This window comes from Bufo bufo, chromosome 8 (genome assembly GCF_905171765.1).
Source record: "Bufo bufo chromosome 8, aBufBuf1.1, whole genome shotgun sequence".
NCBI classification, from domain to species: domain Eukaryota; kingdom Metazoa; phylum Chordata; class Amphibia; order Anura; family Bufonidae; genus Bufo; species Bufo bufo.
In genome coordinates, this window is record NC_053396.1 from 11213888 (window position 1) to 11285486 (window position 71599).

At 45.5% G+C, this 71599-nt stretch overlaps 2 protein-coding genes across 2 annotated transcripts; one reads left to right on the forward strand and one right to left on the reverse strand.

Moving 5' to 3' along the window:
• Window positions 1-2782: 2782 nt before the first annotated feature.
• On the reverse strand, window positions 2783-14407 carry CXXC1 (CXXC finger protein 1). The gene is made up of 14 exons (XM_040405773.1): window positions 14376-14407; window positions 11631-11740; window positions 10335-10435; window positions 9944-10077; window positions 8829-8984; window positions 8150-8299; window positions 7968-8075; window positions 7693-7877; window positions 6582-6789; window positions 6380-6490; window positions 6247-6296; window positions 5326-5422; window positions 5089-5241; window positions 2783-3389 (listed from the first exon to the last, which is right to left on the reverse strand). Exons 1-14 carry the CDS (start codon window positions 14376-14378, stop codon window positions 3243-3245), a joined length of 1713 nt encoding a protein of 570 aa, XP_040261707.1. The 5' UTR covers window positions 14379-14407; the 3' UTR covers window positions 2783-3242.
• Window positions 14408-64537: 50130 nt separating this feature from the next.
• Window positions 64538-70998, forward strand: LOC121009240. Its single transcript, XM_040442226.1, has 3 exons — window positions 64538-64709; window positions 67316-67917; window positions 68685-70998. The coding sequence occupies exons 1-3, from the start codon at window positions 64539-64541 to the stop codon at window positions 68977-68979; spliced, it is 1068 nt and encodes a 355-aa protein (XP_040298160.1). The 5' UTR covers window position 64538; the 3' UTR covers window positions 68980-70998.
• The last annotated feature ends 601 nt before the right edge of the window (window positions 70999-71599 follow it).

Sequence of the window (71599 nt, forward strand, 5' to 3'; positions counted from 1 at the left end):
CGCTAAGACTCTTGCGCAGATTTTTGTGGATAATATTGTTAAATTGCACGGTATTCCTTCGGATATTGTCTCTGATAGGGGCACGCAGTTTGTCTCCAGGTTTTGGAGGGCGTTCTGCTCTCGACTTGGCATTCAACTTTCTTTCTCGTCGGCTTTTCATCCACAGTCGAATGGTCAGACGGAGTGTACCAATCAAAACCTGGAGACCTACTTGAGGTGCTTTGTGGCTGAGAATCAGGAGGACTGGTCCTCATTCTTGCCCTTAGCAGAATTTGCATTGAATAACCGTAGGCAGGAGTCCACGGGTAAGTTGCCATTTTTTGGCGCATACGGTTTCCATCCTCAGTTTGGTACCTTTTCTGGGTCTGGTTCCTCCGGGATGCCAGAGGAGGAGAGATTCTCTTCTGCCTTATCCTCTATCTGGCGGGGGATTCAAGGGAATTTGGAGAGGATGGGTGAGAGGTATAAACGAATGGCTGACAGGAGACGTGTGACTGGTCCGGACCTGTGTGTGGGTGATTTGGTGTGGTTGTCCACTAGGAATATCAAGTTGAGAATGCCATCTTGGAAACTGGGTCCAAGATTTGTTGGTCCATATAAGATTTCTGCTGTGATCAATCCTGTGGCATTTCGACTTGATCTGCCGCAGACTTGGAGGATCCACGATGTCTTCCACAAGTGTTTACTAAAAAAAATATGTTAAACCGGTTGTACCATCGCCATTGCCTCCTCCTCCTGTTCTGGTCGAGGGAAACTTGGAGTTCGAGATCTCCAGGATTCTCGACTCGAGAGTTCTGCAGGGTTCCCTCCAGTACCTGGTTCACTGGAGGGGATACGGTCCTGAGGAGAGGATGTGGGTTCCGGCGTCAGATGTCAACGCCAGCCGTCTGGTGAGGGCCTTTCATAGGTCCCATCCGGATAAGGTTGCTCCAGGGTGTCCGGAGGTCACCCGTAGAAGGGGGGGTACTGTCATGCCCCACTCTGACGATGTGCAGAGGTCGGCCAGGATTGCTGCACGAGTCTAGTATTTGTTTTGATGCTGTGCTGGATCCGCCTCGCATCAGGTGCACTGGGTGGAGTCATTAGTTTAAATGGTCTCCAGCTAAAGTGCTCTGAGCGGATTATACTGTTCATTATTGTCTGGAGGGAAGGTTGGCTGTTTGTTCCTGCTTTCAGCAGATAAGTGTCTTTTCTTGTTTGGTTGTTTATGTCATCTTACCCATCCAGGTTCTGTGCGAGCAGGCTGCTCCTTTCTCCCCACTTCACCATCTCAGGGAGTTCAGGGTTCTGTTAGTTTAGGCTGGTGGACACAGCAAATCTACCATCAAGGTTTGTCTGTGGGCTGAGCATTGCAGGGAAAGAGGTCAGGGATAAATTAGGAGGTGACCCTTCCCCTGTCTCTCGTCCAGAGCCTGGTTGGTGTGTTATCTGTTTAACTGTGCACGTCCGCCGTGACATATAAATCCTTAGCAACTAATTCCTTTATCTTAGTAAAAGGTAGAAAATAAAAGCCATGATCTGGTTATTACTGACAGTATTATTTTTTTTTTATACGTGAACAGGTATTTCATGTTCTTTTTCCTACAGTTTTTAGACACTATACACATTTTATTGACCAAACAATATGGTAAGTTACTGTCCACTGTACGGGCCGTGTTCCACTTCACATTTCCTCCTAGCACCTTTGATCTTCACCCACCACTCACTATAGTACCTGGTAGCTCCCATGATGGCATGCATTTAATTTAAGGGGGAATGCCACCTGAATTAATGTGGGTTGGGGGGCTTTTCAAGAATCAATGCTTTGCAGGTATCAAGTTGGGTCATGCTTAGTACAATAGGGCTGGAGGGGTTAAAAAAAATTAATAATAATATAATTCACCTTAATCCACTTGATCACGCAGCCCGGCTTCTCTTCTGTCTTCTTTGAGGAATAGGACCTTTGATGACGTCACTGCGCTCAGCACATGGTCCATCATATGATCCTTTACCATGGTGATGGATCATGAGACTGACCATGTGATGAGCGCAGTGACATCATCAAAGGTCCTTTTCCTGTGCACAGCAAAGAAGTAGACAGAAGAGATGCCGGCTGCGCGATCAAGTGGATTAAGGAGAGTTATATTATTGTTATTATTTTATTTATTTTTAACCCCTCCAGCCCTATTGTACTATGCATTCTGTATTAAGAATGCTATTATTTTCCCTTATAGCCATGTTAGAAGGGAAAATAATAATAATCGGGTCCCCATCCCGATCGTCTCCTAGCAACCGTGCGTGAAAATCGCACCGCATCCGCACTTGTTTGCAGATGCTTGCGATTTTCACACAGCCCCATTCACTTCTATGGGGCCTGCGTTGCGTGAAAAACGCAGAATATAGAACATGCTGCGATTTTCACGCAACGCACAAGTGATGCGTGAAAATCACCGCTCGTGTGCACAGCCCCATAGAAATGAATGGGTCCGGATTCATCGCGGGTGCAATGCGTTCACGTCACGCATTGGACCCGCACGGAATACTTGCTCGTGTGAAGGAGGCCTAATACAGGATGTAACTCAGGATCAGTACAGGATAAGTAATGTATGTACACAGTGACTGCACCAGCAGAATAGTGAGTGCAGCTCTGGAGTATAATACAGGATGTAACTCAGGATCAGTACAGGATAAGTAATGTATGTACACAGTGACTACACCAGCAGAATAGTGAATGCAGCTCTGGAGTATAATACAGGATGTAACTCAGGATCAGTACTGGATATGTAATGTATGTACACAGTGACTGCTCCAGCAGAATAGTGAGTGCAGCTCTGGAGTATAATACAGGATGTAACTCCGGATCAGTACAAGAGAAGAAGAGCAATTCTTTATGTAGATTATATATCTATATATTTAGTTAATGGAGTTGTCATATATCTTTTTCAGAAAGTACTACCCACACTTCCTTACCGCTGGCCATACAAATTAGATAAAACTGCTGCGATCTCACTGACCGCTATGTTAATATGGCCAGCCAAAGTCTTTTCTACAGATGTCACTCGCGAGACATCACCCTCTGCAGCCCCCACCTTAAGGCTTGAGTCTGTACAATGTGAGAGTAAAACACCTGGGATAACATACGAGACGTCAGTGAAACGCCTTTACAGGTTCTTTAAAACGTGGGATTCACACAATCTATATAAAAACTTGAAGAAACACTGGTTTAATAAAAATAAAATAAAAAAAAAAGCCCCCTCCCCCGATTAGCGTTCTGTGTGTGTCCTCAGGTCCGTGGTGACGGGGTCGTGCTGGATGGTTTGGTGTAACATGAGAGCCAGCAGGCCGGCGCGATTAGTCATCGCCATGCGGACATTTCGTTCTTGCTCAAAGAGTTCATCCAGTTTGTACCACTGCAAAGACAGAAAAGGAGAAAGATCTGAGTGAACGACGGGGGGACGCAGCAGAAGCCACCGGACACGGGTGACCTTGGCTCATCAGCGGATATCCTCGTATAAAAACCATAAGGTTCTGTGAGCTTAAACCACAACGGGGGTCCCAATGTGCGGTAAAGTATGTGAACCCTGTAAAATGTAGACTCACAGGGGAGTAGTCACCTAAAGGATGTCCATACCCTTTTTAAAAAATGGAGTTATTAAATGACATGTATCTGTATAGCGCCACCTGCTGTTCGTTCTATTGCTTATTTCTTGTCCACCTCAGTGAGGTGGTCACACACACGCTCAGTTTAAATCTATACTGAGCTATTGAAAAATCTGTACAGCGCCACCTGCTGTTTGTTCTCATTCTTATTTCTTGTCCACTTCAGTCAGGTGGTCGCACGTGCTCAGTTGAAACCTTCAACTGCCACTATTAGAAGCTGTGACCGTAACAGGGAAAGACTTTCGGTGGAAAGGACACGTCCCCCTGAGCTACCAGCCTCAAATAAATATAGCAGAGCAAATGGGAGGGGAATCTCTGGATCCATGTGAGGTGCAGGGCTGGTTCTAATTCAGTCATACTTTCAATTATCTATATGATGTCATTTAATAAAATATATGTTATGATAATACATGTGTGTCCTTGGTCTTTTGGTAATACTGGTTCTAACTTTGTTAGAAAGAGACTGTCGTGTCCTATATGATGCCCGATCGTCTCTTTTACATCAGTCACGGCATAATCCCTTTAAAGGGGTTCTACACCTTTTTATTACGGATGATCTATTCTCCGTATGATCTATCCCTCCCTCCCCCCTCCCATCAGTAATAAAAAGGTACAGAACCTCTTTTACCAACTAGTCTTTCCCCTACCTCCCAGCACTCATTGAGCCTCCCCTCCCCCTTCAGTTGTCACCAAGGTTTGGTGTGCCCCATTGGCATATAGGGGAGGCACTTCGTTATGGTCACTAACAGCCACTACCTGAACTGAATGTATATCCTCCATTATGCAGAAAGTAATTTGAGCGATCACTTTTCTGAATAACTGACAGGATTGCTAACCGTCCACACGTGGGAGCCGTGGGCTGCTCATATCTATGCACTAGGAGCCAGTGTCCTGTCCTGTGTCCAGCACTGGCTTCCATGCGGGACGCTCTGCATGGATATGAGCAGACTGAGAGGCAATCAGCTATACGATCTATTCCAAAAAATGACTGCTGTACACGCTCCTGCACTATAACCCTTTCTCCATAGAAATGGAAGTACTCGTTAACTACCCCGACAAGAAAGTGGTCAAATCGCTGGCAGCTCTTGATACGTCAAGTGTTGGATTCTGTCCCGTTATCAGATAAGTCATAGGCATATAATAATACGTACAACCGTTAGGGCTCATTCAGACGGCCGTATGCGGATCCGTTTTTTTGCGGACAGTTCAGCATGTCCGCAAAAAAACTGATTGCATTCCGTTTTTTTGCTGATCCATAGACTTCAATAGGGCCATGTCCTGATTTTCACAGACAAGTATAGGACAGGTTTCATTTTTTTGCTGAGCCGTGCAATGGAAGAAAAGGGCCCCATAGAAGTGAATGGGACAGCATCTAATCCGCAAAAAAACGGATCCGCATTTTTGCGGACAGGAAAATGAAAAAAAATTATCTGTGTAATAAGGGCGTACCACACGAACTCGCTCCAAATCAACCTCGGCGCGGCGGAGTTTCTCCCAACAGTAATGGCGGTTACACTTCCTCTTTGGGACCCTGCAGAATTCGCCAGTCAACTCGAAGACGTCCTTCACCATGGGGCACCCGCACACCTCATCTGCTGGGACCTGAGTCACGAGACACAGAAGTGGATGTCTACAGCGAGGGCTTAACAATCAGCAGGCAAGAGCACGAGGTCAGTGCAAGTTTACCTTGGGGTCTCGGGAATGCTCCGGACACAGCACTTGGAGACGTTTGCAGTAGGTTTTGCTATGCGGGTTGTACACGTCACAGAAGAGACGGGTCGCCCTGGAAGGAAAATGATTCCATGAGAAGAAGGAGGAGGATTGTCTATGACTTCCCTGTCAGCAGGTCTGTGCTGTTTTACAGTTAGCTTCTCTGCATGCGGAATACAGGCTGCCCTGACTGTACTGTACTCCTTGGAGACCCCCCCCCCCCCCCCCCCCCCCGAAATGAACCGAGCGGAAGGTCAAGCATGCAAACTGTCCCTCTGTTTATCTCTATGGGAGTTCCAGAAAACCTGATCCCTTTCCCTAGAACTCCTGTAGAGACGAAAGGAGCGGCAGTGAACATGCTTGACCTGCAACTCCATTCATTTCGGGGGGCTCCGAGGGATACCCAATCCTGTGATCAATGCGGGGGCGGGGGGGGGGGTCGCAACAGCCCCTACCCAAATACCTCAGCTGCTGAAGAACTTCGTTTTGAAGGGGAAAGAGGAGCTTTCTGTCCACCATTAATTGTTGTGAAAGCCACAGCACATAAATGGTCTGCAGCAGTTGTATTTTTAAGTTCTGGAGCAGCTGAGGCACTGTACTGTGTAGTGGACACTGCTGCTGAAGAACCTCTTTTTTGAAAGAGAAGGAGGGCTGCATGTCCATCAGTGCTAGAAACGAGAAGGAACTTCCTACAAAAGCCATAAAGTGTTAATTTGGGTCTATGTATCGCTGCTCATATCTGTAAAATCCCATAGACATGCATTATAAATAGATAGTAGGATTTGGCTGAAAAATGAAGCGACGGGTTAGGTAGAATACGACGACATATTACATTACAATGGCAGGATAGTGACATGTCGAGAGGGCAGCCGAGCTGGACAATAACATACAACTTACCCTTCAATTCTTGTGGGGTACATGGATCCAAATGAGGTCTGACTTTCATACTACAAGCAAAAAGGAATATAAAATGTCACAAAAACCATAAAAAGAATCAGGCTGTTGTGCTGGACTATCTCTTCCCGCTAACCTTGGCGTAACAGCGCTCCATGTGCCGTAAAGCAACTTTAGGGTTGATCGGATGGCCACAAGACACGCAGAAGATCTGGAGGTCAGTGTCATCGCTGTCCCCATCGTTGGTCTGTTGAAAGAAAAACCCCCACCTGTGAGCAGATATGGAAGCCATAGAAATCCTTCCGCTCCCCCGGGCTCTAACCCTCCTCCGCTCGCACCTCTTCATCCTCGCGGATCTGCTGTTGCTTGGCTTTGGTGATCAAGCCTTCCAGCTCGTGGAAGCGCCGCTCCATCTCTTGGAGTTTGGTGCGTGCCTGCTGCTGCTCCCGCCGGATGCGTTCCAGCAACTTCTTGCCTTGCTCCTCAGCGACACAAGGACTCTGCTGCCACTGCTGGATCCGCTGAGGGAGGATCTCATAGATGCGACTGAGGGGGCAGAGAGAAAGAAAGGAAATGATCACCGCAGAGCATCAACTTAGGACAAAGCTCGACAGGTGTCTTAAAGGGGTATTCCTACCTCATAAAGCTAGCTCATGCCATTATTTTATGATCAGTGGGGGGGTCCGACCTTTGGGACGTGTACCGATCCTGAGAATGGAGGGGCTGAAGCCAAGTCAGTGCCTTCACTGCAGAGCGGTGATAAAGTCACATGCTGTTCAGGGAGCTGCAGCCCAACTCAATTTAAAGGGGTTGTGTCATCTCAATCATTGGTGGCATATATCTAGAATAAGCCCCCAATGTCTGATAGGTGCAGGTCCCACCTATCTCTATAATGGAGCCCACAAAGTGAAGGAGAGCGAACCGTGCATACGAGACCGTCCTCCATTCAATTCTAAGGGAATGCCATAAATAGCCAAGTGCTGGCTCAACTACTTATGGCAGTTTCATAAAAGTGAATGGAATGATGGCTGTGCTAGCGCAGTGCGCTTCCCATTCGTTTCCATGGCACTTACGGAAAAAAGCCAAGCGCGCCGCTTCGGCAGTCACGATAGAAACTATATGAGGGCAGCTGCCCAGTCACTGTCCACTCGCCTTCACTTTGTGGACTCCGTTCTAGAGATAGGTGCAGGTCCAGAGGTGGGACCCGCACCTAATATTATTATTTAAGCGCCATTCATTCCATAGCGCTGTACATATGAACATCTGAAATTGGTGGCATTTCCTAGCAAATGTGAAATGGCTGCAGCCCTGAATCAGGGCAGGGACCCCTTCATCCTCAGGACTGGTAAGGGTCCCAGAAGCCAGACTCCCACTGATGGCGATTCGCTGCCACTTTAAGAGATGGGAGTACCCATGCATTGGTGTAATAGCTTGAGATGCTGCACTCACTTGGCTGCCAGTTTCATGCCACAGTCCTCGGAGCAGTACTTGGAGCCCGCCCTGGCTGGCTGCACACAGCTGGGCCCCAAGCACTGGCGCAGGGAGGAGTAGTCTCGGTTTTCTATGCGTTCAGAGTGCTTGGCCTTGTCCTTGTGCCTCTGCTTTTGCTTGTGTCTCTTGTATTTGTCATCTTTCTGAAGAGCAAACAGGACAATTCAAAACGGAGGATGGAGGCTGGCTGTGCGGCGCCATACAAAGCAGAAAGGCTCTTTGTAGCCCGTTACCTTCTTTTCAGACTTCTTCTCGCGCCTCTTGACGTGCTTGACCTTGACGGCTCTCTTTCTCAGAACAGAGTCCAGAAATGGCGCGTCGTCCGTATCGCTGAGCCAAGGCTACAAGAGAAGGACGGTTAGGACAGCGCCACACTGACAACAGCCTCCGTCAACTCATAATGAAGCCCACTTACCAGGTTCTGATCATCGAAGGCTCCTCCGGCACACAGCTCCTGATACAGATCTGGATCCAGAGGAAGCTCATCGTCAGACATCGAGTCGGCCAGGCTGGGCGGTTCTGGCGTGTACACGGAGTACTCGTCGTCCTTCACCCGCAGCATTTTCTGTACCAATGGATTATCAGATTTTCTGTTTTATTCGACGGTCAAGTAAATAAAAGTCACTTGAGAATTTTAAGGTGTAAAGCCCCAAAACAGGAAATTACTAAGAAATTTGCTTATTTCTTTTCACCAGTATTTCGCCGGCTGTTAAGATGGAGAATCGATTAGTCAGGTTTAAGATTCGATCTTGGTCACTTTAAAGGGGGAAGTCCGAGCATAACAACTTGTCTATCCAGTATCTGATTGGTGGGAGTCCGACCATTAGGACCTCCACAGAACGTGAGAACGGGGGCGTCTGGAGCTCTAGTCACGGATGCTCGCAGCCACTCCACTTGATGAGACTGCCAGAGATATCCGAGCGCTGTATTAGCATATCCTCCGGAGATTTATGATGTGATAACACCCCTTTATTGATTAGGACAGCCCTAATTAAATGTGGAATCCCCCTTTAACTGTAGCGCCATCAGAAATTGGGAAATACATGCTATGACGAGAATATTCCAGTAATAACGATAATAAAGCTTTTTCTTACCCTTGCCCTGACTTGACACTGCCGGAGGCGGCATTTTTGGCGAATCTTGTTGGGGCCTCCAAACTTCTTCATGTCTCTGCAGAAGTCGCACTGCCCGCAGTCCTCGGTGCGGCTGCAGGACTCGCACTCCCCACACATGCGGGCCGATCGCTTAACCTGCAGTTGGGAGAAGACACAAATGGAACACAGTCCTCCGGCTTCTTACACCACAAAAAGAATCCGTATCTTAGTCTACATCTCAGATTTAAGCTAGCCATACACCTTAGGCCTCATATGCACACGACCGTTGTTTGGGTCCAAATCTGAGCCACATTTTTTTTTGCAGCTCGGATGCGGACCCATTCACTTTAATGGGGCTGCAAAAGATGCGCACGGCGGCCGTTTTCCGCAAATTGCATGGCGCGGACGTGTGCATGAGGCCTTAGATAGCTGTCAACCAAAAGCTTCTTAGGTGGGCAGCTATTCCTTCTGACTCCACATATTGAGCGTGACCGAGCATGCATGTGTTCTCAATGGAGGGAGGGGGAATAAGTAGCTGCCAGACACCTCTACTGATGGGTTAACAAAAGGATCAGGCATGTTGAAATCCAACAATCCGATCCTTCTTTCGCAAAAGACACTCAGCGAGTCCAGTCCTTGTAGCTTATTCCTGAAGGGTGCACGGAAAACAAGTTGGAGGACCCTTGGATAAGGAAAGGTTAAAGATATCCAGTACGCCAAGCGGTGGTGTAAAAACGTCAATTCTTTTATTCCAAGACATCACGAAAGCTATGTTGTCCATGTTGACTTTACACCACTGATTGGAGTGCTGGATATCTTTAAAGGGGTTGGCCCATATCTAGGATATACGCCCTGTTCTAGAGAGAGATGTGGGTCCCAGACGTGGTACTCGCACCATCGGACACTGGTGGTATATCTTAGCAATATGCCACCAAAGTGCAAGTTGAGCCAACCCCTTTAACAATTCCAATCCTTCTTCCCCCAGTCGCGGGCAAGTCAGAATACCGCATCCATGTTGGATAATCGGCAGGTTCAGAAGAATGTGTGGGGGCACCTTTAAAAGCCAGGTAGACCCCAGGCCCATACTAGGTACTGTGTGGCAGCGTGCACATTACCTTGCCTCCACTGCCGGTGCTGTTCCTCCTCCTGTCGTTCCTCTGTTGCTCCTCATTCTCCTCTCTATCAGTGTCTCTTTCCCGGTCCCTGGATTTCTTGTGTCGATATTTGATCTCCAGATGAGGATATTTTGCTTAACAGTAAAAAATAAAGTGAACCTTGAGCCCTCCAATCGTCTAAACTGAATTGCGACACCCCCCCCGGTACTGATTCTAGGTGTGTCCCAGGATGCATGTAGACGTTCCCATTTCATAAAAGGTAGACATTGAAGAGACAGGAGTTGGATTATGGATCGGAGACATAATTAGACGAGAAGACTACGCATGTAACCAAAGTCAAGTGCCCGTAACCCCCAAAGTGACTGAAGATGGTTTTCCGAGTGCTGCTCACCTCGACACTGCATGCAGTACCACTCCCGAATAGCCTTCGCCATTTTCTCAGTAATATTGATGCAGTGTCCGTGGAACCATTCATTGCAGTGATCGCATCCTCTGAACATACAAAAAAGAAAACCGCGGGGGTCACAAGGACACGTCTGTGTACATCAGGCTTTAAGGGGTCTTCCAGGAGCACAATATTGATGGCCTCCTCAGGATAGGTCATCAATATTAAATCAGTGGCGATCAGCTGTTTGAGAGCTCCAGCGAACGCTTCAGCCTCATCCTAGACCAGCGACGTCACGTTCATCGGTCACGTGGCCAGGTCTGCAATACCAAGCACAGCCACTATACAATGAACGGCGCTGTGCTTGATAAGCTGCGAGGAGGCCGCAACACTGACCTCCACAAACAGGTGATCAACACACGGAGTGCTGTCCGCATCTTTTGCGGCCCCATTTAAAGGAAATGGGTCCGCATCCGAGCCGCCAAAACGGCGGCTCGGATGCGGACTCAAACAACGGTCGTGTGCATGAGGTCTTATACAGATAAAGGATAGGCCATCAAAATTCTACTCCCAGAACACCCCTTTAAAGAGTCAAAAAGTATTCACTTAAAGGCTATGTACTGTACACCTTTGGGGGCATTTTTTTTTATTCTTGTATTGTACTCATTTTCAGATAAAAAAATTTTTTTTCAAGTGTTCTTTATTAAAAAATGTTGAGCCCTTTTCTCTGTACAGCCTTGAGATTCTCTAGTAGCCTGCTGTCTGTTCCGTCAAGCAGCTCGGCTCCTTATCTCTGACATTATAAACACTCATTATAACGCAGTCCTCATCTTACTGATAAGAATGCGGCGTAAATAGGTGTTTATGATCTTTTAGTAATTTAGAGATAAAAATCGCAGAAAGTGAGAAAAACAGTTAACTCTGTGACAGAACGGCTCAATATTTTTAATAAAGGCCGATTGAAAAATATATTTTTTTGTCCAAAATTTGTAAAATGCATCCATAAAAAAAAAAATTGGCCCTGAAGGTGTACATGGCCATTTCAAGATTTTCCATTAATTCACTTTTACCACACATTATCAAGAAAAGCCATAAAAAAGTGATCATCAGGGGTCTGACAACTGGGTCCCCACTGATCTCGAATCGAAGGGGGTCAAGGACTCCCTCATCAGTGAGAGCTGATGTTTAATCCCCACTGAAATGAATGAGGTTATGGGAATTATCGCGGCCCATCGTTCTTGGGATCAGTCGGGGTGCGATCGTTAAAATCAAACCCCCTCCACTAAATCACGCCTTACTTACATCATGAAGCAGTTGATGTCCGGCTTCCGGCAGATGCAGTACACAGGGGCGTTCTCTCCATTCTCCGTCTCGCCCAGTCCAGCCATGTCAGGGTCTGAATATTCACTTTCCTGTGGAGCGATATGCATTTGGTCAGGTTCAGCTTCTGATTATGGTGGCAACAGCAGGGGGCGCCATCTTAAGTGCAGGCCACTGCTACGCTGTAGATATACAGGGCAATGCAGGTCACAGAGATGGCATCGGGCTGGCTTTACACTGGTGGTTACTGCTACAATCGCACCTGAAAACCCGAAATAATAACTGCAATGTCTGGACTCGATCATAAGATCCGTTATATACAGTCATACGATGGCGCAACAATTTTTCAGTACGGGGTAAATGATGAATGGAAACACTGATGATTATCTGGATCTGTCTGGATTCAGGGAAGATGGACAATGGGACCTATCGGAGGCCATACACATAAGATAGCTTTTGGCTGTTCACTCCCAACCCCCCGACTCGGCCGAGTATGCATGTCTTCTCAGTAGGAAGCAGGCGGAGAGACATCTCGGACAGCTGCGTATCCACCAAAGAACAAAAGGACTGAGCTGCTGGAATCAGAAGTCATGGGGCCCTGTGCTTGGTTAACAGACCACTGCAGCCACTCACTGCCCTGCAACCAAGAACGGCCTGGCAGGAACCCCATGGGAACGGAGGGAGTTTGGATCCTTAATATTTTCTAATGATCCCAGACAACACCGTTAAAGGGGTTGTCCCACGAAAAATATTCTACAGTTTTCAAACCAGCTCCTGGATTTGAACACTTTTGCAATTGCATGTCATTAAACATTTAGCGTGGCCGCCGCGTTATTCTATAAAATGGATCTGTAGAGCGCCACCTGCTGTTTTTTTTTTCTTATTATTTCTTTGTCCTGCTCAATGAGAAGGCCGCACATGCTCAGTTTCATCCTTCAACTGCCTTCTGAGCTGTGATAGGGAGAGCTGAGACACGCCTCCTGAGCTGTGATAGGGAGAGCTGAGACACGCCTCCTGAGCTGTGATAGGGAGAGCTGAGACACGCCTCCTGAGCTGTGATAGGGAGAGCTGAGACACGCCTCCTGAGCTGTGATAGGGAGAGCTGAGACACGCCTTCCTGAGCTGTGATAGGGAGAGCTGAGACACGCCTTCCTGAGCTGTGATAGGGAGAGCTGAGACACGCCTTCCTGAGCTGTGATAGGGAGAGCTGAGACACGCCTCCTGAGCTGTGATAGGGAGAGCTGAGACACGCCTCCTGAGCTGTGATAGGGAGAGCTGAGACACGCCTCCTGAGCTGTGATAGGGAGAGCTGAGACACGCCTCCTGAGCTGTGATAGGAAGAGCTGAGACACGCCCCCTGAGCTGTGATAGGGAGAACTGAGACACGCCCCCTGAGCTGCAGCAGAAAGGACACGCCCCCTGAGCTGCAGCAGAAAGGACACGCCTCATGAGTTGTCAGCTTGATATAAATCTAGCAGAGCAATGAATGGTGAGATCTCTGGTCCATGTCAGGTACAGGGCTGGTTCTAGCTTGGTTATAAAGAGGTTGTCAGGTACTTTATGATGTCTGATTTTCATTTTTTACATTAGTCATGAGATATCCCTTTAAGTGGGTTTTCTGGGTATTTATTATTGAATACCTACCATCAGGACAGGTCACCAATATTTACATGGGTGGAGGTCCTACTCTGGATAGGCCATCAGTATCTGATCGGTGCGGTCTGACACCCGGAACCCCCGCCGAGCAGCTATTTGAGAAAGCGCCAGAACTCTCGAAGCTTTGCCTATTGCCTTGTGACGTCACGTTTATCGGTCACACGTCCTAGGGGCAGTTCAGCCCCACTCAAGTGAATGGGGCTGAGCTGCAATACCAAGTACAACCACTGTACGGCGCTGGTGCCATCTCAAACAGCTGATCGGCGGGGGTGCCGGGCATAGGACCCCTCCACCAATCAGATACCGATGACCTATCCAGAGGACAGGTCATCAGTATAAAAAAAATCCTAGAAAACTCTTTTAAAGGAGGCACCGGTGTTCTGTGGCCTCCTCGAAGCTTACCAAGCATAGCGCCGCCCATTGGATAGTGGCCGTTCTTGGTGTTGCAGCTCAGCTCCATTCACTTGAACAGCACTGAGCTGCACCTAGGCCATGTGACTGATGTAAGGTGACATCACTGACCCAGAAAGAGGCTGCGGGGGGCCCAAAGTCTATTCTCACCAATCTGATATGGATTGCCTTCAATAAAAAAAAAAACACTCAGTAAAAACACGACTCAGGATTTTGCAGGGCAATGGGCACATTTTCCCTGCACAAACACAGACACTAGGTTGTAATGATCTGTGCTCCTGTCTCATAAGGAACCCTGCCACCTGTGTGACCATCACATGACCAGGACTGGCTATAAACAAGGGTTACGATTCACTGACAGCAAGCAGATGTTTTGTAAATCGAGACATCTGTATTAGAATACACTGGAAGGACAATGTGACTGAAAACATAAGGGAAGACCCCGTCATTACAGAAAGTGGTGGGGGACTCCTAGATACACAACAGTCTGGAGCTCAGGTGACTGGAGCCATGTTCACACACAAAGAGAAGAAGCGACGCAATAACGGCGGCTGCCAGTCACTGACACACACAGGGGGCGCCATGGCCGCCGTGCACCGAGGAGCTATCTAATAATGTGCGGGGGCTCATTCACACACTCGGATATCGATGTTTTCTTACCATGGCCGTTGCTTCCGGTCTTCTGTCTCCGCGACAACCAGCGAGACTTCCGGTTCCGGGTCATAGCCGATGACGTCACGAGCGGTCTACTGTATATATACCATGTGGAGGAGGAATCTCGGCGCAGAATGTTGTGCTTTTCGGCCATGAACTGTGTGTTGTTAAAACTGGTGGAACTACAACTCCCAGCAGGTCCATGCTGGGATTATGGGCTGTTGTTTTACAATGTAATTGTCCTTATAGAACCCCCTCCCCTCCCCCCACGGATATTAAATCATGTTGCTACGGCTACAAGCCACATGGAGGGGCGATAACGAATAAGGCCTCGTTCAGACCGCTTTCACGTGTGTGCATTTTAAGGACCGTGTTCTGGACAAACCACAGGTGTAATGACCAGAACGTATAGTGCCACATTAAACCTGAGGTCGTAACGTGGACACTAAAATACGTTTACGTTATGGCTGTCTGAAGTAGCCCTGGGTTTATACACCGCTAGTGCTACATGTGACTAAAACTCAGCCCACCCGTGGCGGGTAATGACCGTAAGATTTTCCACGCTAATACCTCAGTTTTACCCATTAATATGCGTCATTTGGCCGCCATGGCAGTCACGTGCCAGCGATAGCATGGAAACCCGGACTAATACAGAGAGTCTAGAACTATTAGAACAGAAACACCCGGAGACGACATGCTACACAGTCTACCATTCATCTACATGGCCGGCATGTAATTCCGCACGTTGCCAGAAGTGGTCGCTGCAGGACCCGTACTAACAGTGGAAGAGACAGTACCAGTGTACCCGTATTATTAGTACTAGTGTACCCGTACTAACAGTGTCAGTGTCCTTATTAATAGTGGGAAATACAAATGTGATAGCACTCTGCATCCAGCATTCTGCCCTGCCTCCATGCTGGATGAGACATTGGTGCACACTAGTGTTAGGGACCACTCAATAGAGGCGACCTTGACGTGGTGAGTGGCTTATTACGCTTTGGCCAAAATGTACACCAATGCCTCATCCAGCAAGGAGGCAGGGCAGAATGCTGGATGTAGAGTGCTATCACATTTGTATTTTCCGTTTGTATATGTATTTCGCCATAGTGATGTGCACCTACATACAGGTTGTGCTGACTCAATCCCCCACATTTTACCTTATTAATAGTACCAGTGTACCCGTACTAACAGTGGCAGAGTCCTTATTAATAGTACCAGTGTGCCCGTACTAACAGTGGCAGAGTCCTTATTAATAGTAGCAGTGTACCCGTACTAACAGTGGGAGAGACAGTACCAGTGTACCCGTACTAACAGTGGCAGAGTCCTTATTAATAGTACCAGTGTGCCCGTACTAACAGTGGCAGAGTCCTTATTAATAGTACCAGTGTACCCGTACTAACAGTGGCAGAGTCCTTATTAATAGTACCAGTGTGCCCGTACTAACAGTGGCAGAGTCCTTATTAATAGTAGCAGTGTACCCGTACTAACAGTGGGAGAGACAGTACCAGTGTACCCGTACTAACAGTGGCAGAGTCCTTATTAATAGTACCAGTGTGCCCGTACTAACAGTGGCAGAGTCCTTATTAATAGTACCAGTGTACCCGTACTAACAGTGGCAGAGTCCTTATTAATAGTACCAGTGTACCCGTACTAACAGTGGCAGAGTCCTTATTAATAGTACCAGTGTACCCGTACTAACAGTGGCAGAGTCCTTATTAATAGTACCAGTGTGCCCGTACTAACAGTGGCAGAGTCCTTATTAATAGTACCAGTGTACCCGTACTAACAGTGGCAGAGTCCTTATTAATAGTACCAGTGTGCCCGTACTAACAGTGGCAGAGTCCTTATTAATAGTACCAGTGTGCCCGTACTAACAGTGGCAGAGTCCTTATTAATAGTACCAGTGTGCCCGTACTAAGACCCCCAGACGAAGGTACGCCGAAACGCGCGTTGGGGTTGGCGCCATCCTGGAGGAGACTTTGCACGGGTAAATGTCCCTTTTCTCATCATGTATGATTTCCTATATGCATGACCATGTTTTGTGTACATTCTTCTATGACAGGGACTCCGTTCCATGTATGTCTCCTCCAGTGATGTTGCTTTTATCTCCTGCACTGATTCTTTTAATCATGTATGTTGTATAATGTGATTTTGTAATAAAGGACATAATTAGTACCAGCGGTCTGGCATTTTCTATGTAGGTTGTCTATTTATATTTATGCCATAGGCTAGGTTAGCACTTTAATGTGTATTCAATTGATGGTTGCGGTATCTATTTTGGTAGTGTCCTTATTAATAGTAGCAGTGTACCCGTACTAACAGTGGGAGAGACAGTACCAGTGTACCCGTACTAACAGTGGGAGAGACAGTACCAGTGTACCCGTACTAACAGTGGCAGAGTCATTATTAATAGTACCAGTGTGCCCGTACTAACAGTGGGAGAGTCCTTATTAACAGTACCAGTGTACCCGTACTAACAGTGGCAGAGTCCTTATTAATAGTACCAGTGTACCCGTACTAACAGTGGCAGTGTCCTTATTATTAGTACCAGTGTGCCCGTACTAACAGTGGCAGTGTCCTTATTAATAGTACCAGTGTACCCGTACTAACAGTGGCAGAGTCATTATTAATAGTACCAGTGTGCCCGTACTAACAGTGGCAGTGTCCTTATTAATAGTACCAGTGTGCCCGTACTAACAGTGGCAGTGTCCTTATTAATAGTACCAGTGTACCCGTACTAACAGTGGCAGAGTCCTTATTAATAGTACCAGTGTACCCGTACTAACAGTGGCAGAGTCCTTATTAATAGTACCAGTGTACCCGTACTAACAGTGGCAGAGTCCTTATTAATAGTACCAGTGTACCCGTACTAACAGTGGCAGAGTCCTTATTAATAGTACCAGTGTGCCCGTACTAACAGTGGCAGAGTCCTTATTAATAGTACCAGTGTGCCCGTACTAACAGTGGCAGAGTCCTTATTAATAGTACCAGTGTGCCCGTACTAACAGTGGCAGTGTCCTTATTAATAGTACCAGTGTACCCGTACTAACAGTGGCAGAGTCATTATTAATAGTACCAGTGTGCCCGTACTAACAGTGGCAGTGTCCTTATTAATAGTACCAGTGTACCCGTACTAACAGTGGCAGAGTCATTATTAATAGTACCAGTGTGCCCGTACTAACAGTGGCAGTGTCCTTATTAATAGTACCAGTGTGCCCGTACTAACAGTGGCAGTGTCCTTATTAATAGTACCAGTGTGCCCGTACTAACAGTGGCAGTGTCCTTATTAATAGTACCAGTTTACCCGTACTAACAGTGGCAGAGTCCTTATTAATAGTACCAGTGTGCCCGTACTAACAGTGGCAGAGTCCTTATTAATAGTACCAGTGTACCCGTACTAACAGTGGCAGAGTCATTATTAATAGTACCAGTGTACCCGTACTAACAGTAGCAGAGTGTCCTTATTAATAGTACCAGTGTACCCGTACTAACAGTGGCAGTGTCCTTATTAATAGTACCAGTGTGCCCGTACTAACAGTGGCAGAGTGTCCTTATTAATAGTACCAGTGTGCCCGTACTAACAGTGGCAGTGTCCTTATTATTAGTACCAGTGTGCCCGTACTAACAGTGGCAGAGTGTCCTTATTAATAGTACCAGTGTGCCCGTACTAACAGTGGCAGAGTCATTATTAATAGTACCAGTGTGCCCGTACTAACAGTGGCAGAGTGTCCTTATTAATAGTACCAGTGTGCCCGTACTAACAGTGGCAGAGTCCTTATTAATAGTACCAGTGTGCCCGTACTAACAGTGGCAGAGTGTCCTTATTAATAGTACCAGTGTGCCCCTACTAACAGTGGCAGAGTGTCCTTATTAATAGTACCAGTGTGCCCGTACTAACAGTGGCAGAGTCCTTATTAATAGTACCAGTGTGCCCGTACTAACAGTGGCAGAGTGTCCTTATTAATAGTACCAGTGTACCCGTACTAACAGTGGCAGAGTGTCCTTATTATTAGTACCAGTGTGCCCGTACTAACAGCGGCAGAGTCCTTATTAATAGTACCAGTGTGCCCGTACTAACAGTGGCAGAGTCCTTATTAATAGTACCAGTGTACCTGTACTAACAGTGGGAGAGTCCTTATTAATAGTACCAGTGTACCCGTACTAACAGTGGCAGAGTCCTTATTAATAGTACCAGTGTACCCGTACTAACAGTGGCAGAGTCATTATTAATAGTACCAGTGTACCCGTACTAACAGTGGCAGTGTCCTTATTATTAGTACCAGTGTACCCGTACTAACAGTGGCAGAGTCATTATTATTAGTACCAGTGTACCCGTACTAACAGTGGCAGTGTCCTTATTATTAGTACCAGTGTACCCGTACTAACAGTGGCAGTGTCCTTATTAATAGTACCAGTGTGCCCCTACTAACAGTGGCAGAGTCCTTATTAATAGTACCAGTGTACCCGTACTAACAGTGGCAGAGTGTCCTTATTAATAGTACCAGTGTGCCCGCACTAACAGTGGCAGAGTCCTTATTAATAGTACCAGTGTGCCCGTACTAACAGTGGCAGAGTGTCCTTATTAATAGTACCAGTGTGCCCGTATTTACAATGAGGGTTTGAGTCCCTGACCCCTTCGTCTGTATATCATTCTGTGTACTCTATGGGGACATAACTGGGAAATGCCACCAGAGTACACGGATCAGAACATCTGGCCATGCCGCAGAACAGAAGTACTTCTGGTGAGCGTCCCGTCTCCGGAGCTTTCTGTGTGAACTTAGCGATAAGATGGTTCGATGCACTCTCCGCGTCCCGTTGTACTACGTCTTACATAATTCTGGTTCATATTCCTCTCGGGATCAGCCATAAACAGTGATTGATGGCACGGCCTGAATAATTCATCCGCCTATAACACTGCAGGCACTTAACGGTGGATTTACTCCATTCACTTTCATCCACAGCTGTAATCAATAAGTAGTTTTTGGTGCAGCCCATCCAGGCCTCCATACATTCCTGGAGAGTGTCCTACTATTATCCCATCAGGGCAGGGGCCACAACAGGGTCTCTGGGGCATGTACAGAACAATTCTCAGGTTAGGATGAGACCCACTGAAAACAACCAAAAATGGTCCATTACTGAAGTACCCATAGAATTTGCACAAGCATTAGGGTCTTCTCCATTGGGGCCACTAAGCTTTATATGTTACTAGCAGAAGGATCCGGCTTCGCACGGGAATATTTCATCTATTTCATTTAATGTTTCTGTGTGTCGTTAAAAGATATTGACAGTTTTCCCCATAACAGTGACCTCTACAGTACCCCCCCTTAACAGTGAACTCCACAGCCTTCACCCCTTAACACCGCCCCCCCCCCCCCCACAGTGCCCCGCCACTTTAAAATGGGACCTCCACAGCAGCCCATCCCCTTAACTTTGACCTTCATAGCAGCCCGCCCCTTTAACAGTAAGTTTCACAGCACCCTACTCCCTTGACAGTGACCTCCTCAGGGGCCCGCCCCCTTAATGGTGACCTCCACAGTACCCCTCTGCTTTAACAGTGACCTCCACAGCAGTTGCCCCTTTAATAGTGGCCCCTGCCCCCTTAACAGTAACATCCACAGTGTTCGCCTCTTTAACAGTGACCTCCAGAGTGCCCTACCCTTTTAACAGTGATCTCCACAGCGCCCGCCCCTTTAAAATTGACCTCGAAAGTGCCCACCCCTTTAACAGTGACCTTAACAGTGCCGGCCCCTTTACCAGTGATCTCCACAGTGCTGGCCCCTTTAACAGTGACCTCCACAGTGCCCACCCATTTAACAGTGACCTCCACAGTCACTTTTAAAGGGGCGGGCGCTGTGGAGATCACTGTTAAAAGGGTAGGGCACTCTGGAGGTCACTGTTAAAGAGGCGGGCACTATCGAGGTCACTGTTAAAGAGGCGGGCACTGTGGATGTTACTGTTAAAGGGGTAAGGCACTCTGGAGGTCACAGTCTCTTTTCATTTGGACCTTTGCACCTACTCATGGCCAAACTTAGTACTGGAGGCAATGTTCTGGCACAGACCCTTCCTCTTGCTTATGTCCATAGGCCCAATGAGACCGGCACTCCGGCAGTCTAATATTTTTGGAAGGCTATCCAAAAATGTTAACAAGTCTCATACCTTTTCCATCATTCTGTCTATTGCAGATCTTAGGAGGAGGTTGAGGGATATGTAGAGGACATATATGGGGTTGCTGGAGCTCTTTAAGGAGATGTAGATGGCTCCGTCTGCCAGCTGTGGATACCCCATGCATTGTAGATGTCTGTGCTGGTGCACGCCATGCATGTACCTTCCAGTGTCAGTGTAGATGGTGGGACCTTATAGGGTTCAAACAACCCAAAGTAAAGGGTCATGTACATGAGAGCCAACCCCGGGGTAACCTGAAGCTCCAGGTCCTGAAGGAAATTCAATAGCAGGGTCAACAATTACCATGTGCGATACTGACACTGGCCTTTGGGCCCCTTCCACCCCGTCCATCAGACTCATGCCACCTAAAGGGGTTACTGCCATGTTGTGTGCCCCTGAAAAGGTAGGTAAAATAGTTTTCAGATGTCAATGTTTTAAGAATTTCTCTAAGTTTTTGACATTTTCTCTGTTGCATAAGAGACCTATATTCTGGCAGAGGTAATATCGGCCCAGCACGTTTGACTCCTAGGGCGCAGGATTGTTGGATTTTTTCCTGCACCCGATGCGGAGCGCTTCCTGTTGTGTTGTGTGATGTTTTCTTTTCCATCCTCACTATCCCTCTCATCTCTCTTCATCTCTCCCTCCTCCCTCTGCTCAGGATACGGTGACGCCAGCAAAAAAAAGCTTTTTAACACCATCCACAGTTTAATGATGGGAGAGAATAAGCAAGGGTGTGAATACTAACACACTCAGTGCGGACCGATGAGGTAATGAGACTGGATCCATCCTCATCACCGCCACAGCCTACAGAGGTAAGTACACTAACTGCCCCGCTACACTGAGACAACCGACTAGTGTGACATGATGAATGAGGGGACAGCCATGTGTGCAGTGACCGAAGAGGACAGACAGTGCCTGTAGCGACTGGAGAGGACAGACAGTGTGTGTAGTGGTAGTGACCGGAGAGGACCGACAATGTGTGTAGTGACCGGAGAGGACAGACCGTGTGTGTAGTGACCGGAGAGGACGGACCGTGTGTGTAGTGACCGGAGGGGACGGACCGTGTGTGTAGTGACCGGAGGGGACGGGCCGGGTGTGTAGTGACCGGAGAGGACGGGCCGTGTGTGTAGTGTCCGGAGAGGACAGACAGTGCCTGTAGCGACTGGAGAGGACAGACAGTGCCTGTAGCGACTGGAGAGGACAGACAGTGCCTGTAGCGACTGGAGAGGACAGACAGTGTGTGTAGTGGTAGTGACCGGAGAGGACCGACAATGTGTGTAGTGACCGGAGAGGACAGACCGTGTGTGTAGTGACCGGAGAGGACGGACCGTGTGTGTAGTGACCGGAGGGGACGGGCCGGGTGTGTAGTGACCGGAGAGGACGGGCCGTGTGTGTAGTGGTAGTAACCGGAGAGGACCGACAATGTGTGTAGTGACCGGAGAGGACAGACCGTGTGTGTAGTGACCGGAGAGGACGGACCGTGTGTGTAGTGACCGGAGGGGACGGACCGTGTGTGTAGTGACCGGAGGGGACGGGCCGGGTGTGTAGTGACCGGAGAGGACGGGCCGTGTGTGTAGTGTCCGGAGAGGACAGACAGTGCCTTTAGCGACTGGAGAGGACAGACAGTGCCTGTAGCGACTGGAGAGGACAGACAGTGCCTGTAGCGACTGGAGAGGACAGACAGTGTGTGTAGTGACCGGAGAGGACCGACAATGTGTGTAGTGACTGGAGAGGACGGGCCGTGTGTGTAGTGACTGGAGAGGACGGGCCGTGTGTGTAGTGACCGGAGAGGACGGGCCATGTGTGTAGTGACCGGAGAGGACGGGCCGTGTGTGTAGTGACAGGAGAGGACGGACCGTGCGTAGTGACCGGAGAGGACGGGCCGTGTGTAGTGACCGGAGAGGACGGGCCGTGTGTGTAGTGACCGGAGGGGACGGGCCTGTCACGGATGGTGTACAGGAAACAAGACAATACCATATAAACAAAGTCTCTCTGGATCCACAACTAAGGAACAAAGGGAGACCCCTGCAATAGACCTGCCGCTCTCCCTCACTGCTCAGCCTATGCGAACACCCCAAAGGGTTCGGCTATCTATTACCTGAAGACCCTACAATAGTGAGGGGACATGACCACCGGCTCCCTACACTGACACGGAGGGAGTCAGGGTCACCTGGATCCAGAAAAGACAAAATCATAAATACATAAACAGCACTTATCTTGCAGACGACTGACGACTGGGAACTGGGAACAGCATGCGCGCACACACACTCAGGAAGTTGTATCAGCCGCACACTACTGCATTATGGGGAGGAACTTAAAGGGTAGCAATCAGTCCAACTGCATGACAGCTGAGATAGACTAACGAGATGAGAAACTAAACCAAAACAAAGAAATTCAAGGAGGAGGATCTGAGAATCTCCTGTGAGCGCTTCTCAGCTGTCTGGCTGTGACAGGGCCGTGTGTGTAGTGACCGGAGAGGACGGGCCGTGTGTGTAGTGACTGGAGAGGACAGTGTGTGTAGTGACCAGAGAGGAGGGGCCGTGTGTGTAGTGGTCGGAGAGGATGGGCCGTGTGTGTAGTGACCGGAGGGGACGGGCCGTGTGTGTAGTGACCGGAGAGGACGGGCCGTGTGTGTATTGACCGGAGAGGATGGGCCGTCTGTGTAGTGACTGGAGAGGACCGACAGTGTGTGTAGTGACTGGAGGGGACGGGCCGTGTGTGTAGTGACCGGAGAGGACGGGCCATGTGTGTAGTGACTGGAGAGGACAGTGTGTGTAGTGACCGGAGAGGACAGACAGTGTGTGTAGTGACTGGAGAGGACGGGCCGTGTGTGTAGTGACCGGAGAGGACAGACAGTGTGTATAGTGACCGGAGAGGACAGACAGTGTGTGTAGTGACCGGAGAGGACGGGGCGTGTGTGTAGTGACCGGAGAGGACCGACAATGTGTGTAGTGACCGGAGGGGACGGGCCGTGTGTGTAGTGACCGGAGAGGACGGGCCTTGTGTGTAGTGACCGGAGAGGACGGGCCGTGTGTGTAGTGACCGGAGAGGACGGGCCGTGTGTGTAGTGACCGGAGAGGACGGGCCGTGTGTGTAGTGACCGGAGAGGAGGGGCCGTGTGTGTAGTGACCGGAGAGGACGGGGCGTGTGTGTAGTGACCGGAGAGGACGGGCCGTGTGTGTATTGACCGGAGAGGACGGGCCGTGTGTGTAGTGACTGGAGAGGACCGACAGTGTGTGTAGTGACTGGAGAGGACGGGCCATGTGTGTAGTGACCGGAGAGGACGGGCCATGTGTGTAGTGACTGGAGAGGACAGTGTGTGTAGTGACCGGAGAGGACAGACAGTGTGTGTAGTGACTGGAGAGGACGGGCCGTGTGTGTAGTGACCGGAGAGGACAGACAGTGTGTGTAGTGACCGGAGAGGACAGACAGTGTGTGTAGTGACCGGAGAGGACCGACAATGTGTGTAGTGACCGGAGGGGACGGGCCGTGTGTGTAGTGACCGGAGAGGACGGGCCGTGTGTGTAGTGACCGGAGAGGACGGGCTGTGTGTGTAGTGACCGGAGAGGACAGTGTGTGTAGTGACCGGAGAGGACGGGCCGCGTGTGTAGTGACCGGAGGGGACGGGCCGGGTGTGTAGTGACCGGAGAGGACGGGCCGGGTGTGTAGTGACCGGAGAGGACGGGCCGTGTGTGTAGTGTCCGGAGAGGACAGACAGTGCCTGTAGCGACTGGAGAGGACAGACAGTGCGTGTAGTGACCGGAAAGGACGGGGCGTGTGTGTAGTGACCGGAGAGGACCGACAATGTGTGTAGTGACCGGAGGGGACAGACAGTGCCTGTAGCGACTGGAGAGGACAGACAGTGCCTGTAGCGACTGGAGAGGACAGACAGTGCTTGTAGTGATCGGAGAGGACAGACAGTGCCTGTAGCGACTGGAGAGGACAGACAGTGTGTGTAGTGACCGGAGAGGACGGACCGTGTGTGTAGTGACCGGAGGGGACGGGCCGTGTGCATAGTGACATGAAAGAGTGACGCCTGTAAGGAGCCACAATGGGGTCATGTCGCCCCCAGGAAGAAAAGGTAGTATTAGGGAGACTGAGATATTTAGGTTGGGATAATTGTCCTTTTGTACAAAATGCAGATGGCCACATGGCTGATGGAACCAGGTAGTCTAGCGGGGGAAATAAGAGAATAGAGGTAGTTCTTTGGAGGTAAGATAGGTGGAAAAGTAATTGGAGATGATGGGTGATGATGGGTGGAGTAGTGTTGGGGAGATTTAGGACAAGGCAGATGAGGGGTAGCAGACTAATTTTGCTTCCTCATTGCAGGTTAAAGTTTTTTTGTGATGTTCTATGTTGTAAGGTGAGAGGGGGGGGATTTATCATAGACCAGCGTTTTATGTCGGTCTCTGATAAACCTAAGTTATGATGAGCCGCACGCCTCGACTTTGCGGCAGGTCCTCAGTTTCTGATGGATTCAGCCAGCCACCAAGGTTGGCCAGGGACGACCAGCAGTTGCTTGGGGCTCCTGGTCAGTGGGAAGGCAAAGGGTGTGCCCCAACCCATTACATAATGTGCCGCAATTAGTCGGGGTCACCCAGCTACGTTGTATAATGTCATTTGGTGAGAGAGGGGGGTTAACATGCATTCCTTATTTTCTTACCCCTCAGGTACCACAAGATGAGTGAGTGCACATCCAGCAGCGCCGACGCTTTAGTGAGAACATCAGAGCGTCTTCCTGCTGCAAAGAAATCAGTAAAAATCAATTTTGGGGAAATCACTGTTGACCACGGTACTGTACTAGGTGTTCGACGGTCTGAGATCAACCTCTGAGTACCTTTTTTGTGCAAGTTTTTGACTTTAGATTTGAAGCTCTTGGTAATACAACAACCGATCAGCTTTCGGGAGTGATTACGGCAGCTAGTCATTACCTGCCGCTGTATCACACCTCCATCTGCTGTCTTTTCTAGGGGACGTCCAGGCAGTAACGCAGCCTCCTCACCAGCAGGTTCTTAGAAGCTCAGACGTCACTGGTAAGAAGCAGAAATCCTCCCGGAGGAGCAGCCAGAGGAGCAGCCTGCAGGGACCCATGCTGACCGCCAGTCACATAGAGGAGGCTGCAGGGGATGGTGAGTGTTGTGATCCGCTGAGGAGGCGGATAAAGATAAAAAAATAACAGATGTAGTAAAATTCTCATTTGAGTGTTACCACACGGCGCAGTGGTTTCACGTTTTTTGTTACTGCATTTGAGTCCCGCGCAGCCGATAGGGGCGCAGCAGGCTCTTATTAAACTAATGTATGGCTAATGGCTGCGCGGTATTGAAAGTACAGCACGGCCATTAGAGGGGTTGTCAGCTTTTTATTATTGATGACCTAGCGGTGAGCAGGTGTAAATACAATATGGCGTCCCCATTCACTTGTACGGGATCCGTCTGTTCAAGTGAATACTACAGAGCCGTCCCTTAGAAGTGAATGGGGACGCCATATTGTAATTACACCGTGCGAGCCCTGCCTTCTATTCAAACAGCTGATTGGCGAAGGGTGCCGGGGGAGTCGGACCCCCGCCGATCTGATATTGATGACCTATACTGAGGATAGTTCATCAATAGTAAAAAGCGGACAACCCCTTTAACAGTACAGACCGACTGTACAGACGGTGCAGTCTTCACTGATTTATTTAGAGCCCGCTGCGGCCCTATCGGCCCGGCAGTGCTGGAAGGCAGCAAGGTGTCACTACGCTTTCTTCACCTGAGGAAAAGATTCAGGTCACTGCTCTAACCCTATATCTAAATACCCTGGCCAAAGCAGAGTAGATTGTTGGCGCCCCCTACTGGATAAAGAGCACAGCCCCTGGGGTACTTTCACAGGTGCAACTCATGTAACGCCGCATTCCATTATGGGTCACCTAAAATACAGTTTTGCACCCAAATTCTTGCTGGTACCCCCAATGCACCTCTCAGTGCCCCTCCTTTACCCCAGTTGTACCCACCACTAATAATAGCCCCTTTTGTGTCCTTACAAAGTGCTAGTTCCCGTCTTTGTGCCTACACACAGCAAAATGTTCCTCTTTGTGCCACCTTTTTGCCGCACAGTACAGTAATGGACTCTATTCTTTCTCCACACTGCAGTGATACCTACCTTAGTCCCCCATTATAAATAAGCCCCCTTTCTGCCTACACAAGGTAATAAAGCCTCCCAAAAATAACAATCCCCCTTTGCTCCCCCCAAAATAATAATACCCTCTACGTGCCTCACATTTTACACCCCCCCCCCTTCCTTGTGTCCTCCATTTGTGCCTATAAAACCCAATACCCAAATTAACCCTTTCCTAGTCAAGCGGAGCGGCTCGTCTCCTGAGCAGTGAGCTCGCTGTGGGAGGACATCAGAGTACGTGGCCCAGGCGTCTCGTAGGCCACAAGCCCATAGCTCCCTGTGGCCTACAAGTATTTGACTATATCCGCGTCTTAGGGCAAGGATACAGCTGAATGGAGCCGAACACTACGGCTGTGTGTCCTCATCACAGCCGCCCTTCCTCTTCCTCCATGTCCATTCCCTATTTGTCAGGAGAGATTTTTCATAAGCAGATGCTGCGGCGGTGTCAGGATCATCAGAAATGTCTGGAGCAAAAAATACATTAATTGGATCTTGTTGAATGTCAGCGACAATTTATAAGTCCTCCGCGAGCTTCAGCGGAGCGGGGACGGTCCATTATCAGATCTGACAGCTGCCCCGGCCAAAGTAAATGCCCCCAACCCAAATCGCTACCTGCATAAACAGTGTCAGCCTGAGACTGCTCCCCTAAACAGTGCAGACTGCCCCCATACACTAGACTAGAGAATACTCTGTACTCGTCAGACTGCTCCCATACACTGGAGAGTGTTCTTCAATAATAGAGAGTGCTCAGTGACACTAGAGATTGCTGCCATACTCTAGTCTAGAGAATGCTTCCATACAGTAGAGAATACTCTGTACACTTCAGAGTGCTCCCATATGCTAGAGAGTGCTCCCATACAGTAGAAAGGGCTCCCATACACTAGAGAGTGTTCCCTAATAATAAAGAGTGTTCAGTGGCACTAGAGAGTGCTGCCGTAGTCTACAGTGCTCACACGTACTAGAGAGTGCCCCCCATACAGTAGAGTACCCCCCATACAGTAGAGTGCCCCCCATACATTAGAGTGCTCCCATACAGTAGAAAGTGCCCCCTTATGCTAGAGCAGGGATCAGCAACCTTCAGCGCTCCAGCTGCTGTGAAACTACAACTCCCAGCATGCCAACATTCTCAGCTGTTCTCTCAACTCCCATAAAAGTGAATATACCATTCTGGGAGTTGTAGCTTCAGAACATCTGGAGTGCCGGAGGGTGCTGGCCTCTGCGCTACAGAATACTCTGTACACGTCAGAGTGTTCCCTAATACTAAAGAATGCTCAGTGACACTAGAGAGTGTTCTCTAATACTAAAGAGTGCTCAGTGACCCTAGAGAGTGTTCCCTAATACTAAAGAGTGCTCAGTGACCCTAGAGAGTGTTCCCTAATACTAAAGAGTGCTCAGTGACCCTAGAGAGTGTTCCCTAATACTAAAGAATGCTCAGTGACACTAGAGAGTGTTCCCTAATACTAAAGAATGCTCAGTGACACTAGAGAGTGTTCTCTAATACTAAAGAGTGCTCAGTGACCCTAGAGAGTGTTCCCTAATACTAAAGAGTGCTCAGTGACCCTAGAGAGTGTTCCCTAATACTAAAGAGTGCTCAGTGACCCTAGAGAGTGTTCCCTAATACTAAAGAATGCTCAGTGACACTAGAGAGTGTTCTCTAATACTAAAGAGTGCTCAGTGACACTATAGAGTGTTCTCTAATACTAAAGAGTGCTCAGTGACACTAGAGAGTGTTCACTAATACTAAAGAGTGCTCAGTGACACTAGAGAGTGTTCCCTAATACTAAAGAGTGCTCAGTGACCCTAGAGAGTGTCCTCTAATACTAAAGAGTGCTCAGTGACACTATAGAGTGTCCTCTAATACTAAAGAGTGCTAAGTGACCCTAGAGAGTGTTCACTAATACTAAAGAGTGCTCAGTGACCATAGAGAGTGTTCCCTAATACTAAAGAGTGCTCAGTGACACTAGAGAGTGTTCCCTAATACTAAAGAGTGCTCAGTGACCATAGAGAGTGTTCCCTAATACTAAAGAGTGCTCAGTGACACTAGAGAGTGTTCCCTAATACTAAAGAGTGCTCAGTGACACTAGAGAGTGTTCCCTAATACTAAAGAGTGCTCAGTGACACTAGAGAGTGTTCTCTAATACTAAAGAGTGTGCAGTGACCCTAGAGAGTGTTCCCTAATACTAAAGAGTGTGCAGTGACCCTAGAGAGTGTTCCCTAATACTAAAGAGTGCGCAGTGACACTATAGAGTGTTCCCTAATACTAAAGAGTGTGCAGTGACCCTAGAGAGTGTTCCCTAATACTAAAGAGTGGTCAGTGACACTAGAGAGTGTTCCCTAATACTAAAGAGTGCTTAGTGACACTGTAGAGTGTTCCCTAATACTAAAGAGTACTCAGTGACACTAGAGAGTGTTCCCTAATACTAAAGAGTGCTCAGTGACACTATAGAGTGTTCCCTAATACTAAAGAGTGCTCAGTGACACTAGAGAGTGTTCCCTAATACTAAAGAGTGCGCAGTGACACTATAGGGTGTCCTCTAATACTAAAGAGTGCTCAGTGACACTATAGAGTGTTCTCTAATACTAAAGAGTGCTCAGTGACACTAGAGAGTGTTCCCTAATACTAAAGAATGCGCAGTGACACTATAGAGTGTTCCTTAATACTAAAGAGTGCTCAGTGACACTAGAGAGTGTTCCCTAATACTAAAGAGTGCGCAGTGACACTAGAGAGTGTTCCCTAATACTAAAGAGTGCTCAGTGACACTATAGAGTGTTCTCTAATACTAAAGAATGCTCAGTGACACTAGAGAGTGTTCTCTAATACTAAAGAGTGCTCAGTGACCCTAGAGAGTGTTCCCTAATACTAAAGAGTGCTCAGTGACCCTAGAGAGTGTTCCCTAATACTAAAGAATGCTCAGTGACACTAGAGAGTGTTCTCTAATACTAAAGAGTGCTCAGTGACACTATAGAGTGTTCTCTAATACTAAAGAGTGCTCAGTGACACTAGAGAGTGTCCTCTAATACTAAAGAGTGCTAAGTGACCCTAGAGAGTGTTCACTAATACTAAAGAGTGCTCAGTGACCATAGAGAGTGTTCCCTAATACTAAAGAGTGCTCAGTGACACTAGAGAGTGTTCCCTAATACTAAAGAGTGCTCAGTGACCCTAGAGAGTGTTCCCTAATACTAAAGAGTGGACAGTGACCCTAGAGAGTGTTCTCTAATACTAAAGAGTGCTCAGTGACCCTAGAGAGTGTTCTCTAATACTAAAGAGTGCTCAGTGACACTATAGAGTGTTCTCTAATACTAAAGAGTACTCAGTGACACTAGAGAGTGTTCCCTAATACTAAAAAGTGCTCAGTGACACTATAGAGTGTTCCCTAATACTAAAGAGTGCTCTGTGACCCTAGAGAGTGTTCCCTAATACTAAAGAGTGCTCAGTGACACTAAAGAGTGTCCTCTAATACTAAAGAGTGCTCAGTGACCATAGAGAGTGTTCCCTAATACTAAAGAGTGCTCAGTGACCCTAGAGAGTGTTCTCTAATACTAAAGAGTGCTCAGTGACACTGTAGAGTGTTCCCTAATACTAAAGAGTACTCAGTGACCCTAGAGAGCGTTCCCTAATACTAAAGAGTGCTCAGTGACACTAGAGAGTGTTCCCTAATACTAAAAAGTGCTTAGTGACACTATAGAGTGTTCTCTAATACTAAAGAGTGCTCAGTGTCACTAGAGAGTGTTCTCTAATACTAAAGAGTGCGCAGTGACACTAGAGAGTGTTCCCTAATACTAAAGAGTGCTCAGTGACCCTAGAGAGTGTTCTCTAATACTAAAGAGTGCTCAGTGACACTATAGAGTGTTCCCTAATACTAAAGAGTGCTCAGTGACACTAGAGAGTGTTCCCTAATACTAAAGAGTGCTCAGTGACACTGTAGAGTGTTCCCTAATACTAAAGAGTACTCAGTGACACTAGAGAGTGTTCTCTAATACTAAAGAGTGCTCAGTGACACTAGAGAGTGTTCCCTAATACTAAAGAGTGCTCAGTGACACTATAGAGTGTTCCCTAATACTAAAGAGTGCTCAGTGACACTAGAGAGTGTTCCCTAATACTAAAGAGTGCGCAGTGACACTATAGGGTGTCCTCTAATACTAAAGAGTGCTCAGTGACCATAGAGAATGTTCCCTAATACTAAAGAGTGCTCAGTGACACTTTAGAGTGTTCTCTAATACTAAAGAGTACTCAGTGACACTAGAGAGTGTTCCCTAATACTAAAGAGTGCGCAGTGACCCTAGAGAGTGTTCCCTAATACTAAAGAGTGGACAGTGACCCTAGAGAGTGTTCTCTAATACTAAAGAGTACTCAGTGACACTATAGAGTGTTCTCTAATACTAAAGAGTACTCAGTGACACTATAGAGTGTTCTCTAATACTAAAGAGTGGACAGTGACACTAGAGAGTGTTCCCTAATACTAAAGAGTGCGCAGTGACACTAGAGAGTGTTCCCTAATACTAAAGAGTGCGCAGTGACCCTAGAGAGTGTTCTCTAATACTAAAGAGTGCTCAGTGACACTAAAGAGTCTTCCCTAATACTAAAGAGTGCTCAGTGACCCTAGAGAGTGTTCTCTAATACTAAAGAGTGCTCAGTGACCCTAGAGAGTGTTCTCTAATACTAAAGAATGCTCAGTGACCCTAGAGAGTGTTCCCTAATACTAAAGAGTGCTCAGTGACACTAGAGAGTGTTCCCTAATACTAAAAAGTGCTTAGTGACACTATAGAGTGTTCTCTAATACTAAAGAGTGCTTAGTGACACTATAGAGTGTTCCCTAATACTAAAGAGTGCTCAGTGACACTAGAGAGTGTTCCCTAATACTAAAGAGTGCTCAGTGACACTGTAGAGTGTTCCCTAATACTAAAGAGTACTCAGTGACACTAGAGAGTGTTCTCTAATACTAAAGAGTGCTCAGTGACACTAGAGAGTGTTCTCTAATACTAAAGAGTGGTCAGTGACACTATAGACTGTTCCCCAATACTAAAGAGTGCTCAGTGACACTAGAGAGTGTTCCCTAATACTAAAAAGTGCTCAGTGACACTAAAGAGTGTCCTCTAATACTAAAGAGTGCTCAGTGACCATAGAGAGTGTTCCCTAATACTAAAGAGTGCTCAGTGAACCTAGAGAGTGTTCTCTAATACTAAAGAGTGCTCAGTGACACTGTAGAGTGTTCCCTAATACTAAAGAGTACTCAGTGACCCTAGAGAGCGTTCCCTAATACTAAAGAGTGCTCAGTGACACTAGAGAGTGTTCCCTAATACTAAAAAGTGCTTTGTGACACTATAGAGTGTTCTCTAATACTAAAGAGTGCTCAGTGACACTAGAGAGTGTTCCCTAATACTAAAGAGTGCGCAGTGACACTAGAGAGTGTTCCCTAATACTAAAGAGTGCTCAGTGACCCTAGAGAGTGTTCTCTAATACTAAAGAGTGCTCAGTGACACTATAGAGTGTTCCCTAATACTAAAGAGAGCTCAGTGACACTAGAGAGTGTTCCCTAATACTAAATAGTGCTCAGTGACACTGTAGAGTGTTCCCTAATACTAAAGAGTGCGCAGTGACCCTAGAGAGTGTTCCCTAATACTAAAGAGTGCTCAGTGACACTAAAGAGTGTCCTCTAATACTAAAGAGTGCTCAGTGACCATAGAGAGTGTTCCCTAATACTAAAGAGTGCTCAGTGAACCTAGAGAGTGTTTTCTAATATTAAAGAGTGCTAAGTGACACTGTAGAGTGTTCCCTAATACTAAAGAGTACTCAGTGACCCTAGAGAGCGTTCCCTAATACTAAAGAGTGCTCAGTGACACTAGAGAGTGTTCCCTAATACTAAAAAGTGCTTAGTGACACTATAGAGTGTTCTCTAATACTAAAGAGTGCTCAGTGACACTAGAGAGTGTTCTCTAATACTAAAGAGTGCGCAGTGACCATAGAGAGTGTTCCCTAATACTAAAGAGTGCTCAGTGACCCTAGAGAGTGTTCTCTAATACTAAAGAGTGCTCAGTGACACTATAGAGTGTTCCCTAATACTAAAGAGAGCTCAGTGACACTAGAGAGTGTTCCCTAATACAAAATAGTGCTCAGTGACACTGTTGAGTGTTCCCTAATACTAAAGAGTACTCAGTGACACTAGAGAGTGTTCTCTAATACTAAAGAGTGCTCAGTGACACTAGAGAGTGTTCCCTAATACTAAAGAGTGCTCAGTGACACTATAGAGTGTTCCCTAATACTAAAGAGTGCTCAGTGACACTAGAGAGTGTTCCCTAATACTAAAGAGTGCGCAGTGACACTATAGGGTGTCCTCTAATACTAAAGAGTGCTCATTGACCATAGAGAGTGTTCCCTAACACTAAAGAGTGCTCAGTGACACTTTAGAGTGTTCTCTAATACTAAAGAGTACTCATTGACCATAGAGAGTGTTCCCTAACACTAAAGAGTGCTCAGTGACACTAGAGAGTGTTCCCTAATACTAAAGAGTGCGCAGTGACACTAGAGAGTGTTCCCTAATACTAAAGAGTGCTCAGTGACCCTAGAGAGTGTTCTCTAATACTAAAGAGTGCTCAGTGACACTATAGAGTGTTCCCTAATACTAAAGAGAGCTCAGTGACACTAGAGAGTGTTCCCTAATACTAAATAGTGCTCAGTGACACTGTAGAGTGTTCCCTAATACTAAAGAGTGCGCAGTGACCCTAGAGAGTGTTCCCTAATACTAAAGAGTGCTCAGTGACACTAAAGAGTGTCCTCTAATACTAAAGAGTGCTCAGTGACCATAGAGAGTGTTCCCTAATACTAAAGAGTGCTCAGTGAACCTAGAGAGTGTTTTCTAATACTAAAGAGTGCTCAGTGACACTGTAGAGTGTTCCCTAATACTAAAGAGTACTCAGTGACCCTAGAGAGCGTTCCCTAATACTAAAGAGTGCTCAGTGACACTAGAGAGTGTTCCCTAATACTAAAGAGTGCTCAGTGACCCTAGAGAGCGTTCCCTAATACTAAAGAGAGCTCAGTGACACTAGAGAGTGTTCCCTAATACTAAAAAGTGCTTAGTGACACTATAGAGTGTTCTCTAATACTAAAGAGTGCTCAGTGACACTAGAGAGTGTTCTCTAATACTAAAGAGTGCGCAGTGACCATAGAGAGTGTTCCCTAATACTAAAGAGTGCTCAGTGACCCTAGAGAGTGTTCTCTAATACTAAAGAGTGCTCAGTGACACTATAGAGTGTTCCCTAATACTAAAGAGAGCTCAGTGACACTAGAGAGTGTTCCCTAATACTAAATAGTGCTCAGTGACACTGTTGAGTGTTCCCTAATACTAAAGAGTACTCAGTGACACTAGAGAGTGTTCTCTAATACTAAAGAGTGCTCAGTGACACTAGAGAGTGTTCCCTAATACTAAAGAGTGCTCAGTGACACTATAGAGTGTTCCCTAATACTAAAGAGTGCTCAGTGACACTAGAGAGTGTTCCCTAATACTAAAGAGTGCGCAGTGACACTATAGGGTGTCCTCTAATACTAAAGAGTGCTCATTGACCATAGAGAGTGTTCCCTAACACTAAAGAGTGCGCAGTGACACTAGAGAGTGTTCCCTAATACTAAAGAGTGGGCAGTGACCCTAGAGAGTGTTCCCTAATACTAAAGAGTGGACAGTGACCCTAGAGAGTGTTCTCTAATACTAAAGAGTACTCAGTGACACTATAGAGTGTTCTCTAATACTAAAGAGTACTCAGTGACACTAGAGAGTGTTCTCTAATACTAAAGAGTGGACAGTGACACTAGAGAGTGTTCCTTAATACTAAAGAGTGGTCAGTGACCCTAGAGAGTGTTCCCTAATACTAAAGAGTGCTCAGGGACCCTAGAGAGTGTTATCTAATACTAAAGAGTGCTCAGTGACACTAAAGAGTGTTCTCTAATACTAAAGAGTGCGCAGTGACACTAGAGAGTGTTCCCTAATACTAAAGAGTGCTCAGTGACCCTAGAGAGTGTTCCCTAATACTAAAGAGTGGACAGTGACCCTAGAGAGTGTTCTCTAATACTAAAGAGTGCTCAGTGACCCTAGAGAGTGTTCTCTAATACTAAAGAGTGCTTAGTGACACTATAGAGGGTTCTCTAATACTAAAGAGTACTCAGTGACACTAGAGAGTGTTCCCTAATACTAAAAAGTGCTCAGTGACACTAAAGAGTGTCCTCTAATACTAAAGAGTGCTCAGTGACCATAGAGAGTGTTCCCTAATACTAAAGAGTGCTCAGTGAACCTAGAGAGTGTTCTCTAATACTAAAGAGTGCTCAGTGACACTGTAGAGTGTTCCCTAATACTAAAGAGTACTCAGTGACCCTAGAGAGCGTTCCCTAATACTAAAGAGTGCTCAGTGACACTAGAGAGTGTTCCCTAATACTAAAAAGTGCTTTGTGACACTATAGAGTGTTCTCTAATACTAAAGAGTGCTCAGTGACACTAGAGAGTGTTCCCTAATACTAAAGAGTGCGCAGTGACACTAGAGAGTGTTCCCTAATACTAAAGAGTGCTCAGTGACCCTAGAGAGTGTTCTCTAATACTAAAGAGTGCTCAGTGACACTATAGAGTGTTCCCTAATACTAAAGAGAGCTCAGTGACACTAGAGAGTGTTCCCTAATACTAAATAGTGCTCAGTGACACTGTAGAGTGTTCCCTAATACTAAAGAGTGCGCAGTGACCCTAGAGAGTGTTCCCTAATACTAAAGAGTGCTCAGTGACACTAAAGAGTGTCCTCTAATACTAAAGAGTGCTCAGTGACCATAGAGAGTGTTCCCTAATACTAAAGAGTGCTCAGTGAACCTAGAGAGTGTTTTCTAATATTAAAGAGTGCTAAGTGACACTGTAGAGTGTTCCCTAATACTAAAGAGTACTCAGTGACCCTAGAGAGCGTTCCCTAATACTAAAGAGTGCTCAGTGACACTAGAGAGTGTTCCCTAATACTAAAAAGTGCTTAGTGACACTATAGAGTGTTCTCTAATACTAAAGAGTGCTCAGTGACACTAGAGAGTGTTCTCTAATACTAAAGAGTGCGCAGTGACCATAGAGAGTGTTCCCTAATACTAAAGAGTGCTCAGTGACCCTAGAGAGTGTTCTCTAATACTAAAGAGTGCTCAGTGACACTATAGAGTGTTCCCTAATACTAAAGAGAGCTCAGTGACACTAGAGAGTGTTCCCTAATACTAAATAGTGCTCAGTGACACTGTTGAGTGTTCCCTAATACTAAAGAGTACTCAGTGACACTAGAGAGTGTTCTCTAATACTAAAGAGTGCTCAGTGACACTAGAGAGTGTTCCCTAATACTAAAGAGTGCTCAGTGACACTATAGAGTGTTCCCTAATACTAAAGAGTGCTCAGTGACACTAGAGAGTGTTCCCTAATACTAAAGAGTGCGCAGTGACACTATAGGGTGTCCTCTAATACTAAAGAGTGCTCATTGACCATAGAGAGTGTTCCCTAACACTAAAGAGTGCTCAGTGACACTTTAGAGTGTTCTCTAATACTAAAGAGTACTCATTGACCATAGAGAGTGTTCCCTAACACTAAAGAGTGCTCAGTGACACTAGAGAGTGTTCCCTAATACTAAAGAGTGCGCAGTGACACTAGAGAGTGTTCCCTAATACTAAAGAGTGCTCAGTGACCCTATAGAGTGTTCTCTAATACTAAAGAGTGCTCAGTGACACTATAGAGTGTTCCCTAATACTAAAGAGAGCTCAGTGACACTAGAGAGTGTTCCCTAATACTAAATAGTGCTCAGTGACACTGTAGAGTGTTCCCTAATACTAAAGAGTGCGCAGTGACCCTAGAGAGTGTTCCCTAATACTAAAGAGTGCTCAGTGACACTAAAGAGTGTCCTCTAATACTAAAGAGTGCTCAGTGACCATAGAGAGTGTTCCCTAATACTAAAGAGTGCTCAGTGAACCTAGAGAGTGTTTTCTAATACTAAAGAGTGCTCAGTGACACTGTAGAGTGTTCCCTAATACTAAAGAGTACTCAGTGACCCTAGAGAGCGTTCCCTAATACTAAAGAGTGCTCAGTGACACTAGAGAGTGTTCCCTAATACTAAAGAGTACTCAGTGACCCTAGAGAGCGTTCCCTAATACTAAAGAGAGCTCAGTGACACTAGAGAGTGTTCCCTAATACTAAAAAGTGCTTAGTGACACTATAGAGTGTTCTCTAATACTAAAGAGTGCTCAGTGACACTAGAGAGTGTTCTCTAATACTAAAGAGTGCGCAGTGACCATAGAGAGTGTTCCCTAATACTAAAGAGTGCTCAGTGACCCTAGAGAGTGTTCTCTAATACTAAAGAGTGCTCAGTGACACTATAGAGTGTTCCCTAATACTAAAGAGAGCTCAGTGACACTAGAGAGTGTTCCCTAATACTAAATAGTGCTCAGTGACACTGTTGAGTGTTCCCTAATACTAAAGAGTACTCAGTGACACTAGAGAGTGTTCTCTAATACTAAAGAGTGCTCAGTGACACTAGAGAGTGTTCCCTAATACTAAAGAGTGCTCAGTGACACTATAGAGTGTTCCCTAATACTAAAGAGTGCTCAGTGACACTAGAGAGTGTTCCCTAATACTAAAGAGTGCGCAGTGACACTATAGGGTGTCCTCTAATACTAAAGAGTGCTCATTGACCATAGAGAGTGTTCCCTAACACTAAAGAGTGCGCAGTGACACTAGAGAGTGTTCCCTAATACTAAAGAGTGGGCAGTGACCCTAGAGAGTGTTCCCTAATACTAAAGAGTGGACAGTGACCCTAGAGAGTGTTCTCTAATACTAAAGAGTACTCAGTGACACTATAGAGTGTTCTCTAATACTAAAGAGTACTCAGTGACACTAGAGAGTGTTCTCTAATACTAAAGAGTGGACAGTGACACTAGAGAGTGTTCCCTAATACTAAAGAGTGCTCAGTGACACTAGAGAGTGTTCCCTAATACTAAAGAGAGTGCAGTGACACTAGAGAGTGTTCCTTAATACTAAAGAGTGCTCAGTGACCCTAGAGAGTGTTCCCTAATACTAAAGAGTGCTCAGTGACCCTAGAGAGTGTTCTCTAATACTAAAGAGTGCTCAGTGACACTAAAGAGTGTTCTCTAATACTAAAGAGTGCGCAGTGACACTAGAGAGTGTTCCCTAATACTAAAGAGTGCTCAGTGACCCTAGAGAGTGTTCCCTAATACTAAAGAGTGGACAGTGACCCTAGAGAGTGTTCTCTAATACTAAAGAGTGCTCAGTGACCCTAGAGAGTGTTCTCTAATACTAAAGAGTGCTTAGTTACACTATAGAGGGTTCTCTAATACTAAAGAGTACTCAGTGACACTAGAGAGTGTTCCCTAATACTAAAAAGTGCTCAGTGACACTATAGAGTGTTCCCTAATACTAAAGAGTGCTCTGTGACCCTAGAGAGTGTTCCCTAATACTAAAGAGTGCTCAGTGACACTAAAGAGTGTCCTCTAATACTAAAGAGTGCTCAGTGACCATAGAGAGTGTTCCCTAATACTTAAGAGTGCTCAGTGAACCTAGAGAGTGTTCTCTAATACTAAAGAGTGCTCAGTGACACTGTAGAGTGTTCCCTAATACTAAAGAGTACTCAGTGACCCTAGAGAGCGTTCCCTAATACTAAAGAGTGCTCAGTGACACTAGAGAGTGTTCCCTAATACTAAAAAGTGCTTAGTGACACTATAGAGTGTTCTCTAATACTAAAGAGTGCTCAGTGACACTAGAGAGTGTTCTCTAATACTAAAGAGTGCGCAGTGACACTAGAGAGTGTTCCCTAATACTAAAGAGTGCTCAGTGACCCTAGAGAGTGTTCCCTAATACTAAAGAGTGCTCAGTGACACTATAGAGTGTTCCCTAATACTAAAGAGAGCTCAGTGACACTAGAGAGTGTTCCCTAATACTAAATAGTGCTCAGTGACACTGTTGAGTGTTCCCTAATACTAAAGAGTACTCAGTGACACTAGAGAGTGTTCTCTAATACTAAAGAGTGCTCAGTGACACTAGAGAGTGTTCCCTAATACTAAAGAGTGCTCAGTGACACTATAGAGTGTTCCCTAATACTAAAGAGTGCTCAGTGACACTAGAGAGTGTTCCCTAATACTAAAGAGTGCGCAGTGACACTATAGGATGTCCTCTAATACTAAAGAGTGCTCAGTGACCATAGAGAGTGTTCCCTAACACTAAAGAGTGCTCAGTGACACTTTAGAGTGTTCTCTAATACTAAAGAGTACTCAGTGACACTAGAGAGTGTTCCCTAATACTAAAGAGTGCGCTGTGACCCTAGAGAGTGTTCCCTAATACTAAAGAGTGGACAGTGACCCTAGAGAGTGTTCTCTAATACTAAAGAGTACTCAGTGACACTATAGAGTGTTCTCTAATACTAAAGAGTACTCAGTGACACTAGAGAGTGTTCTCTAATACTAAAGAGTGGACAGTGACACTAGAGAGTGTTCCCTAATACTAAAGAGTGCTCAGTGAACTAGAGAGTGTTCCCTAATACTAAAGAGTGCGCAGTGACACTAGAGAGTGTTCCTTAATACTAAAGAGTGCTCAGTGACCCTAGAGAGTGTTCCCTAATACTAAAGAGTGCTCAGTGACCCTAGAGAGTGTTCTCTAATACTAAAGAGTGCTCATTGACACTAAAGAGTGTTCTCTAATACTAAAGAGTGCGCAGTGACACTAGAGAGTGTTCCCTAATACTAAAGAGTGCTCAGTGACCCTAGAGAGTGTTCCCTAATACTAAAGAGTGGACAGTGAACCTAGAGAGTGTTCTCTAATACTAAAGAGTGCTCAGTGACCCTAGAGAGTGTTCTCTAATACTAAAGAGTGCTTAGTGACACTATAGAGGGTTCTCTAATACTAAAGAGTACTCAGTGACACTAGAGAGTGTTCCCTAATACTAAAAAGTGCTCAGTGACACTATAGAGTGTTCCCTAATACTAAAGAGTGCTCTGTGACCCTAGAGAGTGTTCCCTAATACTAAGTGCTCAGTGACACTATAGAGTGTTCCCTAATACTAAAGAGTGCTCTGTGACCCTAGAGAGTGTTCCCTAATACTAAAGAGTGCTCAGTGACACTAAAGAGTGTCCTCTAATACTAAAGAGTGCTCAGTGACCATAGAGAGTGTTCCCTAATACTAAAGAGTGCTCAGTGAACCTAGAGAGTGTTCTCTAATACTAAAGAGTGCTCAGTGACACTGTAGAGTGTTCCCTAATACTAAAGAGTACTCAGTGACCCTAGAGAGCGTTCCCTAATACTAAAGAGTACTCAGTGACACTAGAGAGTGTTCTCTAATACTAAAGAGTGGACAGTGACACTAGAGAGTGTTCCCTAATACTAAAGAGTGCTCAGTGAACTAGAGAGTGTTCCCTAATACTAAAGAGTGCGCAGTGACACTAGAGAGTGTTCCTTAATACTAAAGAGTGCTCAGTGACCCTAGAGAGTGTTCCCTAATACTAAAGAGTGCTCAGTGACCCTAGAGAGTGTTCTCTAATACTAAAGAGTGCTCAGTGACACTAAAGAGTGTTCTCTAATACTAAAGAGTGTGCAGTGACCCTAGAGAGTGTTCCCTAATACTAAAGAGTGCTCAGTGACCCTAGAGAGTGTTCCCTAATACTAAAGAGTGCTCAGTGACCATAGAGAGTGTTTCCTAATACTAAAGAGTGCTCAGTGACCATAGAGAGTGTTCCCTAATACTAAAGAATACTCAGTGACCCTAGAGAGTGTTCCCTAATACTAAAGAGTGCTCAGTGACACTAGAGAGTGTTCCCTAATACTAAAAAGTGCTTAGTGACACTATAGAGTGTTCTCTAATACTAAAGAGTGCTCAGTGACACTAGAGAGTGTTCCCTAATACTAAAGAGTGCTCAGTGACACTAGAGAGTGTTCCCTAATACTAAAGAGTGCGCAGTGACACTATAGGGTGTCCTCTAATACTAAAGAGTGCTCAGTGACCATTGAGAGTGTTCCCTAATACTAAAGAGTGCTCAGTGACACTATAGAGTGTTCTCTAATACTAAAGAGTACTCAGTGACACTAGAGAGTGTTCCCTAATACTAAAGAGTGCGCAGTGACCCTAGAGAGTGTTCCCTAATACTAAAGAGTGGACAGTGACCCTAGAGAGTGTTCTCTAATACTAATGAGTGCTCAGTGACCCTAGAGAGTGTTCCCTAATACTAAAGAGTGCTCAGTGACCCTAGAGAGTGTTCTCTAATACTAAAGAGTGCTCAGTGACACTGTAGAGTGTTCCCTAATACTAAAGAGTACTCAGTGACCCTAGAGAGTGTTCCCTAATACTAAAGAGTGCTCAGTGACACTAGAGAGTGTTCCCTAATACTAAAAAGTGCTTAGTGACACTATAGAGTGTTCTCTAATACTAAAGAGTGCTCAGTGACACTAGAGAGTGTTCCCTAATACTAAAAAGTGCTTAGTGACACTATAGAGTGTTCTCTAATACTAAAGAGTGCTCAGTGACACTAGTGAGTGTTCTCTAATACTAAAGAGTGCTCAGTGACACTAGAGAGTGTTCTCTAATACTAAAGAGTGCTCAGTGACACTATAGAGTGTTCTCTAATACTAAAGAGTGCTCAGTGACACTAGAGATTGTTCTCTAATACTAAAGAGTGCTCAGTGACCCTAGAGAGTGTTCCCTAATACTAAAGAGTGCTCAGTGACACTAGAGAGTGTTCTCTAATACTAAAGAGTGCGCAGTGACCATAGAGAGTGTTCCCTAATACTAAAGAGTGCTCAGTGACCCTAGAGAGTGTTCTCTAATACTAAAGAGTGCTCAGTGACACTATAGAGTGTTCCCTAATACTAAAGAGAGCTCAGTGACACTAGAGAGTGTTCCCTAATACTAAATAGTGCTCAGTGACACTGTTGAGTGTTCCCTAATACTAAAGAGTACTCAGTGACACTAGAGAGTGTTCTCTAATACTAAAGAGTGCTCAGTGACACTAGAGAGTGTTCCCTAATACTAAAGAGTGCTCAGTGACACTATAGAGTGTTCCCTAATACTAAAGAGTGCTCAGTGACACTAGAGAGTGTTCCCTAATACTAAAGAGTGCGCAGTGACACTATAGGGTGTCCTCTAATACTAAAGAGTGCTCATTGACCATAGAGAGTGTTCCCTAACACTAAAGAGTGCGCAGTGACACTAGAGAGTGTTCCCTAATACTAAAGAGTGGGCAGTGACCCTAGAGAGTGTTCCCTAATACTAAAGAGAGTGCAGTGACACTAGAGAGTGTTCCTTAATACTAAAGAGTGCTCAGTGACCCTAGAGAGTGTTTCCTAATACTAAAGAGTGCTCAGTGACCCTAGAGAGTGTTCTCTAATACTAAAGAGTGCTCAGTGACACTAAAGAGTGTTCTCTAATACTAAAGAGTGCGCAGTGACACTAGAGAGTGTTCCCTAATACTAAAGAGTGCTCAGTGACCCTAGAGAGTGTTCCCTAATACTAAAGAGTGGACAGTGACCCTAGAGAGTGTTCTCTAATACTAAAGAGTGCTCAGTGACCCTAGAGAGTGTTCTCTAATACTAAAGAGTGCTTAGTTACACTATAGAGGGTTCTCTAATACTAAAGAGTACTCAGTGACACTAGAGAGTGTTCCCTAATACTAAAAAGTGCTCAGTGACACTATAGAGTGTTCCCTAATACTAAAGAGTGCTCTGTGACCCTAGAGAGTGTTCCCTAATACTAAAGAGTGCTCAGTGACACTAAAGAGTGTCCTCTAATACTAAAGAGTGCTCAGTGACCATAGAGAGTGTTCCCTAATACTTAAGAGTGCTCAGTGAACCTAGAGAGTGTTCTCTAATACTAAAGAGTGCTCAGTGACACTGTAGAGTGTTCCCTAATACTAAAGAGTACTCAGTGACCCTAGAGAGCGTTCCCTAATACTAAAGAGTGCTCAGTGACACTAGAGAGTGTTCCCTAATACTAAAAAGTGCTTAGTGACACTATAGAGTGTTCTCTAATACTAAAGAGTGCTCAGTGACACTAGAGAGTGTTCTCTAATACTAAAGAGTGCGCAGTGACACTAGAGAGTGTTCCCTAATACTAAAGAGTGCTCAGTGACCCTAGAGAGTGTTCTCTAATACTAAAGAGTGCTCAGTGACACTATAGAGTGTTCCCTAATACTAAAGAGAGCTCAGTGACACTAGAGAGTGTTCCCTAATACTAAATAGTGCTCAGTGACACTGTTGAGTGTTCCCTAATACTAAAGAGTACTCAGTGACACTAGAGAGTGTTCTCTAATACTAAAGAGTGCTCAGTGACACTAGAGAGTGTTCCCTAATACTAAAGAGTGCTCAGTGACACTATAGAGTGTTCCCTAATACTAAAGAGTGCTCAGTGACACTAGAGAGTGTTCCCTAATACTAAAGAGTGCGCAGTGACACTATAGGATGTCCTCTAATACTAAAGAGTGCTCAGTGACCATAGAGAGTGTTCCCTAACACTAAAGAGTGCTCAGTGACACTTTAGAGTGTTCTCTAATACTAAAGAGTACTCAGTGACACTAGAGAGTGTTCCCTAATACTAAAGAGTGCGCTGTGACCCTAGAGAGTGTTCCCTAATACTAAAGAGTGGACAGTGACCCTAGAGAGTGTTCTCTAATACTAAAGAGTACTCAGTGACACTATAGAGTGTTCTCTAATACTAAAGAGTACTCAGTGACACTAGAGAGTGTTCTCTAATACTAAAGAGTGGACAGTGACACTAGAGAGTGTTCCCTAATACTAAAGAGTGCTCAGTGAACTAGAGAGTGTTCCCTAATACTAAAGAGTGCGCAGTGACACTAGAGAGTGTTCCTTAATACTAAAGAGTGCTCAGTGACCCTAGAGAGTGTTCCCTAATACTAAAGAGTGCTCAGTGACCCTAGAGAGTGTTCTCTAATACTAAAGAGTGCTCATTGACACTAAAGAGTGTTCTCTAATACTAAAGAGTGCGCAGTGACACTAGAGAGTGTTCCCTAATACTAAAAAGTGCTCAGTGACCCTAGAGAGTGTTCCCTAATACTAAAGAGTGGACAGTGAACCTAGAGAGTGTTCTCTAATACTAAAGAGTGCTCAGTGACCCTAGAGAGTGTTCTCTAATACTAAAGAGTGCTTAGTGACACTATAGAGGGTTCTCTAATACTAAAGAGTACTCAGTGACACTAGAGAGTGTTCCCTAATACTAAAAAGTGCTCAGTGACACTATAGAGTGTTCCCTAATACTAAAGAGTGCTCTGTGACCCTAGAGAGTGTTCCCTAATACTAAGTGCTCAGTGACACTATAGAGTGTTCCCTAATACTAAAGAGTGCTCTGTGACCCTAGAGAGTGTTCCCTAATACTAAAGAGTGCTCAGTGACACTAAAGAGTGTCCTCTAATACTAAAGAGTGCTCAGTGACCATAGAGAGTGTTCCCTAATACTAAAGAGTGCTCAGTGAACCTAGAGAGTGTTCTCTAATACTAAAGAGTGCTCAGTGACACTGTAGAGTGTTCCCTAATACTAAAGAGTACTCAGTGACCCTAGAGAGCGTTCCCTAATACTAAAGAGTACTCAGTGACACTAGAGAGTGTTCTCTAATACTAAAGAGTGGACAGTGACACTAGAGAGTGTTCCCTAATACTAAAGAGTGCTCAGTGAACTAGAGAGTGTTCCCTAATACTAAAGAGTGCGCAGTGACACTAGAGAGTGTTCCTTAATACTAAAGAGTGCTCAGTGACCCTAGAGAGTGTTCCCTAATACTAAAGAGTGCTCAGTGACCCTAGAGAGTGTTCTCTAATACTAAAGAGTGCTCAGTGACACTAAAGAGTGTTCTCTAATACTAAAGAGTGTGCAGTGACCCTAGAGAGTGTTCCCTAATACTAAAGAGTGCTCAGTGACCCTAGAGAGTGTTCCCTAATACTAAAGAGTGCTCAGTGACCATAGAGAGTGTTTCCTAATACTAAAGAGTGCTCAGTGACCATAGAGAGTGTTCCCTAATACTAAAGAATACTCAGTGACCCTAGAGAGTGTTCCCTAATACTAAAGAGTGCTCAGTGACACTAGAGAGTGTTCCCTAATACTAAAAAGTGCTTAGTGACACTATAGAGTGTTCTCTAATACTAAAGAGTGCTCAGTGACACTAGAGAGTGTTCCCTAATACTAAAGAGTGCTCAGTGACACTATAGAGTGTTCCCTAATACTAAAGAGTGCTCAGTGACACTAGAGAGTGTTCCCTAATACTAAAGAGTGCGCAGTGACACTATAGGGTGTCCTCTAATACTAAAGAGTGCTCAGTGACCATTGAGAGTGTTCCCTAATACTAAAGAGTGCTCAGTGACACTATAGAGTGTTCTCTAATACTAAAGAGTACTCAGTGACACTAGAGAGTGTTCCCTAATACTAAAGAGTGCGCAGTGACCCTAGAGAGTGTTCCCTAATACTAAAGAGTGGACAGTGACCCTAGAGAGTGTTCTCTAATACTAATGAGTGCTCAGTGACCCTATAGAGTGTTCCCTAATACTAAAGAGTGCTCAGTGACCCTAGAGAGTGTTCTCTAATACTAAAGAGTGCTCAGTGACACTGTAGAGTGTTCCCTAATACTAAAGAGTACTCAGTGACCCTAGAGAGTGTTCCCTAATACTAAAGAGTGCTCAGTGACACTAGAGAGTGTTCCCTAATACTAAAAAGTGCTTAGTGACACTATAGAGTGTTCTCTAATACTAAAGAGTGCTCAGTGACACTAGAGAGTGTTCCCTAATACTAAAAAGTGCTTAGTGACACTATAGAGTGTTCTCTAATACTAAAGAGTGCTCAGTGACACTAGTGAGTGTTCTCTAATACTAAAGAGTGCTCAGTGACACTAGAGAGTGTTCTCTAATACTAAAGAGTGCTCAGTGACACTATAGAGTGTTCTCTAATACTAAAGAGTGCTCAGTGACACTAGAGATTGTTCTCTAATACTAAAGAGTGCTCAGTGACCCTAGAGAGTGTTCCCTAATACTAAAGAGTGCTCAGTGACACTAGAGAGTGTTCTCTAATACTAAAGAGTGCGCAGTGACCATAGAGAGTGTTCCCTAATACTAAAGAGTGCTCAGTGACCCTAGAGAGTGTTCTCTAATACTAAAGAGTGCTCAGTGACACTATAGAGTGTTCCCTAATACTAAAGAGAGCTCAGTGACACTAGAGAGTGTTCCCTAATACTAAATAGTGCTCAGTGACACTGTTGAGTGTTCCCTAATACTAAAGAGTACTCAGTGACACTAGAGAGTGTTCTCTAATACTAAAGAGTGCTCAGTGACACTAGAGAGTGTTCCCTAATACTAAAGAGTGCTCAGTGACACTATAGAGTGTTCCCTAATACTAAAGAGTGCTCAGTGACACTAGAGAGTGTTCCCTAATACTAAAGAGTGCGCAGTGACACTATAGGGTGTCCTCTAATACTAAAGAGTGCTCATTGACCATAGAGAGTGTTCCCTAACACTAAAGAGTGCTCAGTGACACTTTAGAGTGTTCTCTAATACTAAAGAGTACTCAGTGACACTAGAGAGTGTTCCCTAATACTAAAGAGTGGGCAGTGACCCTAGAGAGTGTTCCCTAATACTAAAGAGTGGACAGTGACCCTAGAGAGTGTTCTCTAATACTAAAGAGTACTCAGTGACACTATAGAGTGTTCTCTAATACTAAAGAGTACTCAGTGACACTAGAGAGTGTTCTCTAATACTAAAGAGTGGACAGTGACACTAGAGAGTGTCCCCTAATACTAAAGAGTGCTCAGTGACACTAGAGAGTGTTCCCTAATACTAAAGAGTGTGCAGTGACACTAGAGAGTGTTCCTTAATACTAAAGAGTGCTCAGTGACCCTAGAGAGTGTTCCCTAATACTAAAGAGTGCTCAGTGACCCTAGAGAGTGTTCTCTAATACTAAAGAGTGCTCAGTGACACTAAAGAGTGTTCTCTAATACTAAAGAGTGCGCAGTGACACTAGAGAGTGTTCCCTAATACTAAAGAGTGCTCAGTGACCCTAGAGAGTGTTCCCTAATACTAAAGAGTGGACAGTGACCCTAGAGAGTGTTCTCTAATACTAAAGAGTGCTCAGTGACCCTAGAGAGTGTTCTCTAATACTAAAGAGTGCTTAGTTACACTATAGAGGGTTCTCTAATACTAAAGAGTACTCAGTGACACTAGAGAGTGTTCCCTAATACTAAAAAGTGCTCAGTGACACTATAGAGTGTTCCCTAATACTAAAGAGTGCTCTGTGACCCTAGAGAGTGTTCCCTAATACTAAAGAGTGCTCAGTGACCATAGAGAGTGTTCCCTAATACTTAAGAGTGCTCAGTGAACCTAGAGAGTGTTCTCTAATACTAAAGAGTGCTCAGTGACACTGGAGAGTGTTCCCTAATACTAAAGAGTACTCAGTGACCCTAGAGAGCGTTCCCTAATACTAAAGAGTGCTCAGTGACACTAGAGAGTGTTCACTAATACTAAAAAGTGCTAAGTGACACTATAGAGTGTTCTCTAATACTAAAGAGTGCTCAGTGACACTAGAGAGTGTTCCCTAATACTAAATAGTGCTCAGTGACACTGTTGAGTGTTCCCTAATACTAAAGAGTACTCAGTGACACTAGAGAGTGTTCTCTAATACTAAAGAGTGCTCAGTGACACTAGAGAGTGTTCCCTAATACTAAAGAGTGCTCAGTGACACTATAGAGTGTTCCCTAATACTAAAGAGTGCTCAGTGACACTAGAGAGTGTTCCCTAATACTAAAGAGTGCGCAGTGACACTATAGGGTGTCCTCTAATACTAAAGAGTGCTCATTGACCATAGAGAGTGTTCCCTAACACTAAAGAGTGCTCAGTGACACTTTAGAGTGTTCTCTAATACTAAAGAGTACTCAGTGACACTAGAGACTGTGCTCCCTAATACTAAAGAGTGGGCAGTGACCCTAGAGAGTGTTCCCTAATACTAAAGAGTGGACAGTGACCCTAGAGAGTGTTCTCTAATACTAAAGAGTACTCAGTGACACTATAGAGTGTTCTCTAATACTAAAGAGTACTCAGTGATACTAGAGAGTGTTCTCTAATACTAAAGAGTGGACAGTGACACTAGAGAGTGTTCCCTAATACTAAAGAGTGCTCAGTGACACTAGAGAGTGTTCCCTAATACTAAAGAGTGTGCAGTGACACTAGAGAGTGTTCCTTAATACTAAAGAGTGCTCAGTGACCCTAGAGAGTGTTCCCTAATACTAAAGAGTGCTCAGTGACCCTAGAGAGTGTTCTCTAATACTAAAGAGTGTTCAGTGACACTAAAGAGTGTTCTCTAATACTAAAGAGTGCGCAGTGACACTAGAGAGTGTTCCCTAATACTAAAGAGTGCTCAGTGACCCTAGAGAGTGTTCCCTAATACTAAAGAGTGGACAGTGACCCTAGAGAGTGTTCTCTAATACTAAAGAGTGCTCAGTGACCCTAGAGAGTGTTCTCTAATACTAAAGAGTGCTTAGTTACACTATAAAGGGTTCTCTAATACTAAAGAGTACTCAGTGACACTAGAGAGTGTTCCCTAATACTAAAAAGTGCTCAGTGACACTATAGAGTGTTCCCTAATACTAAAGAGTGCTCTGTGACCCTAGAGAGTGTTCCCTAATACTAAAGAGTGCTCAGTGACCATAGAGAGTGTTCCCTAATACTTAAGAGTGCTCAGTGAACCTAGAGAGTGTTCTCTAATACTAAAGAGTGCTCAGTGACACTGTAGAGTGTTCCCTAATACTAAAGAGTACTCAGTGACCCTAGAGAGCGTTCCCTAATACTAAAGAGTGCTCAGTGACACTAGAGAGTGTTCCCTAATACTAAAAAGTGCTAAGTGACACTATAGAGTGTTCTCTAATACTAAAGAGTGCTCAGTGACACTAGAGAGTGTTCTCTAATACTAAAGAGTGCGCAGTGACACTAGAGAGTGTTCCCTAATACTAAAGAGTGCTCAGTGACCCTAGAGAGTGTTCTCTAATACTAAAGAGTGCTCAGTGACACTATAGAGTGTTCCCTAATACTAAAGAGAGCTCAGTGACACTAGAGAGTGTTCCCTAATACTAAATAGTGCTCAGTGACACTGTTGAGTGTTCCCTAATACTAAAGAGTACTCAGTGACACTAGAGAGTGTTCTCTAATACTAAAGAGTGCTCAGTGACACTAGAGAGTGTTCCCTAATACTAAAGAGTGCTCAGTGACACTATAGAGTGTTCCCTAATACTAAAGAGTGCTCAGTGACACTAGAGAGTGTTCCCTAATACTAAAGAGTGCGCAGTGACACTATAGGATGTCCTCTAATACTAAAGAGTGCTCAGTGACCATAGAGAGTGTTCCCTAACACTAAAGAGTGCTCAGTGACACTTTAGAGTGTTCTCTAATACTAAAGAGTGCTCAGTGACACTAGAGAGTGTTCTCTAATACTAAAGAGTGCTCAGTGACACTATAGAGTGTTCTCTAATACTAAAGAGTGCTCAGTGACACTAGAGATTGTTCTCTAATACTAAAGAGTGCTCAGTGACCCTAGAGAGTGTTCCCTAATACTAAAGAGTGCTCAGTGACACTAGAGAGTGTTCTCTAATACTAAAGAGTGCGCAGTGACCATAGAGAGTGTTCCCTAATACTAAAGAGTGCTCAGTGACCCTAGAGAGTGTTCTCTAATACTAAAGAGTGCTCAGTGACACTATAGAGTGTTCCCTAATACTAAAGAGAGCTCAGTGACACTAGAGAGTGTTCCCTAATACTAAATAGTGCTCAGTGACACTGTTGAGTGTTCCCTAATACTAAAGAGTACTCAGTGACACTAGAGAGTGTTCTCTAATACTAAAGAGTGCTCAGTGACACTAGAGAGTGTTCCCTAATACTAAAGAGTGCTCAGTGACACTATAGAGTGTTCCCTAATACTAAAGAGTGCTCAGTGACACTAGAGAGTGTTCCCTAATACTAAAGAGTGCGCAGTGACACTATAGGGTGTCCTCTAATACTAAAGAGTGCTCATTGACCATAGAGAGTGTTCCCTAACACTAAAGAGTGCTCAGTGACACTTTAGAGTGTTCTCTAATACTAAAGAGTACTCAGTGACACTATAGAGTGTTCCCTAATACTAAAGATTGCTCTGTGACCCTAGAGAGTGTTCCCTAATACTAAGTGCTCAGTGACACTATAGAGTGTTCCCTAATACTAAAGAGTGCTCTGTGACCCTAGAGAGTGTTCCCTAATACTAAAGAGTGCTCAGTGACACTAAAGAGTGTCCTCTAATACTAAAGAGTGCTCAGTGACCATAGAGAGTGTTCCCTAATACTAAAGAGTGCTCAGTGAACCTAGAGAGTGTTCTCTAATACTAAAGAGTGCTCAGTGACACTGTAGAGTGTTCCCTAATACTAAAGAGTACTCAGTGACCCTAGAGAGCGTTCCCTAATACTAAAGAGTACTTAGTGACACTAGAGAGTGTTCTCTAATACTAAAGAGTGGACAGTGACACTAGAGAGTGTTCCCTAATACTAAAGAGTGCTCAGTGAACTAGAGAGTGTTCCCTAATACTAAAGAGTGCGCAGTGACACTAGAGAGTGTTCCTTAATACTAAAGAGTGCTCAGTGACCCTAGAGAGTGTTCCCTAATACTAAAGAGTGCTCAGTGACCCTAGAGAGTGTTCTCTAATACTAAAGAGTGCTCAGTGACACTAAAGAGTGTTCTCTAATACTAAAGAGTGCGCAGTGACCCTAGAGAGTGTTCCCTAATACTAAAGAGTGCTCAGTGACCCTAGAGAGTGTTCCCTAATACTAAAGAGTGCTCAGTGACCATAGAGAGTGTTCCCTAATACTAAAGAGTGCTCAGTGACCATAGAGAGTGTTCCCTAATACTAAAGAATACTCAGTGACCCTAGAGAGTGTTCCCTAATACTAAAGAGTGCTCAGTGACACTAGAGAGTGTTCCCTAATACTAAAAAGTGCTTAGTGACACTATAGAGTGTTCTCTAATACTAAAGAGTGCTCAGTGACACTAGAGAGTGTTCCCTAATACTAAAGAGTGCTCAGTGACACTATAGAGTGTTCCCTAATACTAAAGAGTGCTCAGTGACACTAGAGAGTGTTCCCTAATACTAAAGAGTGCGCAGTGACACTATAGGGTGTCCTCTAATACTAAAGAGTGCTCAGTGACCATTGAGAGTGTTCCCTAATACTAAAGAGTGCTCAGTGACACTATAGAGTGTTCTCTAATACTAAAGAGTACTCAGTGACACTAGAGAGTGTTCCCTAATACTAAATAGTGTGCAGTGACCCTAGAGAGTGTTCCCTAATACTAAAGAGTGGACAGTGACCCTAGAGAGTGTTCTCTAATACTAATGAGTGCTCAGTGACCCTAGAGAGTGTTCCCTAATACTAAAGAGTGCTCAGTGACCCTAGAGAGTGTTCTCTAATACTAAAGAGTGCTCAGTGACACTGTAGAGTGTTCCCTAATACTAAAGAGTACTCAGTGACCCTAGAGAGTGTTCCCTAATACTAAAGAGTGCTCAGTGACACTAGAGAGTGTTCCCTAATACTAAAAAGTGCTTAGTGACACTATAGAGTGTTCTCTAATACTAAAGAGTGCTCAGTGACACTAGAGAGTGTTCCCTAATACTAAAAAGTGCTTAGTGACACTATAGAGTGTTCTCTAATACTAAAGAGTGCTCAGTGACACTAGTGAGTGTTCTCTAATACTAAAGAGTGCTCAGTGACACTAGAGAGTGTTCTCTAATACTAAAGAGTGCTCAGTGACACTATAGAGTGTTCTCTAATACTAAAGAGTGCTCAGTGACACTAGAGATTGTTCTCTAATACTAAAGAGTGCTCAGTGACCCTAGAGAGTGTTCCCTAATACTAAAGAGTGCTCAGTGACACTAGAGAGTGTTCTCTAATACTAAAGAGTGCTCAATGACACTAGAGAGTGTTCTCTAATACTAAAGAGTGCTCAGTGACCCTAGAGAGTGTTCTCTAATACTAAAGAGTGCTCAGTGACACTATAGAGTGTTCTCTAATACTAAAGAGTGCTCAGTGACCCTAGAGAGTGTTCTCTAATACTAAAGAGTGCTCAGTGACCCTAGAGAGTGTTCTCTAATACTAAAGAGTGCTCAGTGACCCTAGAGAGTGTTCTCTAATACTAAAGAGTGCTCAGTGACACTATAGAGTGTTCTCTAATACTAAAGAGTGCTCAGTGACACTATAGAGTGTTCTCTAATACTAAAGAGTGCTCAGTGACCCTAGAGAGTGTTCCCTAATACTAAAGAGTGCTCAGTGACACTAGAGAGTGTTCTCTAATACTAAAGAGTGCTCAGTGACACTAGAGAGTGTTCTCTAATACTAAAGAGTGCTCAGTGACACTATAGAGTGTTCTCTAATACTAAAGAGTTCTCAGTGACCCTAGAGAGTGTTCTCTAATACTAAAGAGTGCTCAGTGACACTAGAGATTGTTCTCTAATACTAAAGAGTGCTCAGTGACCCTAGAGAGTGTTCTCTAATACTAAAGAGTGCTCAGTGACACTATAGAGTGTTCTCTAATACTAAAGAGTGCTCAGTGACACTATAGAGTGTTCTCTAATACTAAAGAGTGCTCAGTGACCCTAGAGAGTGCTCCCTAATACTAAAGAGTGCTCAGTGACACTATAGAGTGTTCTCTAATACTAAAGAGTGCTCAGTGACCCTAGAGAGTGTTCCCTAATACTAAAGAGTGCTCAATGACACTAGAGAGTGTTCTCTAATACTAAAGAGTGCTCAGTGACCCTAGAGAGTGTTCCCTAATACTAAAGAGTGCTCAGTGACCCTAGAGAGTGTTCTCTAATACTAAAGAGTGCTCAGTGACCCTAGAGTGTGTTCTCTAATACTAAAGAGTGCTCAGTGACACTATAGAGTGTTCTCTAATACTAAAGAGTGCTCAGTGACACTATAGAGTGTTCTCTAATACTAAAGAGTGCTCAGTGACCCTAGAGAGTGTTCCCTAATACTAAAGAGTGCTCAGTGACCATAGAGAGTGTTCTCTAATACTAAAGAGTGCTCAGTGACCCTAGAGAGTGTTCTCTAATACTAAAGAGTGCTCAGTGACCATAGAGAGTGTTCCCTAATACTAAAGAGTGCTCAGTGACACTGTAGAGTGTTCCCTAATACTAAAGAATACTCAGTGACCCTAGAGAGTGTTCTCTAATACTAAAGAGTGCTCAGTGACACTAGAGAGTGTTCTCTAATACTATAGAGTGCTCAGTGACCCTATAGAGTGTTCTCTATTACTATAGAGTGCTCAGTGACCCTATAACCTCAGCTTACGTGGAGGTAACGGACTGTCTACGTTCCATACACTGACCGACGTCTCACCAATTTTGTTGTCTCCCCACAGTGTCGGACCTCACGGCCTCTCTGCTCCTTGCTTGTCTCTTCTGCGACTTCTCAGACTGTCTGATCCTCTTCCCGGGTGCCTGTTGCAGCGGTGTGCGCAGTCTCTGCTCCGCCAGCTGTCTCCCGGACCTGCATGATCTCTGCTGCTGCCCCTCGTCCTGCTGCACTAACGCCAGCTGTGAGTGCCTGGATCTGTGCCAGCAATCAGCCGAGTGTCTGGAGCTGGCCATGGAAATCTCCCAACTCTGCTACCACTGACTAACCACGGCCACGCGTCTGTCTCCTCTCTGTCTGTCACCTGGGGTCTCCTGTGGGTCTGAGAAACAGTGGCGGCCTAGCCTGTGGAATGGGTGTCCCGGGAGCTGATGTGTCTGACACAGCGCCCCCCATGTGGCAGTGACTGTTACTGCAGCTCAGCCCAAGCTCTGCCTAATTGACTTGAATGGAGCTAAGATGCGATACCACAATAATACTATAATATTAATACCCCTTACCCATGTCACCTGCCACAGGAACCCAGAAAACTGAGGTATGAGGTGCTGTTTGCTTCTATCCATGAGCCTTCTTTCTACGTAGTACCTACTTTCTGGTCATGTGTAGTTGTGGTGCTTTATCAAAATGGCAAAAATAACCGGCACCATTATCATATGTGACCCCCTCCCTATAACACGACATTCCATTACAGTGCCGCCATCTCCTGCCATCTCCTTGTAGACAGGTGTGCCCGCTGTCTCCTGCCTGACAACCCTCTCTTTCCCTGTAGACAGGTGTGCCCTCTGTCTCCTGCCTGACAACCCTCTCTCTCCCTGTAGACAGGTGTGCCCGCTGTCTCCTGCCTGACAACCCTCTCCCTGTAGACAGGTGTGCCCGCTGTCTCCTGCCTGACAACCCTCTCTCTCCCTGTAGACAGGTGTGCCCGCTGTCTCCTGCCTGACAACCCTCTTTTTCCCTGTAGACAGGTGTGCCCGCTGTCTCCTGCCTGACAACCCTCTCTCTCCCTGTAGACAGGTGTGCCCGCTGTCTCCTGCCTGACAACCCTCTCTCTCCCTGTAGACAGGTGTGCCCGCTGTCTCCTGCCTGACAACCCTCTCTCTCCCTGTAAACAGGTGTGCCCGCTGTCTCCTGCCTGACAACCCTCTCTCTCCCTGTAGACAGGTGTGCCCGCTGTCTCCTGCCTGACAACCCTCTCTCTCCCTGTAGACAGGTGTGCCCGCTGTCTCCTGCCTGACAACCCTCTCTCTCCCTGTAGACAGGTGTGCCCGCTGTCTCCTGCCTGACAACCCTCTCTCTCCCTGTAGACAGGTGTGCCCGCTGTCTCCTGCCTGACAACCCTCTCTCTCCCTGTAGACAGGTGTGCCCGCTGTCTCCTGCCTGACAACCCTCTCTTTCCCTGTAGACAGGTGTGCCCGCTGTCTCCTGCCTGCCTGACAACCCTCTCTCTCCCTGTAGACAGGTGTGCCCGCTGTCTCCTGCCTGACAACCCTCTCTTTCCCTGTAGACAGGTGTGCCCGCTGTCTCCTGCCTGACAACCCTCTCTTTCCCTGTAGACAGGTGTGCCCGCTGTCTCCTGCCTGACAACCCTCTCTTTCCCTGTAGACAGGTGTGCCCGCTGTCTCCTGCCTGACAACCCTCTCTTTCCCTGTAGACAGGTGTGCCCGCTGTCTCCTGGCTGTGCTGTTTTGTGAGGTCTCCATCCTGTGTTCCTCAGTCCTGGGGTGTATAAGCTGCGGGCTCTGCAGTGATGGGGCCCTGTGTGGATCATTGTGCCCCGGTGGATTAACGTGTGCCCGGTTGTGGCCTTGTGACCCTGGTTGTGCCATACTGGATGAGGGCTGCCGCTCGTCAGACTGCCTGGACATTTGCCTGGAGTGCTGTTCCCTCTGCTTCCCTTCCTGAATGAAGAATCTGCCAGTATGCCGGAGGAGTAACCAACGAGACGGACTGCCCGATGCTTGTACCACAATGTCAATAAAACCATGTATATACTGTTTTGTGCCCGTCACTGTTTCAGTCCACCAGGCGGCACATTGAGGGGTATGAGCTCTGGAAAGATACCATTAGAATAATTTTACTGTCATATAACCCATTAAAACAAAATGTCAGGAGCTAAAGTCATATGGACGAGAGTCTCCACTGAGAACATGGATTTACAAAGGTACGGAGTAAGTAGATGTGATTCATTCCAACTGTAAAAGTCTATGTTCTTGCAGCCACCACTAGGGGGAGCTCAGGAGCTACCTGCATCTACAGCTGGGGGAGCTCATCAGCTACCTGCAGCCACCACTAGGGGGCACTCAGGAGCTACCTGCAGCCACCACTAGGGGAGCTCAGGTGTTAACTGCAGCCACCACTAGCAGAAGTTTAGGAGCTACCTGCATCCACCACAAAGGGGATCTTAAGAGCTACCTACAGCCACCACTAGGGGCAGCTCAAGAGCTACCTTCAGCCAACCCTAGGGGGAGCTCAAGAGCTCCCCCTAGATACCATTGAATTTTTTTTGCTGTCTTATAACCCATTAAAGCAAAATGTCAGGAGCTAAAGTTATACGGACAAGAGTCTCCACTGAAAACATAGATTTACACAGGTACGGAATAAGTAGACATGATTTATTCCAACTGTAGAAGTCTACCTGCATCTACTGCTGGGGGAGCTCATGAGCTACCTGCAGCCACTATTAGGGTGAGCTTAAGAGCTACCTTCAGCCACCACTCGGGGCAGCTCAAGAGCTACCTTCAGCCACCCCTAGGGGTTGCTCAAGAGCTCCCCCTAGATACAATTGAATTTTTTTTACTGTCTTATAACCCATTAAATCAAAATGGCAGAAGCTTAAGTCATATGGACAAGAATCTCCACTAAGAACATAGATTTACACAGAGACGGAATAAGTAGACATGATTTATTCCAACTGTAGAAGTCTATCTTCCTGCAGCCCCTGCTAGGGGGAGCTCAGGAGCTAACTGCATCTACTGCTGGGGGAGCTTATCAGCTACCTTCAGCCACCACTAGGGGGAGCTCAGGAGCTACCTGCAGCCACCACTAGGGGAGCTCAGGTGTTAACTGCAGCCACCACTAGCAGAAGTTTAGGAGCTACCTGCATCCACCACAAAGGGGATCTTAAGAGCTACCTACAGCCACCACTAGGGGCAGCTCAAGAGCTACCTTCAGCCAACCCTAGGGGGAGCTCAAGAGCTCCCCCTAGATACCATTGAATTTTTTTTACTGTCTTATAACCCATTAAAGCAAAATGTCAGGAGCTAAAGTTATACGGACAAGAGTCTCCACTGAAAACATAGATTTACACAGGTACGGAATAAGTAGACATGATTTATTCCAACTGTAGAAGTCTATCTTCCTGCTGCCCCTGCTAGGGGGAGCTCAGGAGCTAACTGCATCTACTGCTGGGGGAGCTTATCAGCTACCTTCAGCCACCACTAGGGGGAGCTCAGGAGCTATCTGCAGCCACCACTAGGGGAAAGCTCACGAGCTATCTTCAGCCACTATTTAGGGTGAGCTTTAGAGCTACCTTGAGCCACCACTAGGGGCAGCTCAAGCTCTACTTTCAGCCACTACTTGTCACGTTCGGGTGTGAGAGGGAAACAACACCCCGAACATAGGAGGGAAAGGGTTGAGGCAATAAAGCCTGGAAACTAGGGAAAGGAGATGGACACCTCCTAGTAAAATCCTAATCAAAGTCCTGACTACCTACCAGTATGAACAGACCCCAGAGGTAGGTGAGTTCATATACACGAATACCTAATGTCCTAACTCACCCTATAGGACCCTGGTACTAATGTCAGGACTGAGATAACCTGTTCCTCCAAATGGAAGGACGAACAGGAGAAATGCAAAACACAAAATAACCCAAACAAAAGGGAAAGAAAACACTTAACTTCAAATGGCTATGGCAGCACCATAGCACCGAGATCCACACCAGCTATCCACAACTCAAACTGAAGCTATAAACTGCACAGCATAGTGGGAGAAACAACAATAAATAGAGAAGGTTAAAATGACCCTAATAGCCACACCTGGGGAAAGAAGGTCTGGCACGCACCAGAAACAACACAGACGCCATTTGATCAAAATGGAAAACATGTCAGATCAAACCACGTGTTGCCAGTCTCACCGATCTCCTGCCACCTGTCGCGGGAATGTCCGTGACACCACTAAGGGCAGCTCAAGAGCTACCTTCAGCCTCCCCTAGGGAAAACGCAAGAGCTACCTTCAGCCTCCCCTAGCGGTAGCTCAAGAGCTTCCCCTAGATATCATTTTACTGTCTTCTAACTCATTAAACCAAAATGTCAGGACAAGAGTCTCCACTAAGAACATAGAATTACACAGGTACGGAATAAGTAGACATGATTCATTCCAACTGTAGAAGTCTATCTTCCTGCAGCCACCACTAGGGGGAGCTCAGGAGCTGCCTGCATCTACTGCTGGGGGAGCTCATGAGCTACCTGCAGCCACCACTAGAGGGAGCTCACAAGCTACCTGCAGCCACTATTAAGGTGAGCTTTAGAGCTACCTTCAGCCACCACTCGGGGCATCTCAAGAGCTACATTCAGCCACCCCTAGGGGTTGTTTAAGAGCTCCCCCTAGATAAAGTTGAAATGATTTTACTGTCTTATAACCCATTAAAACAAAATTCCAGAAGCTTAAGTCATATGGACAAGAGTCTCCACTAAGAACATAGATTTACACAGGTGTAACACCCCAGAGTAGTGTTACCACTCCTGCACCCGGCTTCTATCTGTGTCTGCTAACATTAATTCTGTTCCAGGTTCACCACACTGTGCATTTCTAATGTTTGCAACTGTTTATGTGTAATGTGCCTGGTTCACCAGCAGGTGGCAGCAAACATGGCAGAGCTGCAGTTAGATAGAATAGATATTCCATTCTAACCCCCCTCTGTGGGGAGGTGGGCGAGTCTCACTTCCTGCAGGAAGGGTGGGGAACCAGTGAGAGATAGTCTAGCTGATCCACTGCTAGGGGACAGGTGTGCAGGGCACGTCTCTGCTATACGTGCCCAAGCCAGCCAGAGCACCCTCAGCTCTGCTGGCCATAGAGGTCAAAGCTTAGAGCCTCAGGAGCCAGGAGGAAAGCTCCCTGGCCTAATCTAGAGACAGACCATACAAAGAGAAGTGCAGCATACAAGAAGAAGCAAAGTCATACAGTCAGCCTGTCAGTGCAGCGGAGCCAGAGAGAAACAGATGTAGCAGAGTCGAGTTAGCCTGCTGGGACCAAGACAAAGTCTGTAAACCGTTTTGGAGAACGTTTATGCAAAGTAAAACTGCTGTTCATTCAACTACATACAAGGCCTGGACTAAATTTTTCTTGCAAATTCCTCAATTATTCCCCCTATTTATTGCTTCGGAGCCAAAGCCTGGGGTCCAGCCGTATCCAGGTAGGAGCACCATGACACATGTAAAGGGACATTTTAGGCCGCACTATACCACTCGGCCATTCCTATACCTGGGTCGCGTTACATAGAGGGCCCTAGGGGGAGGCGCCCGTTGCACAGGGACGGAATAACAGTAGACATGATTCATTCCAACTGTAGAAGTCTATCTTCCTGCAGCCACCACTAGGGGGAGCTCAGGAGCTACCTGCATCTACTGCTGGGGGAGCTCATCAGCTACCTGCAGCCATCACTAGGGGAAGCTCAGGAGCTACCTGCAGCCACTATGAGGGTGAGCATCAGACCTACCTTCAGTCACCACTAGGGGTTGCTCAAGAGCTACTATCAGTCATCACTAGGTGGACCTCAAGGGATGCCTACATCCACTGCTACAGGGAACTAACTGCAGTCACTACTATGGAGAGCTCAGGAGCTTAGTACATTATTCATGTCATCGCTGGAGCAGTGCATGTGACAACAGATAGGACGTCACACTTCTGGTTCACAGGCCACTGGAAGCAGCAGAGAACCCTTGGCGCTGGAACAGAGCACCGGTAAACAGATCAGCCTTTTCTTGTTTTTGGGCTAATCACTTTAAGGGTCATGATTAAAATTGCTTTGTGTGTTGGACAACTCCTATAAGTTAATAATACGGCAGTGTGCAATGAGCTCCCTCTAGTGGTGGCTGCAGGCAGACAGAGAATGTTATCTTTTACCTGTATGTCTGCACAGAAGATTTGGCGCCCTGTATCAGAAACAAACCATGGACAGGTGGGGCACTGTTTGTAGAAAATCAGGCCGGCAGTTCACATCACCAATGCTCAGGATCCATTTTTTTACGGGATCAGTTTTTTTTCTTTATTTTTCTGTCCTTCTGACGAATCAAAAGAACAGAAAATAAATGGTGATAGAATGGAAGCCCTTAGTGCTCATGCACATGAACGTATTTTATTTCCATGTCCGTTCCATTTTTTCTTCGGCCCGTATGCAGAACCATTCAATTCAATGGGTTGCAAAAAAACGGAAATGGCTCTGTTTGTATTCCGTGTCCGTATGTATCTGCATGTCCTATTATTGTTCGCATTACGGACAAGATAGGACTGTTCCTTTAGGGCCACAAAATGCAGAATGCACGCGGCCAGTATCCGTGTTTTGTCGAACGCAGAACAACAACGGTCGTGTGCATGAGCTCTTAGGCTGCCGTTCTGTACTGGAAAGTGCTGGACTATCAGAGTTTCTGGATTATTATTTGTGTGCCAGATTACAGGAATTTTCCTATCTACCTGTTATATAGTTTATAGCAACTGTTTTCCTCTTTTATGCAGTCCAGCCCTTTGCACAGTGGGGGTTGTAGTCTTATCCTGCTGACAATCGCATCCATTTCCTGTTTCATCAATGGAAAATAAATATTTGTCCAGCACTGTTATGTGGAATATTGATGTGGATGGTGCCAGTCACCCTGAACAAGCAGCTACTTGTATATTAGGAGGTGAGAGGTCTGATCTCTTTATATGAGGAGGTGAGAGGTCTGATCTCTGTATATTAGGAGGTGAGAGGTCTGATCTCTGTATATTAGGAGGTGAGAGGTCGGATCTCTTTATATGAGGAGGTGAGAGGTCTGATCTCTGTATATTAGGAGGTGAGAGGTCTGATCTCTGTATATTAGGAGGTGAGAGGTCTGATCTCTTTATATGAGGAGGTGAGAGGTCTGATCTCTGTATATTAGGAGGTGAGAGGTCTGATCTCTGTATATTAGGAGGAGGTGAGAGGTCTGATCTCTGTATATTAGGAGGTGAGAGGTCTGATCTCTGTATATTAGGAGGCGAGAGGTCTGATCTCTGTATATTAGGAGGAGGTGAGAGGTCTGATCTCTGTATATTAGGAGGTGAGAGGTCTGATCTCTGTATATTAGGAGGTGAGAGGTCGGATCTCTTTATATGAGGAGGTGAGAGGTCTGATCTCTGTATATTAGGAGGTGAGAGGTCTGATCTCTGTATATTAGGAGGTGAGAGGTCTGATCTCTGTATATTAGGAGGTGAGAGGTCTGATCTCTTTATATGAGGAGGTGAGAGGTCTGATCTCTGTATATTAGGAGGAGGTGAGAGGTCTGATCTCTGTATATTAGGAGGTGAGAGGTCTGATCTCTGTATATTAGGAGGAGGTGAGAGGTCTGATCTCTGTATATTAGGAGGTGAGAGGTCTGATCTCTGTATATTAGGAGGCGAGAGGTCTGATCTCTGTATATTAGGAGGAGGTGAGAGGTCTGATCTCTGTATATTAGGAGGTGAGAGGTCTGATCTCTGTATATTAGGAGGTGAGAGGTCTGATCTCTGTATATAAGGAGGAGGTGAGAGATCTGATCTCTGTATATTAGGAGGTGAGAGGTCTGATCTCTGTATATTAGGAGGTGAGAGGTCTGATCTCTTTATATTAGGAGGAGATGAGAGGTCTGATCTCTTTATATTAGGAGGTGAGAGGTCTGATCTCTGTATATTAGGAGGTGAGAGGTCTGATCTCTGTATATTAGGAGGTGAGAGGTCTGATCTCTGTATATTAGGAGATGAGAGGTCTGATCTCTTTATATGAGGAGGTGAGAGGTCTGATCTCTGTATATTAGGAGGCGAGAGGTCTGATCTCTTTATATGAGGAGGTGAGAGGTCTGATCTCTGTATATTAGGAGGTGAGAGGTCTGATCTCTGTATATTAGGAGGTGAGAGGTCTGATCTCTTTATATGAGGAGGTGAGAGGTCTGATCTCTGTATATTAGGAGGTGAGAGGTCTGATCTCTTTATATTAGGAGGAGATGAGAGGTCTGATCTCTTTACATTAGGAGGTGAGAGGACTGATCTCTGTATATTAGGAGGCGAGAGGTCTGATCTCTGTATATTAGGAGGCGAGAGGTCTGATCTCTGTATATTAGGAGGTGAGAGGTCTGATCTCTGTATATTAGGAGGTGAGAGGTCTGATCTCTGTATAATAGGAGGTGAGAGGTCTAATCTCTGTATATTAGGAGGTGAGAGGTCTGATCTCTGTATATTAGGAGGTGAGAGGTCTGATCTCTGTATATTAGGAGGTGAGAGGTCTGATCTCTGTATATTAGGAGATGAGAGGTCTGATCTCTGTATATTAGGAGGTGAGAGGTCTGATCTCTGTATATTAGGAGGTGAGAGGTCTGATCTCTTTATATTAGGAGATGAGAGGTCTGATCTCTGTATATTAGGAGGTGAGAGGGCTGATCTCTGTATATTAGGAGGTGAGAGGTCTGATCTCTGTATATTAGGAGGTGAGAGGTCTGATCTCTGTATATTAGGAGGTGAGAGGTCTGATCTCTGTATATTAGGAGGTGAGAGGTTGGATCTCTGTATATTAGGAGGTGAGAGGTCTGATCTCTGTATATTAGGAGGTGAGAGGTCTGATCTCTGTATATTAGGAGGTGAGAGGTCTGATCTCTGTATATTAGGAGGTGAGAGGTCTGATCTCTGTATATTAGGAGGTGAGAGGTCTGATCTCTGTATATTAGGAGGTGAGAGGTCTGATCTCTGTATATTAGGAGGTAAGAGGTCTGATCTCGGTATATTAGGAGGTGAGAGGTCTGATCTCTGTATATTAGGAGGAGGTGAGAGGTCTGATCTCTGTATATTAGGAGGAGATGAGAGGTCTGATCTCTTTATATTAGGAGGTGAGAGGTCTGATCTCTGTATATTAGGAGGTGAGAGGTCTGATCTCTGTATATTAGGAGGTGAGAGGTCTGATCTCTGTATATTAGGAGGTGAGAGGTCTGATCTCTGTATATTAGGAGGAGGTGAGAGGTCTGATCTCTGTATATTAGGAGGTGAGATGTCTGATCTCTGTATATTAGGAGGTGAGAGGTCTGATCTCTGTATATTAGGAGGTGAGAGGTCTGATCTCTGTATAATAGGAGGTGAGAGGTCTGATCTCTTTATATGAGGAGGTGAGAGGTCTGATCTCTGTATATTAGGAGATGAGAGGTCTGATCTCTGTATATTAGGAGGTGAGAGGTCTGATCTCTTTATATGAGGAGGTGAGAGGTCTGATCTCTGTATATTAGGAGGTGAGAGGTCTGATCTCTGTATATTAGGAGGTGAGAGGTCTGATCTCTGTATATTAGGAGGTGAGAGGTCTGATCTCTGTATATTAGGAGATGAGAGGTCTGATCTCTGTATATTAGGAGGTGAGAGGTCTGATCTCTGTATATTAGGAGGTGAGAGGTCTGATCTCTTTATATGAGGAGGTGAGAGGTCTGATCTCTGTATATTAGGAGATGAGAGGTCTGATCTCTGTATATTAGGAGGTGAGAGGGCTGATCTCTGTATATTAGGAGGTGAGAGGTCTGATCTCTGTATATTAGGAGGTGAGAGGTCTGATCTCTGTATATTAGGAGGAGGTGAGAGGTCTGATCTCTGTATATTAGGAGGTGAGAGGTCTGATCTCTGTATATTAGGAGGTGAGAGGTCTGATCTCTGTATATTAGGAGGTAAGAGGTCTGATCTCTGTATATTAGGAGGTGAGAGATCTGATCTCTGTATATTAGGAGGTAAGAGGTCTGATCTCTGTATATTAGGAGGTGAGAGGTCTGATCTCTGTATATTAGGAGGTGAGAGGTCTGATCTCTGTATATTAGGAGGAGGTGAGAGGTCTGATCTCTGTATATTAGGAGGTAAGAGGTCTGATCTCTGTATATTAGGAGGAGGTGAGAGGTCTGATCTCTGTATATTAAGAGGAGGTGAGAGGTCTGATCTCTGTATATTAGGAGGTGAGAGATCTGATCTCTGTATATTAGGAGGTGAGAGGTCTGATCTCTGTATATTAGGAGGAGGTGAGAGGTCTGATCTCTGTATATTAAGAGGAGGTGAGAGGTCTGATCTCTGTATATTAGGAGGTGAGAGATCTGATCTCTGTATATTAGGAGGTGAGAGGTCTGATCTCTGTATATTAGGAGGAGGTGAGAGGTCTGATCTCTGTATATTAGGAGGTGAGAGGTCTGATCTCTGTATATTAGGAGGAGGTGAGAGGTCTGATCTCTGTATATTAGGAGGTGAGAGGTCGGATCTCTGTATATTAGGAGGTGAGAGGTCTGATCTCTGTATATTAGGAGATGAGAGGTCTGATCTCTGTATATTAGGAGGAGGTGAGAGGTCTGATCTCTGTATATTAGGAGGTGAGAGGTCTGATCTCTGTATATTAGGAGGTGAGAGGTCTGATCTCTGTATATTAGGAGGTGAGAGGTCTGATCTCTGTATATTAGGAGGTGAGAGGTCTGATCTCTGTATATTAGGAGGAGGTGAGAGGTCTGATCTCTGTATATTATGAGGTGAGAGGTCTGATCTCTGTATATTATGAGGTGAGAGGTCTGATCTCTGTATATTAGGAGGAGGTGAGAGGTCTGATCTCTGTATATTAGGAGGCGAGAGGTCTGATCTCTGTATATTAGGAGGAGGTGAGAGGTCTGGTCTCTGTATATTAGGAGGAGGTGAGAGGTCTGGTCTCTGTATATTAGGAGGTGAGAGGTCTGATCTCTGTATATTAGGAGGAGGTGAGAGGTCTGATCTCTGTATATTAGGAGGAGGTGAGAGGTCTGATCTCTGTATATTAGGAGGAGATGAGAGGTCTGATCTCTGTATATTAGGAGGTGAGAGGTCTGATCTCTGTATATTAGGAGGAGGTGAGAGGTCTGATCTCTGTATATTAGGAGGTGAGAGGTCTGATCTCTGTATATTAGGAGGTGAGAGGTCTGATCTCTGTATATTAGGAGGTGAGAGGTCTGATCTCTGTATATTAGGAGGAGGTGAGAGGTCTGATCTCTGTATATTAGGAGGTGAGAGGTCGGATCTCTGTATATTAGGAGGAGGTGAGAGGTCGGATCTCTGTATATTAGGTGTGCGCTCCTCCTCACTTTGCACATTATCTCTCTCATGTCTCTGTATTAGGAGCAGGTGTACACTTTGTGTCAGTGCTGTGTATAAGGAGCGGGTAGTCTGGTTGCGCACTCCACGGCGGCTGCGTACCCCCCCTCCCCTCCCTGGATGCTGTGACAATGCAGCATGGGGGTGGTGCCGTCTCCCTCCTCCCGTTTTCTCTCTCAGATCCCGGCCTCTCCATCCAGCAGTAACAGCATTCTCATATCAGGGCAGCGTCTTTCTGTCAGGATGGGCCCCTGGATCCTGTTGGTGGCTGTCACTGTCTGTCTGTCTGTCCCAAGCGCTCTCAGTAAGGTCAGTGTCTCTTTTTATCTGGTCTTGTGTCTCCTAGCTCTCTGTCCACCGTCGTTCCTGCTCATCCTTCATCTCTTCTCCTCTGTTCCCAGAAGCATCCTTACCCCCTCCCATCCTCCACCCGACCCTCATCTTCCTCCTATCCATCTGCATTTGTCTTCGTCGTCGCTTCCCCAATTCCCCGTGCGTCACCGATTTATTCTTCTCATGTTTTTCTCCTGAGTTCGAGGAGTTAAGTTATCCGTCATCATCTGATGGTCGTCATGTCTTATGGTCTCCAGGAGACCATAGACAAGGTGTACCTCCCTCCCTCTTGGATGATCTGAACCATAAGATCTTCTGGTGGTGAGAACATCCTTATGGCACATCTGCGGTTTTCGATGTATCCGTGAGCCTCCAGGTCTCCGTCGCCATCCTCATCATGCTGAGACGTGGCCACCTCCATGATCCTCTGCTGTACAGATATCATCTAATAAGCCCCCTTCATGTGATTAGGAGACCCTGCCATATGACTCAGCCCTGCTGTGTAGCCTGGCGTCTGTAGATAGACTTTAATGTCCTCGGAGCGCGTACAGCGCCGGGTTACCTCATTATCAGTAATGACATTCTCTCCCGGGGCCGCTGCGATATTAGTCACAGATACAGATATGCCAAGGATTAGTGGGTGATTTGTGCTAATTACAGGATGCTGCCAATAACAGGACTGGTGATAGGCCAGAACCTGCAAATATAGTATAATACCGTACTGCGTACAGGTCGGTGTATAATGCAGTAGGTCAGTGCAGATTATACCGTATTGGTCTATGTAGAGTGACCAGATGAAACTTTGTGTAGGAGCCTGAGAAAAATCTGTTGTTGTCTAGTGCTTTACTGTTCCTAAATAATACCGCCATACAGTACTTACATAATAGTGCCTTAAAGTGTATAGTGCAGAAATAATAGAGCCTAAATAATATAACCATACAGTACTCACATAATAGTGTGACAAATAATATCACCATATAGTACTTATATAATAGCGCCTTACAGTGTATAGTGCAGAAATAATAGAGCCTGAATAATATCACCATATAGTACTTACATAATAGCACCTTACAGTGTATAATACACAAATAATAGAGCCTGAATAATATCACCATACAGTACTTACATAACAATGCCTTACAGTATATTGGAGCCATAATATCACCATATAGTACTTATATAATAGCGCCTTACAGTGTATAGTGCACAAATAATATCACCATATAGTACTTACATAATAGCGCCTTACAGTATGATGGAGCCTAAATAATATCACCATATAGTATAATATATTAGTGCCTTACAGTGTATAGTGCACAAATCATAGAGCCTAATTAACATCACCATATAGTACTTATATAATAGCGCCTTACAGTGTATAATACATAAATAATAAAGCCTGAATAATATCACCATACAGTACTTATATAATAGCACCTTACCGTGTATAATACACAAATAATAGAGACTGAATAATATCACCATATGGTACTTACATAATAGTGTCTTACAGTGTTCATATAATAGTGTTATATAGTTCAAAAAGTATGGAGCCTAAATGATATCACCAAACTGTGCTTACATAATAGTGCCTTACAATGTCAATATAATAGCGTTCTATATAATTCCTAAATAATATCATACGGTACTTACATAATAGTGCCTTACAGCGTTCATATAATGTTGTTATATATTGTAGAAATAATACCACCACATAAAGCCTAAATGATGCTACTTACATAATAGTGCCATACCATATCCACATAGTTGTATTACGTAGTGCAAAAATAATGTCACTGCATAGAGGCTAAATGATACCGCCACACAGTGGTTACATAATAGTGCCCTATATGTTATAGAGCCCAGAAATAATACCATTACGTACAGCCTAAATAATTCCAGCGTACAGTGCTTAAATAATAGTGCTATATAGTGTCCACAAAAATACCACCTAGTACACACATAACACTGCCATATAGTATCATACAGTGTCTATATTAGTACCATGTAGTGTCTAAATTATACTAATATATACTAAGTGCCAATTATCACCAGACACCGTGCTTACCTGAGTGTTATACCGTGTCCACATTAGTACCATATAGTGCCTGAATTATACCGCCATGTAGTGTCCAAATAATACCACCATAAAGTAATATCACAGTACTATATGTTCATTTCACATTGAGCAACTCGGGCAGGTAATGGAGGGTCAGGACAGGGTGGTGGAGACCCTTGAGTGGGAGTCATCTGGACAGGAGACCTACCCTTTGCCAATGGTGAAGTTGTTCGCATATAAGGCAAGCTCCTGAGGGTGCCCATCGTGAGAGGCCATCTTCATTTGGCTAAGGGTCCCTCTCTCCTTAGTGCATGGTCTAGGGATGATTTATTGTCCATTTCTTCTTCGGACCAGTAACCTGAGGCCTGTTTTCCGTCAGTATCTCATAATTGTTATAATGCCCTTGGATGCTGAAGGCTAAAGAGATTTCTATTGATTCTAAGATGGAATATCTGAGGGCCTGGTAGACAGAGAAATCCACTTACAGCTCTCTCCTTTATTACTCTTCTGCTTCCACCTCCAGCCTCTGGGTGTGTTGACCCATGATGACCTTGGAGCTGCTCGAAGGGTCAGAAGAAGCCTACCTTATGATGCCGACATGATGTCCTACATGCCCTCAGAACCTGTCCGTAACAAGCCTTCATACTCTGACCTAATTCAAGCAATGCTTGCTAGATTGCCTGCCTACACTAAAGAAGAAAATCTTGGCCGTGCTTTGGTGAGGATGGGTAACCCTCAAAGAATTGAACCTACTCGCGATAGTCCATCTCTCCAACAGCTGGTAGAAGAAGGCCAGAGAAGAGATAAGGAGACCATGTATCGGGCAATACTTATGCACTTGTGGAACCAATTCAACCAGGGTAAGCCGTATGTTGACCAAATTGAGGGTTTTCCAGGTCCTGTCCCATCAGACATATCAGACTACCAGAGACCGTACCAAGAGTACGAGGATACAGGGGTGATGGTGGTGCCCAGCCTAACGAGACCCCATATCTCACAAAACCAGCTGGCGCAAGCATTGCAAAGTCATTACAGGCAGAATCGGGCCTTCGAAGGCCCTGCTTTACACCTTCAGCCAGAGGAGACCAACGAGGATGGATATCCCATGGACGAGGAGATGTTAAGGTAGGAGAAAATATACAAAACACCAGTACTATATGACTGGTAGTCACGGGCAAGGCCAGGGGTGGAATGACAGTGCCTTGGGATACCAGAATGAAACTGATGATGTCACTAAATGGGGCGGTGACGTCACTTAAAAGCTGTCAATGGAGAGCAATATAAGCCAGGCCTCGTGGAAAGTTCAGGCGGGACGGAAGGTGGGTCCTCTCAGCAGGCCATAGCATGCATGTTATTTCAAAATTAGATAAGCGTGTAGCATACGCATCAGGCACCGCTAATCTCAGGGAACAGAAGGATCAGATATGAAAAATGTCAATATGTTCCTATTGATCTCTGTAGCAACGCGCACAATTGTGAGGTGAGAAACGAAGTAGATGCCCATGACTAATAGCCTGATAGACACGAGTTAAAGGAGGCAAAGGTTTCTTTATAAAAATTGCTACATATTATAAAATTAATATTTAAGAGATTTTTGATTGCGGGCAGTGAGTTCTGTTTTGCTATTTTAAATCTTATTGCAGTTCACAGCTGCATTTGTAATTTGCAGTACCACTTTTCACCACAATCGGCTGTGAATATTTCCACATAGATATCAATGCAACAGCGCCCCCAGCTCTGTAAATCTGTGACATGTCCACGCATCTCATTCTATTTGTGAGGGCAGGGGCAACTTTTAAAGAGAGGGACATTAGAGCCAGATAGCAGAGTCCCCCAGCAGCGCAGAATATTTATGCATTGATTATGTCATATTAAGTCCAATGCCTTTTTAGGTACCTTGTAACTCGCGTCCTTTCTGAGATGAATGACGCCGAAGTGTCTCAGCGCCTGGCGGCAAGTCCCCCCCGACGCATGCGACGCTCGTTAGAAGACGACCATGATGAAGACCCCCCTGCCAACCTGCTGCGTGTCAAACGTCTGGACATTGATAACGTGGTCCCCGACTACAACTCCAATGGGCTGCTCCATAGAAAGCGGATGGACGGCGACCTCGATGTTCAGAGCCGACCCCAACACTTTGCCGATCAAAGGGTCACAGAGCAACTGCTGAAGTATTTCCCTGAGTAACTGTCCACATAACCGTCCACGTCATGCTCATACAACACGTAGCTTCCTCATGTGACACCACACACATACCTGTATCTGTCCATCCGGCCATGTGAAACCTGTCGGTCGGACGCTGTGACCTTCTCCCATGATGGTTTCGAAAGTTTTAGTATGTGTACGCCCAGCATCACCTTACTATACGCCAAATTTTGGGGGCATAATAATACTGTCAATATCCGAAAATCCAATTGGCCAGTTGATGACGTGTTGGCCAACGTCCTTCACAAATCCCTTGCCAATATGGCCGACTCCAGGTGCCTTCCAGGAGGTCACCCTTGCCCCACCTGATGACCACCATGGGGTCACAGCCTGTCCACTGTACAGTACTGCACCTGTCAACCACACAGCAGAGACCGTGCCGAATGTATGACCCCTTCCCCCGTCCAATAAAGACAGCATAGATACTTGTCACCCTCGTGTGGGCCATCTATCCCGCACGACCACCACAGTGGCGGATGTGTGAGCCACCACCTTGAATCTGTGTGAACAAGAGAAAACCCCCACCATATTCGTATTCAATGTCAGGTCATTTCCATTTGGTCCTAACCAAAACCCAATGAGGATGGATAGACCACATGCTCAAGAAACCTATGCTGTCTTAAAGGACATCTCCACTTTAGAAGTTCTGTCCATAAAATATTGCCTGTGGGAGCCTTTTGAACATAGAGTAGGGCGACGGTAGGAAATTTAAAAGGGGTTGTCTAGTAACTAGTGGAGATCCAGAAGCTGGGACAAAAGGGAAAGAGACACTGGGCAAAAGAATGTGGCCTCACAAGGATCAGGGGACCTGGTCATAGACATCAGATTTCTGTTGATGGATCCACCAAAGATCTGATGTCTATAAAGACTGAACAGACAGATAAGCTGCACCATATCTGTTGCTGGTAGCATTCTTACTTTCCTGGACGCCCTACGGCAGCACAGTCACAAATGGGTTAATCAATTAATCAGTCACCATGGACTCTATAAAGCGGAGCAGGAGGAAAGAGCCGGAGTATTTTATTTCGCTCTAGGTCACTTCTTTGTAGGTCCCATTCGTGTTTGTGCTGCCATAGGACGTCCAGGAAAATCAAAATTTATTTACCTGAAATTTTCATTTCCTGTAGTCCGCAGGCGGCCCAACTTTCCCTCCCTTTAATAAGTTTAATATTGCTTTATAAAAATACACCGGCTCAGCTTTACAGGGTCTATGGTGATTGATTGATCTGTCTCTATCTAGTTGTACCTAGGAAGGGGGGGGGGGGGTTCAACCCATCCGTGACCATGCTGCCTATGGACTATAGGAAATGAAAATTTCAGGTAAATACATTTTTTGTTATTCCAAGCGTGGGAATATCTAATAATGCAATCCCCTAACGTTTTATGGAAAGTTTCAAGAAGTGGAGTTGCCCTTTAAATTGACGAGTGTTACATCCAATCACCTTTTCTGTTCCAGAGAAGAAGAATGTAAGAAACCAATGAGATTTTTGCACCTTAACATAATAACTGACGCATATCAAAACCTAATTCAATCTCCCAAAAGCTGCTAGGGGGGTTTTTAGTACCCGCCACACACATATTTGTCCTTATAGTACCAGCATAACATGGGCCTTATGTATCAAAACCACTTCTAGGGAAGTTTTGTCCCTTGGTGTCCATAGGAACCAATCAGAACTCAACTTTCATGTTGCAAACTGCACTGAAGAAATGAAACAAGGACTCTGATTAGTCGCTGTGGATAACATGGACCCTTGTGATACATGAGGCTTCGGGGATGCTCTGCCTCCCATTTACACAGCACCGGTCCATATCCTACCTATACATATATGATCCCGCCGTGTCCCCGTCCATTGTCGCCTTGCTCTCTGTCCTGATTTTTAATGTGCGTTATTTTTCTATCCTCGCTTGTTGCATAGATGTGCACTGAACAGTAAAGAGATGTCACTTATTGTATATTGCTCTGCAGGTAAATAAAATGGTGTATACATGTCTGGCCCTTCATCCCTTGTGACTGTATTAAACATGTTTATATCATGCTCCATACATCGGGGGGGGGGGGGGGGGGGGGGGGGGGGGGATTCTATAAGCAGTGCTCCGCTCATTTATATAGGGCACCCCCCCCTCCCAAGTAAATCACAAGTAGTGCATATGACCCCCTTCATAAAACCCCAAAATGAATACAGATCAGCTAAGAAAATACTAGACCCCAGACTAGACACCCTAACAAACTTAGACCCAGGCTAGGTCTCCTATATACAGACCCCAGACCATACCCATAAACGGATACAGAATCCAAACTAATACACCAGAGACCAACACCCTTAAGAATTACAGCCCCAGAGCCCAGACCCCCTAAAATAACCCCAGACTAAATTCCAGACCCCAGACCAGTCCCCTAAACAGATACAAACTCCAAACAAACATAGACACCCCAGCCCTTTAAATAGATACAGACCCCAGACCAACCCCCGAAAGAAATACAGACCCAGAGACCAGACTCCCTAAAATAACAGATACCCCAGACTAAATCCTTAGAATAGATACAGAACCCTATGCAGGCACAAACTCCAAACTAATATAGACACGAGAGCCCTTTAAATAA

Excerpts from the sequence above, each read along its gene's own strand:
- CXXC1 (XM_040405773.1), bottom strand. Across the intron at positions 6,491-6,581 it reads AGATCCGCGAGGATGAAGAG|ACCAACGATGGGGACAGCGA; the intron begins GTGCGAGCGGAG and ends TTCTTTCAACAG. Across the intron at positions 3,390-5,088 it reads ATTTGGAGCGAGTTCGTGTG|TGGTACAAACTGGATGAACT; the intron begins GTACGCCCTTAT and ends CTGTCTTTGCAG.
- LOC121009240 (XM_040442226.1), top strand. The coding sequence starts at position 64,539 with ATGGGGGTGGTGCCGTCTCCCTCCTCCCGTTTTCTCTCTCAGATCCCG. Across the intron at positions 64,710-67,315 it reads TCCCAAGCGCTCTCAGTAAG|CCTCTGGGTGTGTTGACCCA; the intron begins GTCAGTGTCTCT and ends TTCCACCTCCAG. Across the intron at positions 67,918-68,684 it reads ATGGACGAGGAGATGTTAAG|GTACCTTGTAACTCGCGTCC; the intron begins GTAGGAGAAAAT and ends ATGCCTTTTTAG.